Consider the following 60948-nt stretch of genomic DNA (forward strand, 5'->3'; position numbering starts at 1 on the left):
CACAATTTGTAGAACTAAAGCTTCCAGAACATATTCCTGTTTAATACAAATCTAAATGCGTAAGTATATAAAAGAAGAAACTGACTGACTGACATATCAACGCACAGCCAACACCGCTGGTCCTAGAGATTCTAAATTTAGCCGTAGGTTCCGTATAAGGTGTAGAGGAGCACTAAGAAAGGATTTTTCAAAATTAACCTCCTAAGGGGGTCCAAATTTTAAGCAATAAATTACTTTTAGTACGCGTGCGAAGCCGCGAAAAAAGTTAGTTATTGATAAATTTAATACGTAAATAACTATTTTTAATGAAAACATTTAATTTTATTTCATGTCTAAATTTTGTACACTTGGAAACATTTGTAGTTTCTTACTTTGTGAAACAATGTGAAAAGTAAGTATGAGTCAAATGTAAGTATTGTGTATTCAGCATCAAGTATTTTATTCCCATTTTATCGTATATTTCTCCCGTACAGGACGTCCGTCTTCCCACGCAGGCACCGGGCCCCAGTTGGATGCAGCCGCGGTGGCAGTGATGAATGCTTATATTTTTGAGTCCACGCTCGGTCCAATTTAAGAACTACAGGCGGGAGAATGTCCGGGTAAAAGTCAGTACTAACAGTACGGAATCACTACCATGATCGTATATTTTTCAGTACACATGACGTCCGTCTTTCCATACAACGTGAGCCCCAGTTGGATGCAGCCGCGGTGGCAGTGATGAATGCTAGCTTATATTTTTGAGTCCACTCTTGGTCGGAGTTAGGAGCTACAAACGATAGATATCTGTGTAAATGCCAGTATTAACAGTAACACTACAATGACATTTTTGACGTTTTAAATAGAATATATTACGCGATAGAGTAGTAAACGTCACAGTACATACATACATACATACAATCACGTCTGTATCCCATAAAAACTACTTCAGTGCCACACACGCACAGTGCACAGTACGTGGCGCAAACGTTCACAAACGTGGCGCAAACTACGTGTTCACTTGTTTGCAATAAAATCTAAGAATACCTAATTAATTTACTGTATATATAGAAAAATCGACTGCAAGATTCAGAACATCTTTCGAACGACTGTTAAGAAGACTCTTGAAAGAAGTAGGTAATATGCGAAGTAGGTTATGACGTAATTTTGACATTCGTCTTTAGCGAGATTTACTATCGTTTTTCTTTTATGAACCTCACTGTTTATGTAGGTAATAAATACAAAAATTTAGTCAATGTTAGTGATAGTGAATCAGAATTAGAATATTTTTATTCGTTAAACATAGGTAGTACAAAAATTTGGTCTTATAAATAAATATGTCAGTAACACTATGTTTTGCCTGCTGGCGTACGACTAATATTTTCTTATATTAATCATGCGTAATTACAAGATATAATTCATGCTTAACAAAATACTAAACAACCAGAAATTTATGCAAACGATATTGAAGTGCTAATACAAAAAACAATGGCTTCGTCAAATACAGTATTCAAAATTAATAAATACAAAAAAAAACTGTGACTTTGTAGGTCCTTGCTACTCCTTTCAGGTTTCTGCTGCCTTTAACAACTTCGTCCGGTTCTCTTAGTTCCACTGGGACAAAGCAGTATGAAGTGAAGGATGTTAGATAAATTACCAAACCCCGCCGTCTCTCACAGCTTGGACTCTACATCTCAAAGCAATAAGAACGCGCAACTTCAACCCTTCACACGCCGCCGCTCTTTGCCAACTTCAAGCGTACTTTTAATACTAGCCCAGTTTCACATATTGCTACAAAGCTGTAAGTATTATTTGAATAAAGTGAAGGATGTTTATTATTGCTTTTTAGATGAATTTACATGTGCAGTCTGAGAATTCGAGTTACGAATGCTGTTATACGTGACAGCGATTTTGCCAACCCTGCAGTAATTTTGACGTAAAATGAATGTAATATTGCACTATCAGTGACCCAACCCATTTCTCAAAACTGAAAGTGACAAGTTGTTATATTAGACATTGCTCACTCGTAAATTGTAACTTGTGGCTTCGAGGAATGGCCCCAGGGCTGTCAAATCGCTTTCAACATAGTTTTGATACGACTCTATAAGTCAAACGAGATAAGTTTTCAAGCCGTATTAAGGTCTCAACCCTTACGGTCCAGCCACGAAATTGGTCTAAGCGCGACAGCGGTGAGCGGCGGCCATACATTGGAGCGAGACACAGCGATGGGACTTTTCATTCGCAGGTATGGCGGCCGCTTACCGCTGCCGCGCTTAGACCAATGTCGTGGCTGGGCCGTGAATTCCATCCTAGACGTAACACCAGGCTTGATTTCAGTGGGCGAGCACAGCGATCATTTAATATGTATACGTAAAGTCTTAAAAATATTACTGCACTTCTTCAAACCACTGATTTTATATTATAATTGGCCTAGTAATTTATTAGCCAGATAGCTGAAACGCAAACTCCCAAATAATACAGTAATTAATATGTTTGTTCATATTACCAGCCTCTCTTGAGCCCCAAACTCACTAGAAACCATATCCATACTACATGTCTCATTACGCTGGACACACAGGGAAAGGTGTTTTGTCAGTTTCAAATAGAAACGTTGCATTCTCCACAGTTTTCACCACCTCACATGTAACATGTACGACTGTCAGATTAAACGCTGTTTCGCACTCGGAATATAGTTCAATTTTGCGCAATTGGCCGATTTTTATACGAGTTTTCAATACCAGCTGGTCTTGTGAGTAAAATAGGGAATGTAGTGTGTAATTATGACAAACAGTTATAATACTCGTAAATGATTTACTTTGTTTGATTTCTGATACTATCTGGCGGTAGTTTACGAAATTGCGTCGCAATTTTTATTATTTACCTATATCAATATTGTCTTACTAACTACTTCTGTAAAAAAAAGTGTAATTTTTCTTTTATTATTCAATAAATTAAAAAAGAAACATATTTTATTAAAAATCAGACTATCGTGAGATAAAACTTCGCCTTTAGTTTTCTTAAAATTATTTCGATAAGAATGAACCTATTGAGAGAAAAAAGGGTTAAGGGCGTGCGACAAGCTCGTCTCGAAATGAGTCATACAAATCTTTATAAAAATACTAGCTTTTGCCCGCGGCTTTGCACGCGTTAGAAAGCGACAAAAAGTAACCCTCCATCCCTTCAACTACCTCCACTTAAAAAATCACGTCAACTCGATGCTCTGTTTGGCCGTGAAAGACGGACAAACAAACAGACACACACACTTTCCTATTTATAATATTAAGTAAGTATGGATGGATGTTGAAAGCGATAAACGGATGACATAGGACCAGTTTCTACCCTCACAATAAATAATTAATTCAGGTTAATTTAGTAAAAGTTCACATAATGTATAACTTTATAACTAAAATGCCTAGTATTCCGGTATTTGTTATTTAATACTGCAGGGACTGTCTCCCCTATTCCTAATGTTGACTGACGCCTGATAAAACATTAAAGAAACATGCTTTTACTGACATTAGAATAAAGAGTCAATCCAATTGTATTGTTTGTTCCTTGTTCCTGAGTGCATTTCAAATCTTACATCCGGTGTTTTTGCTGTTTTTTTTTAACTACCTCCTATACTTTTAAATTTAAAAGGAAAAATAATTAATGCATTTAATATTAATTATAGACAAGCTCAGTAGTAGTGGTGAGAAAACTTTTTCATTCAATTATTTCAGTATTGTGAGGCGGGCTACAACAAAAATGCATTTTTAATTTAACCCCCGACGCAAAAACGACGCGGTGTTATAAGTTTGACGTGTCTGTTTTTTGATTGTATGTTTGTCTGTCTGTCTGTCTATTGTCTGTCTACAGATGAACCAATTTAGATTTAGTTTATTTTGTTTGAAAGCTAAGTTAGTCGGGAGGGATTTTTCAAAATTTAAATTTTGTGGTTAGGTTATTTACTACAGTGCTATATGATGACACACTATTAAATTTGGAAGTTCACTAACTGCACTAATCGTTAGTAGCAGGTAGCAAAATAATGAACCAGCAAAAATACATGTATCAAGGTGTGTCTGACTTATCCCCGTATGTCACACTTACCCGTGTCTCTAAGTAGTAACCTAGAATGTATTTTTGTGACGTTTAAGCTATCGAGTAGAAGTTATATGGTAGAGGCTCAAAATAGGCTCCCAGTGTACTACCAACGCGAGTCCTATTAATCAAAGTGCGAGAATCATTCTCGTAAATTCATAACAAAGAGCCCCCACCCCCCTGTACAATGGCAATTTTTCAAACACGCTCAAAGATCGTGAGTAATTGCTGCTTTTCAGTCTATTCTCTGTAGATTAATATGTCTGTAATTTATTGAAAGATTTATAAATAAGTCATCAATCACTAACAATCAACTTTTCTTTGATTAAATTCTAGTTCAATTAACAAACTTATTCTTACTCTACACTTGATTGAAATGTCGTCAAAATTAAAATGTCATTTAACAAAATCCCTATTTTCGTTACATGCAAAAGCGATAAAAATCGTTGATAACTTACAATAGGTACCTACTTTTTTACCTACATTTTTTTCACGATAAGACATTGTATCATAAATTAAATTAATTTATATAGTATTTAATATTTTCGTTTGTTTTAAAGTTACTCGTACCTCGACTGTACATTTTATAATAACTCCTCTTCCCGTCAACTTCAAGAACATTGCGAGCATAACAGACAGTCCATAATTACACAAACTTTATGTACTCGTTCAGCCTTTCAATTCTTGTTCGTCCCAAGTTGGAAGGACTTGAATGGTTCGAGAATAATTGTGGAACGCTCGTTCGGCCATTTTGGCTGATATCGCTCGTCTTTTGTTCGCCTGTTTGTGATTGCTGATAACACTCGACTTTCGAGTTTGGATCAGTTGGTGCTTAGTTGGGATTAATTTGCGAAGATTGGGCTTTGTGGTAAAAAAAGAAAAACTTCCAAAATGTTAAACAATTTAAATAGAAATATATATATATATATATAGAAATACCGGTAAATTATGCCCCAAAAACGAGCAAAGTACTTTTTATGAAAGTTTCTATAAAAGGACGCCGATATGTCAATCAATTTCGTTCTATAATAACTCATTTTCGTTACGTAACTGACTAAATGCTAAATGCTAAACTATAACAGTTTAATTATCAAATTTGACTCTTTTCAGTTACAAATTACAACGCTGTAACTCCATAATATATAACGTCATTGACGTAAGAGATACGATTTTTTTTCAAAGTAGTGACACACTCAATTTTAACTTTTGATGCCAACTGTGCTTACATGTGATTCCAACTAAATAACTAAATATAAACGGAGAATTTTCAAATACCTACCTATCAAAACCAGCATGGTAATATATTAAACATTAATTAGTGTAAATTGAATTTAATCATGTGTTTAGCGCTAATGTTAATTAGTCTGCCGCAGTGAATGTGTAAATGATGAACTGCGAGTTTTGGCTCCGAAACTAACTGTTTATGGCTAATTATGACGGAATACGTGTCTGTATAACATGAAGAAGTTACAATAAAATACTCATTTAAGTTTGTACTCATTTATTGAATTAACTAGTTTAGGTAATACATTAATACGCATAATAAGTATACAGGATGTATTTTGATAGCGGGTCAGTAAGGGCAGCCTATGAAATCGCGTGTCCTATGCGAAAATGGTCCAAGGAGACCATCCCTCGATTTCAAATTGATGGAAAATTGCATTTACAGATTTTGGAAAAGACATACAGGGTGCGAGAAAAAGGGCATTTTGGACAAACTTTTTTTTGACGCCAATCGATCCCATTCCTATCCAGGATCAAAAGGTTGTACGGGACCAAAAAAATTTCCGGCTAGAAAAGTCACAAATTACGAAAAACTTTTCCCATACAATTGTGAGTGTGCACGGAAAGACATCCCACTTTGCCGATTGCTATAAAGCCGCTTTGTCAGTTTATTCATATAAAGATACAAATAAATCTCGCCTTAATGGTAACCGACAAAGTGGGACGTTTTACTAAACACACTCACAATTTGTATGAAAAAGTTTTTTTTTACATGGAAATATTGTCTTCAGTTACCGCGATAATTCATCATCATTGGCAAGCATCTTTCCGAATACCGCGATAGTTACTCATGAAATAAAACTATGGAAACGGATTATATCGCGTATAATGAATTTAAAATTCATCCCGACGTTTTTTACATGGTGTTTTTTTGATGCCAATCGATTCCATTTCTATTCCCATACAAGGTTTTGATTCTGGATAGGAATGGGATCGATTGGCGCCAAAAAAAGAGTTTGTCAAAAATACCTTTTTTCTCGCATCCTCTATGTCTTTTCCAAAATCTGTAAATGGCATATTTCATTAATTTGTAATCGAGGGATGGTCTCCTTAGACCATTTTCGCGTAGGACCACGGGATCCCATAGCTGCCCTTACTGACCCGCTATCAAAATACACCCTGTATAAATTCACGCTTGTATTCCCAAAACGGGCACATGAAACTTTCAATATTTATGTCATTCTTAGAAATTAGGGGTTGAAGGAAAACAAAAGGGACACCCACAATGCAAACCATAATAAGTATACCACAGTCAACTCCGGTCAGGTCGAGGTGACGGAGTAAGAATTTTACCATCTCCTTGCCTCTCATAATAACACCTTATACATATAAGTACATTTATATGTACCTAAACTACCCAACTAGCAAAAAAGTCTTGGATTGCGCACTTTATAAGAGTGGTGGGCTTATATCACTCTTATAATTGTTTTGGAACATGTTACTGCTCTTATATTAGCCTTAGACAAGCTAGTACGGACTCTAGAACACTCTGTCTCATTACTTAGTCTCATATATGTATATAAGCGCATTTTATAATACTATTATAAGCCTCTTACTCCTACAATAACATTTACGTAGATTCATTGTTCTTGAGAGTAACTGTTCTTATAGTCCTCTTCTCTAAGTTTATTTGATTTTATAATGGTCCTGATAAATGCTCTTGTAAGAATGTCAGACTAATATCAGCATAACATAAAAACACTATAAGTACATACTTTTTTCATCTTATTTAAAACTATTATAAGGTCAATAGCAGTAGTTAAGTAAGATATTAGAGTGATATTGGATCATTTGATGTTATAATGGTCTTAATAAATGCTTTTGTAAGAATTTCAGACTAATATCAGCATAACATAAAAATACAATAGTGCATCTTTTTGTGACCTTATTTAAAGCTATTATGAGATTAATAGCAGTAATTTAGTTCGATATTAGAGTGATATAGGATAAACATACTTAAATAAACAATAGATGATATCAATATAAAGTGGTTTGACCTTAAATCAATTTTGGGAACACAGTTGTAAGTATACAACCATTTCACATCACCAACTTTGTCATTTAAATAAAAAGTAAAAACAATAAGTATACTTGTATTTATATGGTCAAGTGATATAAAATCAAGTCAAGATTAAGAAAATGAGGTTTTATATAGTTAAAGCAAGGAATCCTAAATTAATTAAACATGGCCGTATCATTGGTATTCAAGAACGCTAATATTATAGTAAATTATCTTATAATAGTCTAATAGCGCACTGAGAAAATGCAACTATAACAATGGCGTCTTTTTACTGCAAATAAAGAAATAAAATAATTAACGAGGATACAAAATACTATTATTTGAGTGGGCGCATGAAATTTGAAGTGTAAATAAGGGTCTATTTTACAGTAAATAATATTTTCCAAATACTTACCGCGCAATATGAAGAAGCACCAAGGATAAGAAACACGTTATTATAAGTTTATAAATATAACTAAATGGTAATACGTAATTACCTTTAGTGTTTATTTTGTCACAACGTAGCCGTAGAATGTTTCAAATATCGTGTTGTCGTACAAAAATCAAAATAAGCTTGTTAAGGCTCACAAGAGTCTAATGTTGGACCAAAATAAGCCTATGCAGGCTTATAAAATACTTACGTGAAAGCGATATTAGCCTAAAAAAGCTTAAATTAGTTTTGGCAAGATTACTGTAAAAGCGAACAGTATGCAATAAAAGTGATGTTAGAACGATATTAAAATAAATACGCTTATAATTGTGCCCAAATCCAGGCTTCTACGATGATATAGAATCAATATAAAACCAAAAAAATTTAGTCTTGAGATCGTTGTAAGCGCGACTTTTGCTAGTTGGGTAGTAGATACGGTCAACCGGAGAGGCTTTAAAAACGCAGGGGCAACTTTGAATATTTAGTTTTAAAGTCATACTGCAAGTAAATTCGCGCTTTTCTATAGTAGATTTAGAAGAATATTTACTTATCTAACTAGTTACATGAACAGTTTCAGTAAATAATGAAGAATGCTATTTTTAAAGCCATTCAAATACCATCCAAGTAACCCCAAATTTTTCTAAAGCCACCCCGGTTGACGGTAGGTGTTTTTAAGAAACAAAACACGATCTTCAAAATAACACTTAAAACAACATCAATCCGTACGTTACAAAGATGCGCATCGTCTCATAAAATAAGCATTAGCTACCTTCCTCCAGACATACATACATACATACAGACACACAAAGGATCGGCTTAAGCCCCACCAGGGCAAGGGCGATACGAGTAGTTTAACGGCTTGCACAAACTCTTGATGGACTTTTAAATGTTTTGGATAGTGATTTAGGGAGGGGGAGCGACTTATGTGATCGCAGTTCGTGGAAATACCCAACTTATCGTTTGCTCTGAGAAGGGGGAAAGTGATAGGTGGGAATAACAGTGAATGGTCAACAATAAGGTGAATTTTTCGAAGAAATATTTTGGCGAATATCTATAAAATACAGGGTTAAAATAAGGTAAGGTCAACCGTCCAGGTCTTCAACTTCAACCTTCAACCGTCAAGGTATTGCGTCTGGTGGGTTCAAAGAGTCTTATGAAGATATTTTCTAAAAGAAATATATTATAACCTACGATAGCCGTACCTATAAATTTAAATTTTGGTGACCACACTTCGAACGTTAGAGGGTAGCAGAGCAGTAGTTCTAAAATGTTTTTTTTTGGGATAGGAGGCAAACAAGCAGACAGGTCGCCTGAAAGTAAGCGATCACTGCCGCCCATGAACACCAGAAACACCAGAGGTGGTGGAGGTGCGTTGCTGACCTTTAAGATGAGTGTACGCTCTTTTCTTGATATTTAGAAGATTTAGAAGATATCTTCGAATGACGCTTCAGATTCGAAGATATCTTTTGTTTACAATTAATATCCTCGAGAGACGGAAAGAAAATATGTAAGTAATAAAACCATTGAGGCCTCATAATTCATTATCAATTCCCAATTGTTCCTTTTTTCTGATAAAAAAGGAATATTCGACTTTGATCAATGAGGTATCAATCCATTTATCACCCCGAATCACGAAGGTTCCTCTAAACAAAAAAAATATGGTTTTTAATTGCATAAAACCGTAATAAAGACTTGCAATCTTTTAACGATCAACTCACAGCATCTAAAAGTCTGAGTTGATATGATAGATATATTGATACGTGCATAAAAGACAGCCGAAAGAATCGTCGGGGATCATCCCGAGATTCTGGAAGCTCTCTCCGTGAGGATAACAGGAATCCATAATCATCATTCAAAGTATTTATGGTTTTTTTTTTTCAGGAGTACCAATATCTATTACATAAAGAATAAGCGTTAAACATAAAAACAAAGAGTCAATTACAGGAATTTACAGGTAGTAAAGACTGTAAAGGAAGGTTGTTTAGTTTTATACAAAATACCGCTACCCAAAGGTTGTCTGGTAGATTGTTCTTTAGCGATAAGACCGCCTGTTGTCTGCCTCTATTTATAATAATTTGTTTTGTCTCCACTGTACATTTTTTCTGTATCTTTTGCTGAGGTGTGGGAAATAAAGAGTATTCTATCTATCTATCTAATACCGTAAACCGTAACCGTTCAGCATTGCAGTCAGTGCCGATGCTCCTAAATACATATTTTGATCCGGCGATGTGAATAACAATGTGGATAGATTCACATGAAATTGTAATCAGATCTTTTGGCATTAAAATATCATTTAGAACATGAATAAAATATAGACATGCGTAAATCTGATTCTGCGAAACCAATCTAATGACTAATAGCTAAGGTTTACGTGGAATTTATTTAAAATTCAGATGATAAAAATGGTAAGAGAGTTTAAGCAAAATTAAACGTAGATATTAGGCCCCGGTGTAAAATATCAGTTATGGGCCATAACTTATGGCTCTCCGTTTGCACTCAGTCGCACCTAGACGATATCTAATTATTGTATAACAAACTTTAAGGAGACCATTATTATGGGCCCAATTAATAGGTAAGTAGATAAATAAATAAATAAATATTGGGGACACTTACCACACAAAGCTTGTACTATGGGTGCTAAGCGACGATTTACATACTTAAATAGATAAATACATACTTATATACATAGAAAACACCCATGACTTAGGAACAAATATCTGTGCTCATCACACAAATAAATGCCCGTACCGGGATTCAAACCCAGGACCGGGGCTTAGCAGGCAGGGTCACTACCGACTGAGCCAGACCGGTCAGATAGGTATACCTAGCTTAGATGGAAGAGAACTGGGCTAACGATCCAGTAGTGGCGGGTTCAAGTCCCAAGTTAATTCTTTCAAAGCATCTTTTCTCAGAGAAGACTAAAGTAATTGCAGGATTTTGGTATATGTCCCTCTATTTATATAATAGGTATGTTCTAAACGATTATGTAAAGTGCTCTATCTTGACGTGACAAACTAAATAACTTCCCGGCGTAATCGGTGGAGATTGGCTCAGTAATGGCTTACAAATTAATAAAGCCGAGCGAATAATGGGAACTATTTAAACCCGCCACAGCACAGACTATATATTGATATAGATATGCCACTACAACGAGCGTTACTTATTTCAGCAATTCCCGAAAAGTTTGTACATTTGGATCACGTCTTTGATTTTGATAAAAATTGGTAGGCCGATAGAGTCCATGATGCTGAGCAAGATCCACTAGGTTTCCCAAAATGTCATAGGAAGTTTGTATAAAACCTTCCTTTTTTGTTACCAGATTTCTATACATTTTCGGTAATATATTTCGGTTTATCAAAATCAAAGACGTGATCCAAATGTACAAACTTTTCGGGAATTGCTGAAATAAGTAACGCTCGTTGTAGTGGCATATGTATAGCAATATATAGTCTGTGCTGTGGCGGGTTTAAATAGTTCCCACTGTGCGTGGTAAATTTCGACTAAATCATGTTATGCAGAAATAATTTATGCATAAAAACCATTCGGCGAATAACACTTATGCATGAAATATATTCGGACAAACAAAACTATGCCTATATTGATTTAAACTAACACGATCTTCACTCATATTATTAAATTAAAACGGGACTTAATCGCGTAAAACTTACGTCACTACCAGCCAGTCTACCCGTGACCACGGACGTAATGTCATGTCCGAAACGTCGGGTTAAATATAAAACGTAAGTTTTACGCGATTAAGTCCCGTTTTAATTTAATAAAAATATGCCTAGACAAATTATGCGTAACTATACTATGCCATAACAGATTATGCGAAAGGTGAATTATGCCAATATAGATTATGCCAAAAAGAATTCATGATTATAAAATTATGCCAAGAATATATCTATTTCTATCGCTCTTGCGTATTGGCGACAGAACCAGACCTTTAACGGCGTTTCGTTTTTGTTTCACGTGGTAGAAATGCCATTCGGTTACGGGGCCTGATCTCCGTGAACTCGGCGTCGGCGAGGGCTGGCGTGATATCGCTCTGGACCGCGTAAAATGGCGCTCTCTTATGTTGGAGGTCAAGAATTTTGGATTATAAATACGTAGATTTCCTTTCAGATGCCGTAGCCAAATGACATTTCTGAAACGCGAAACAAAAACGAAGCTCCACGAAAGGTAGTCTAGCTCTGTCGCGCCAATACGCAGCGATAGAGATAGATATCTACGAACGTTTCGTTTCGTGAGCGTTTGTGCCATACGGCTACCCAGGTTAATGCGGTATATCTGTTGTGTATAGTATCCGTGGCAGGGTTAGCAGTTAGCCCACTTAATGGGATCCTCAGCTTTCCCACTTTTTTTTAATTTAGTCGCCGCTTGTTCGAGGACGTACTTACCTTTATACCGTCTCGTGTTTTTTGTTAACATTTGGTTTTGGAGATACTTGTGACAAGGAAAATTAGATGTTTACTTTTAATTTGTCTTTGGGTTTTGTTGGTTTTTACCAAACGTCTCAAAATACACATTGTAAAGTTATTTTATACTTAAACTGCTTGGTTTATCTGTGTTTTTTGTGCTTGTTTTTGTTCCCCTAAAACTGCTTATAATTAATAATTACATGTTAAAACTGTGGTCTACATTTTTCTGATTATTTGCTAATAACCTTATTTCTAAATGGACTTTGTATTTTAAAACAAGATTTACTTTATACACGTTAAACTTTCGTAAGACAATTCAAATAATTAATCATAACAATACAGCAATAGTGGTATAATAACGTGAGTACAACGGTAGATTCATTAATAATAAGATTTCTTTAGCTATGCATTGCATTATTTGGGCTCATCGTAGACTGTTTTTGATATAATTTTGAGTAAGTAAGTACCTTTAAATAATGAAATAAGTATTTGCAAACGTTACCAAATTACATCAACTAAAGGTCCACTACGGGCAAGTAACAAGTAGATAACTATTCAAAATATCTAACATAGTTCGTTTTATAAAATAAAATGTTTATACATATTCATTGATGCGCCTCTGAAACAGCATTCCGAGCATATTGCAAATATTGTATGCAAAACGGAGAAGGCTTAACGTACAGTGGTTAATGGAATAGTTATTTGTTATACAAGGGGGCAAAGTTGTATTTTAACGCCGAGTGTGGAATCGAAAAACAAGCAAGTGAAAGGATTGTATAGTTGAACCACGAGCGAAGCGAGTGGTTCGAGAATAGAATCCTGAACTTAGCGAGATTTTCAATACACGAGAAGTAAAATATATTTGCACCCGTGTGTAACACAAAACTTTTCCCCTCACTACTGCGAGGAAACTACAACGCAAAAAATGCGTTTATCACTGCTTCCAGTAGTTCCACAGGTGATAAATCATCTTCATTACTAAATTCACCTACTTTTGTCAATTTTAAAGTAGTTAAATTTTATCCACTAGTGAATAAAATGCGTTTTTACCCGCTGGCATTTAAAGGATAAAACAAGTGTTTCCGAGCTAGTGAGGGGAAAAAATATTATAACACAAGTAGGCAGAACTTTGAGAGCGCCATCAAGTGTTAAAAACTTAAAGTCATCGCTGTATATGCTATATATTAATTATTTGAATATGTCTCACGAAAGTTTAACGTGTACCATGAATTTTATATGATACAATATTCATATTTTTATTCTGATGAAGCGAATATTCCGAACAAAAAAGTTATCTGCTACGTAAGCAAGTCGAGTCGTACAAAAACAGAGTAAAAAGAACCAGGCAGTGTCAGTATGTGTGGGCCTTTAGGCGCGACAAAAACGCCGTGTTTTTGCAAAACGGCCGTGATTGCGCGCTTGTTACCGCAACAACAATCTCACGCACTGCGACAAGCCACCGGCGTTTTTTAGGAGTTGCTTTGGCGTACCAAAACCTACTCGTATTATTCACATCTTACACACTCATATTTACATTAATATAAATAAATACACTACCGTCCAAAAGTTTAAGACCAAACACAATGTTTAGTGTCATTGTTATAAACCCTTCTAAAAATCATCAAACTAAATTTGTAATCAATAGAAAACAACGTAATCTTATTATATTGATCGGCAACCCATTTGTTCTGCAAGAAGACAACGATCCTAAACACTCAGCAAAGATCTGTAGAAGCTACACAGTCAATAAAGAACGCCAAGGTGTGTTAAAAAATATGATTTGGCCACCGCAATCCCCAGACCTTAGCCCGATCGAACTTTTATGGGATGAACTCGACCGTAGAGTCCGAAGACAATGTCCGACATCTGCAACAGCTCTATGGGAGATACTGCAATACGAGTGGAAATCCATTAGCCAAGAAACGCTACACAAACTTATAGCAAGAATGCCAAGAATCTGCTCGGAAGTGAAAAAGCGTCGAGGAGGATTTTTCGATGAGAAAAACGGTTAGCTTTTATTTCTTATTATGATCCCTTTTTAAAAATTGTTATACGCTTTATTTTGTCCGTTGTAGGTACTGAAAAGTAATATTCTCATATGAAATATTGATTATTTGCATATATCGTGTTTGGTCTTAAACTTTTTGACGGTAGTGTATGTATGTAAAATAATTTTAGACGGTCAAGTAAATCTTGTGACTAAAAATGGCGCGAAATTAAAATTGAGGATAAACAATCGTCCCACATTTTTCAAACGTGCCGTCTATTTTTAGTGACAATATGTGTTTGACCGTCTATAATTCTATATGTATATTAAAAGTCTATGTCTGATAGAGGCCCCAATAAGCTGGACAAAACTGCCATAATTCCAAACGGTTTATGTGCCAAGAAAACTACCGAGTGACAAACAAATTTATCCAACGTCAAGGACAAACCTATTTATGCGATATATTGGTCATAATTTTATCAAACGTTTTTAATATTATTGGCAGTTTAAAAAAATTAACTATTTGGCAAATATACCAAAAAAAGGCATAATTTTATGATCCAGCTGTATGACTGCGATACAACCTGTAGCTTTTTTTGTCGCAGTGCGTTCACTATAACCACGCGGCTGCACAAACATCGGCGTTTCACAAAGTCAAATGATTGACAACCACGCGTCACAGACTGCCAACCTAACTACGCATTGTTACAAGCAATATTCACCATTGCACAGACGTGATAAGGGTAAACATGAGTGATATGTAAGTATGTCGAAGCGTTACATTCTACCAACTTAACCATACATTGTATCAAGCAAAATAAGCCTTTTACCGATGAGAGAAGGGTTAAGGTTGAGTAGTGAGTTGGTCGGCGCGTGCGGTGGATCGGGAACGTGTATCAATCAATTACGGTGCGTCGTTTTTTGACGCCGCGGCGAGTGGGCGGCGGTAATTGTTTAGGTACTGACGGTGATAAAACGGTGCGCTTGGTGTAGGGTGACTAATATATCTCAATGCCCAATAAAGAAAAACTAATCTCTTTTTTTAATTTTATATCAAAGAAAAAAGAACAAAATGTATGTTTCTGGCAGGACTTAAACACTCATCAGTCTGCACACCGCTCTGAACCAATTGAAATACAGAAGCCACGCCGGATTCCATATCATTACATCTCATCTTAACAGTTACCTCACAAGTATCTTAATTGACCACTTCGAAATTGTTTTTTTTATTAGACTATAATGTGTCCCACTGCTGGGTAAAGGCCTTCCATGTTTTCCGCCACTCATCACGGCTCTGTGCATGCTCTCGCCAGCCGCAGCTCTCGAAAGTATAAAGGAACAAATTATTCTAAAGGAATCAGTCTGCGTTTCATTGAAATAATATAATTATGACTTTTTATAACGAAGTATTTAAATGGTATAAGTATTCCGCATATTTACAGTGCGCTTATGAACGATAAAATTGTAGAAACAACACTATTTGATTGATACAAATTGTAGAATTAATATTATACTGCAAAATGTTTTTGTTTACTTATTGGCGCAGTCAGTAGGATACAGAAGAACATAAATGTAATTCCAGTTTATTCCTTAGTGTATGCAAAAGTGAAAATACTTTTGCCATAAAAATATTGTTTTATTTATGTTCGATAATTGCCGAAATAAACAGTTTTTTGTGTCTCCTGTAAAGTAGGCTAAAACACATAGCGATTTTTGCACGCGCAGCGACGATATTTTGATTAAATCGTTTACAAGAATCACTGGTCAATATGATACCTATTTTTGAATGATGTCAGGTATGCGCCTATTACTTTTCAAGAATCTAAATTTAGCTAAAAGACACTCCAACAATTTCATTCCGTATCATTCTTCATTTCATTTTAGAGCAGTAATATTGTAGAAGGAGTTCTTTGTGGGCCGCTCCGGGCGGACCTTTGTTCCTTTGTTGTAAAATGCGGGATTTTTGCTGCAAATTAGGTTTTTTATTGCTGCTAACGAGTTATTTAGAAGCTGGAGTTATATTAAAACAAAGTTTGGCCGTAGTTGTTACAGTCATTGTTGTCTTGAGTTGGCTTCGAAGTTGGTTGAGGTATGAGTTTGACATTGTTTGTTGTTTTAATGATTTCTCTTTGTTTTATTGTACTAAATTATGTTGTAATTTTAATTAAGTTGCTTTACCGTAATTTGAAAGCGAAATAGTTAAAAAATGCAAATACGTGCAAAACTAGATGAACTTATACGTTTTAAAGGTAAGGAAAGCTTGCCAAACGAACTGTAGTGTAAGTAACTATTAATAACGAATTAAGGGCTTCTCATCATCCTCCTTGCTTTATCCCGGCATTTGCCACGGCTCATTGGAGCCTGGGGTCCGCTTTGACCACTAATCCCAAGATTTATCTTAGGCACTAGTTTTTACGAAAGCGACTGCCATCTGACCTTCCCACCCGAAGGGTAAATTGGCCCTTATTGGAATTAGTCCGGTTTCCTCACGATGTTTTCCTTCGCCGAAAAGCGACTGGAAAATATCAAATGAATTAAGGGCTTCTATTCAGTCGAATACTTAAATGTTGTAACAATATATATTATAAGTTCATGTCTAAATGAAGGATAGCATAGTTTTCACGTTAAGTAACTAGCGTAAGTAAAAAAAACATATTATTATAATTTGACATCAGAGATATAATGTAAAGTATGACAAATTCGACTGTTAACGGAATGCAATTATAATGATTCTGCATCCCGGCAGACAAAAACAACGGAACATCAATAACTTTATTGAAACGAACGACACGCGCTCGCCAAATTCCGAAATTCAATTTTTAACGACAGCAATATGACGGCGGCCATTACCGACTTTCATGAAATGTAAATGTGGACAAATAAAACTGATCAGATAAGGAGTGAGAATGACGATGGATACTGCATTTTTGGGGATATTTTATTTGTTGTTACAGATATTAAACGATTAGTAGAATCGCAAATACCCCTCATGACATGACATAATTTTCGTTAGAAGTTACACGAACTTTGTTGAACTAACTGCGAATATGCACGCTATAGTCTGCGAATATACACGGAGTCGAGTCCAATGCGCGCAGCGGTGCAGACGCATTGATGGTTTAATTAAATTATAATTGCGAAATCAGCGCGCGCGCTTTGCCGCGACCGGTAATCGACACGATGGCAGATTCCAAACCGAATCAAACCATCGTAAATGAATTCCTCGCTTTCCTTCAAGAAAAAGACAAGCTGTTACTGGAAGGGGCGATGGATGCGGCAGCTGCTTTCCGGATGTCTTCGCGTGCGTCGAGGTTCTCCGTGGACGACATCTGTGAAGCGAAGAGAGTGTTGTGCGAGTCCCTTGGGATTGCCGGCACCTATGTACCTCACCGGAGAGGCGACGAAACCGGGAAGAAAAGTCTCGAGGACATTAAGAAGATCCTGAAGGAGTACAAAGATCGGATTCCGGAGTTTGTTGCGACGGATATCATCGTTCCGCCGTACGATCCGGATAACGTCGACGTTCGCAGCTTGTTTAGGGAAATCGTGGCCCTAAAAACAAGTTTAGCCGCAGTTATCTCGAAGTTTGAAGCTAGCATGGAAACGATTACCGAGTTACGCAACGAAATCAAATGTTTGCGTTATGCTCCAGCTCGGTCAGCTGTTTCGGACTTAGAGTGCGATCATCGACCTATGGACACTCGTGTCGTGTCGGTTAGTTTGCACGCTGCTGACGCTGTAAAAAGTGCTGCACGTGCCGCCGCCCCGCGCGCGCCCCTCCCTCCGCGCGCGCGGCCGCCTCCTGTTTCGTCGAAATCACGGTGTCAGCGTGCATACGCTGACGTCACTGCCGGCCGGTCTACTGCAACTAGCCGGGTCAATGCACCAACTACAAAGGGATGTGAAGTACGGGCACCTGCCAAGAAAATACTTCCCGCACCAATGTGGATGAAGAGGGGTTCACATTGGTGGAAAAGAAGAGCAAGGCGCGCAGAGCGGCTCGCAAGACTATGTGTGGCTCTGCGGAACCGGTGAATTCTGGTCTACGGATTGCCACACCGAGTAGGGCGCTCTACGTGTCTCGCCTGCATTACTCCGCCATGTCCGACGAGGTGGTGGACTACGTTCGCCGGAAGACTGGCTACACGCTGAGGGTGCAACAGCTGCAGTCGCGTCACTACGTGCACTTCAGCTCGTTCGTTGTGCGCGTGCCGCGGCCGCTGCAGGACACCATCGCGAGCGCAGACTTCTGGCCGAAAGGTGTGGTTTTTCGGCGGTTCCGGGGCAACCTGCCAAATCCCACACCGGGGCAAACGACGCAACGGAGCCACGCTGTGACGTCATCGCCCAAATCAATTGTTTAATTTTATTTTTAATTTTGTTTTCTTTATTTTCTGTGTTTTTTGTTATCTAAGTTTCGTGACGCATTGGTTTTACTGTAAGGTCATGTAAACATGTTTTACTAATAAATAAAATAAAAAATAAATAAATAGTGGCGTTTTAATTCACTACTAGTGTAAAAAAAAAATTAATGTTTATCTTGGAAAAGTATGAGATATTTTTTATCTTTACAAATTTTTATTTAGCAGCAGCTAGCAGTTTCTTTAATATAGCCAACAATTCATACGATACTATTATTCTTTCTTCTACACAATACTTTGTTGCTGATCCAGCTACTTAACCAAAAACAAAGTTACCGAAATAATCTCATCGATAGTTCTTCGAACCTCCCTGAAGTCAGGAAAGCAAAGTCATAAGTACCTTCTCCGGAACTCCTCGCAACTCAACTTGAACTACGACCGAGCATAGACAAGTAAGTAAAGTTCATATGAACAATAAAGAAAAACGTATGAAGAAATTTTTGACAAAGAATTAAAATAGAGAACGTGATTGTACTAAGAACTGGTTTTAAAGGTACCAAATATTGGACATTTTTTAATTAACTACGAGTTTCATCTAACAAGATATCAGGAGACCGCGACTCACTCTTAGTGACGCATCATGTGCTGACAAACTATTATTAAGGTTTATATTTTAGAGTAGAACTACTCATTACATCGCGTACTTGACTCTGTACTCCATCTCACAAGTTGCATCTAACGAGGTCTCCAGAGACCGCGACTCACTCTTTGTAATGCGTCCGATGATAATAGTGAATGCCATACTGATACTAATATACTACACACTTACCAAGAAATTCTATGCTAAATTGCAGCATAAAAATTAAAAATAATTATAAAAAATAGAAATTGAAACACAAACGTCGTGGAAAGCTCGCAAAGCTTTGAAACCGTACCGAGTGCAATTAAAAATATCAGCTTGACCTACATCCCGCACTAAATTCATTTCATGTAGGTACAACACGGTGCGAACCAACTTACTAGTGCACTCATTTTGATCTCATTTTACTATCGTTCGTCTAGGCATCCTTGTTCAAAGGAAAACAACATGTCTCTAAAGTCTGCTTCACTTGCAGAGTTTGTTTGAGATAAGAGACAAAAGCGTCATCAAGGTGATTCAGGGCCGATTTTCGCAATGTTTTTTTTTTCATTCAGTCTTGCGGTAGACTTTGTCCGTCTAGCATCTAAGGCCTATTAAGTATCAGAGATAGTGCTTCTCGAATGTTACACCACAAATCATCATCCGCGATAGACGATAAATATGATTTGATTACCTAAACCAAACGTACACAACTACACATTGTAATAACATTCGACACTATGTTTGCACCTAAAGTTGTAAATTTTTGGACCTCTCCTCTAAATGTTGATGTGTTATTTAATTGACCAACTTCAGACAAGTTACATGAATTGGAACATTTCAATTGAATTAATTCAATGAATAACACTATTTAAATGTCGAATGGCGCAGCAGGTCAAGTTCAGATAATTAAAGTCGGCGCAGCACTTACCTTTGCAGAGTGGACTCTAAGTTGATTAGGCTGCAGGTCATTCTGCTCTGCTAATGAACAGGGGCAGTCGGAATGTCCAGGGATTGTCGCTAGGCCCGGGGTCGGCGATTACGATGGACAGAAGTGCTGGGTTCCAGGGGGTTAGGGGCTTTCTTAGAGGTTACTTGAATTGTTAATGTTTGTGGGTTTAGGAGGAGAGTTATAATATCAATATGGCTGGCACGTAATGTCACATCCTTTATCTACCTAATTGTATTAATGACATAAGAACAGGTAGTCTATCTTGCGGCGACATACTCTCGCGACAATCATGTGCTAGCCCTACAGCAAATATAATATTATGCTCCCAATTTCAAGGCTGCACTCGTAACTTCAAATAGATTTGAAATATACATAATCCACTAGCGTCAATGTAGATAGTTACAAAATCAATAAATATATTGATTGATGTATAAGTTCGTTTCGTCTTTTACTTATTACTTTCGTAATACCTATTTAAAGAGGCGTGATGGGATAGACTGAAAGCCTATAAAGGTAGCGACGTAAGTGCAGTCTTTATTTCCAATCTGGAACCCGCCACAGCTTTATTTTTCTATAGTAGATACTCACCTAATGTGAGGAACTCTGATTTATCATACTATTATGTCGACTAAATACTTAACTATATAAAATAATGCGGTGGACTAACGAGCTACAGAATGAACGCCATAGTTAACTAGTCCCCGCCACAAAGCGTTTGTAATTAACGACCGCTTTTAATCCAATCCTGCTGTGTTATTTCACTCAAATAATGTGCTATTATTTCCATAAGAGTATTGCTCGAGCATGGATAACAAAAACACAACGTTTTTATTCTATTTGTAACAGATCCGTTCCATGTTGTCATGAGTAACGGTGTAAAGGGCCATTTTACATGTCCTCCAAAAACTTTTGGAAATGAATCATCAACTAATTATACGCAGACATATAAACAAGACTATCCTAAATTGATACTCGTAACTCTAACTAAACAACCAAAAATCCGAATTTAATCCACTCATGTGTTTAAAAAACACGGTTCAACAAAAACAAACTAATATAAGGATGTCCTTAACGCAACTGTGACGCAAGCCCTTTTATTCATTCGTTTTGCGAAACTCTAAGCGGGGATGCCTTCAACCATGCCATCTGCCGACGTTCACTATCATTTGAATTTTATTCGCCATTGATATGGTTCTTTTTAGGTCGTAAAGAAAGTTAATAATGTAAGAAAAATTGGTAAAGTTTGTGTGCCAGTCGGCGTGATGTTTTCGGGTACTCATTTCCACTGTTCCGGATCGCCATGGGCTGAGAGCTAGCTTCGTAAGGGGGTTGTTCTGATAAGGACAGTTGCGGACTTCATGTAATGGAAGAAGTCATCAAGGGCAATGATGGAGGAAACCGGGTTAGTGGACAAATATAAAATAACTAAATTACTTGTACGATTTTACTTCCATTACTCGTATCATATCACCGATTCTAGATTTTTAATGTAAGAAGGTAACATTGTTTAAACAACACTCAAATTAAGTTGTTGGTGTTCTTCTATAAAGGAGGGAATGTTTTGACGTCTTTTGAAAAATATAAAAGTCAAATTGACTAAGTTACAATAATTCTTCAAGTCGACTTTGCACAGACACACTGACATAGAATTGTCGAAGAATTAACATTTTATAAAAAATATAGAGGTATTTACACGACCTTAATGTCCTTTACTTAGTTTATACGTACCTACAGGCCTGACTTAGAAAGATGTCTGTTAACTAGATGGTATATTCAAACTGCCACTGCTGGAACAGCTTTTATTTTGACTTATTAACTGTAGAAGTAGATAAGAATACAAGTAAAGTAGAGGTATATTTACCTGACACTCGCGCCCACTCTCAACTTACAACTCCAAAGATCCCAAGACAAAGCCCGTAAAACACAGTCTTCCGGTTTGATGTGATCGGCGGATCATTATTCAAAGGGACAGCGACATGTGTTCCCGATGCCTGCTTATACGGATTGAATATGGAGCGACCCGCCTAACAACGGGCAACTCCCCCGGAGAGAATATACGGGTTTCATCTGACAAACGAAAAGTGCATAAATCGGACATTGTCACCATTATTCAATATTTTTACAGTCCGTGACTTAAATGATAGCGGACAGGGTTGACTGCCCCTATTTAGCGCACTGCGAGGGATTTCATTCCCCAATGAGTGTTGTGTTGTTTTAAATTTAAGATTTTATGCACTAACCCCTTAGTTTGTAAGTCCTACTAATAACATGTGTCTATGGTTATACGAGAAATAAAAATATTCATTCATTCATTGCGTTACTGAAGTAACTCTATCGTTCTGTAATCTTTGGACGCCTTAATCTTTTAGATGATATCTATATTTGAAGAGCGTGAAATGCAGTCTTACAGTTTGTTATTACGGCAACATGTGTTCGCGATAGTCCGCTTATACGGATAGAATATGGAGTGACCCACCAAGTAGGTACTAACAATGGGCAGGCTCGGCCCTGAGCGGATATGCGGTGTTCCATTGAAAATAGACTAGTGAATATAATATATCTGATAGTGACAGTATATTTTGGAGAAATTGAAATTCAATATTTTAAAGTCGCTATTTTGATGCCAGGCGAAAGTAATACTGTACTTCTGTGAAAAAAATCTTCAACGACTTGATTAAAATTGGAGTAAAAGGTAGTAGAAATCCCGGGACTAAAGTGTCCAAAATTAAACTCTCCTGTCACGAACCAGATGCTCAACTTCCTATGTCAACAACGCAGTATTAGACCATCAATATCATTGAAAACAAATACATACATATAACAGGACCGAATATGACAATTGATTTTACAAGGTATTCACTTATTTGTAAGAGGCATGAGCAGTTGAGCACGTGCCACAATTCTTAAAGACTTTGAAGAGAACATAATATATCATGCATTGTAGGACTGTGTCTTTACAGCAGCCTACTACCTACTCTCACTCAAATTAAGAACAAAACAAATGCACTGTTCACAACCTCCCGTATCCGTCCGTTATTAAGGTAATTGCGGGCCGGGCCAGTAATGTCAACACCACGTTATTAGGCCGTTCATTAATAAGCGATTGGTCATCATCGTCGGTCGAGAGGCTGTTTGGCCACTTCTGCCGCCATTGGTCGGGAGGCTCCCCTATTTCATATCATTGATTGTTAGGAAAATATGGGTACCGATGCAGTTCAAGGTGTTTATATGAGGTGGCGCTTAATAGTATTGTTTGAAAAATGTAATTTGAAAGTTATTAGTTGAGTTCCATATCTACTTAACTTGCTGTTTCTCTCAGTCGTTTTTGCGTAAGTATAGTCTTATTGCTTCGAGTTGTTGTTTTCCCTAACACGTCATCAATGTATGAATCGATGCATCGATCTTGGTTGGTTTCCTCTCCAGTTAAACAGGCAGTGTACGCCAAGACGCGGACGTGTACTATATCTTGGAAGTCTATTATTTTAGTTGCTGTTTAAAAAGGCACAGGTGAGAAGTTTTAACATTTTCCTAGATTGGATAGATAAATAGATAGATAGTTGTTGTCTATAAAGTGCAAACAAACTCGATTAACTCGACTAATCTACATTGTTATTTTCTGAACGACACTAACTAATGAAACTGTGAATGTTTTGAACATGAAAGCGTTCATTTTCAACGATTTTATATGCCACGATGTTATGCTAGTAGGTTCAGCGTAAAGTTTTACAACTATGACTGTATTTAATGAATGTAGTTGTTGCTTGTTGCAGTTATCTATTTTGTTTTCATCGTCTTAAACATAGACGAACATTTCTTTGAATCAATTCGAGACATCCAAAAGTTCTTGTTAACTATAGGTTCTGCTAAATAGGAATTCAGTTATAAAATCTGGGTTTTAAATACTCAAAAATTGACTAAACTATTGTTACAGATGCAGACATGGCGGTGGTTGCCGCTATTCTACTAGCAGCCACGCTTCTTTCCCCCGCCATCGCCGACACGGTCACCTGGGGCAAATACAAGCAAAACTTCAACGACACTCGCATCCTGGGCCGATTGCCCGACCACAATGCTACCGATTTAACATTAGAACACTGCGAGATCACGGAACTTAAACCCGGCGACTTCGACGGCCTCCCAAATCTTACTGGCATCGATCTCAGCAACAACAAGCTCCAACATCTAGAACCTTCCGAGTTCACCGATGTCACACAACTGGGGGCGCTGTTTTTAACACATAACCTTTTGACTGAAGTACCACACTTTTGGAAACTGTCTCTTTTCCCCAACATGACGATTTTAAGTCTAAGTAACAACAAAATATCTACACTAGACGATCCAAAAACATTTTCATCCATGCATAGTTTAAAAATATTAAGTTTGCACACAAATGGCATTTCATATATACACCCGGATACTTTCAAACACTTGACCAAGTTGGAGATCATATCTTTGCATAATAATAATTTACAACATATACCCGATGGGACGTTCCATGTGAATTCTTTGAGGATAATATTTCTGCAAAACAATGTAATAAGTTCTGTAGCACCAGATGCAATCAGCAGCAGTAAGCTCGAGAGTTTACTCCTAAAAAATAACAAACTGAACTATCTGCCTCCACGATTTGTTTTAAAACTGAAGGAATCTAGTAGTTCATTCGACTTCTTTAGGTTCAATGGGAACCCATGGCAATGCGCGTGTCTTCTAGAGGTGCTGGCGGAGGTGAATCAAACTCGCGTTAGATACAGCGACAAGGCTGATAGCTGCAAGCAAGATGCGGTCCCCTGTGATCGGTCCAAGAAGGTGCTCAGTTGATTTCTAAATGTACTAAAGGATAATTAAAAAAGTCTAATACATATATGTAATTAAAGAGTGAAATATCTGTGTGATCGATTAATGTAAAAGTCATCGTTAGATAAATAATAATTTCAAATTGATTAGAAGAATTAAGAGAAGAATAAGATATTTAAGAGAAAGATCAATATTATAATAAATTACATAAGAATTACTGGACAGCAAAATATTTATGACTTCCCATTAATATGTAGAAACGTACTCAAACTCGTATTTTCAAAATAAAAACGCTTTGTTAAAATGATAATGTGTTATTTACATCGCAGACAGTAAAGCAAATTGCTTAGTGCCCTGCTAATCTCTGCCCCGACTTGCGGCTTGAACGAAGCACGCGGGCTTAGCCAACGTCCCTAATTAGTGTCCTGTGTCTAAGCCTAGATAAGTAGCTGCAATTTGTGCCACTTTGCTACTGCAAAAGCCAACATATTCATTCGATAAAAAAACTCGAGGAAAAAAACACTTTTCGAGGTAATTGTCTTTCTGCCATTTTTGCCCTAAGATGTTAATTTACGTTCATGGTTAAAAAACCTAATATCATGCAAACATGAAAGTAAAAAATATTTTTCCAACGGTTAGCAATGCACGGACGAGAAGTTTCCAAAGTTTCAGAACATTCCTCATGAGAATTTTCGGTAACTTCTGAGAATGTTCTCGAGAACGAGAATTTATCAGAATACTTAGTAACTTCGTAGTTTATACCATAATTTCGTCAAGCTCAGCAAGTCAAGACGTAGTCCCGTGGTAGTGCGCTGGCTTCGTATGCCGATGTTCTCAGGTTCGATCCTGACAGCGATCTTTTTATTTTGTTTGTTTTTTTTTTGTATATATATTGACGTGACCAAAAACAGGCATCAAGAAATAATAGTTCGGTACCTAATTTTAAAAAGTCAGGACTAAAACTGTGAAGTCTGAAAGTCGAAATGTTCCCTGAAGTATAGTGAGAATTTAAGCAACTTATTGGTAACTTATCACTTATCACCAAAATAGGTAACTGTAATAGACAATATTATATGTATAATAACATATAGTTTTATATTATGCCCATTTAAACTTTATTTCAAGTATATTCTCTCGTTTAAACAATAAATTGCATGTTGCAGGAATGTTCTGCGAACATTCTCAAGAATGTTTCCGCTTTTTGGGAATGTTCTGCAATTTCTACATTACTTTAGGCTACTCCAACCTAATAAATGATACTGTGATTCCAATTATCAATTAATTTATGCTTGTAAAGATAGTTGGAGAGGCTATAAAACGCTGCAGCCATCATTACGCAATGTAAATAAAATACAAACTAGTTTTACCCTATCCTCGTGTTCGTTTTCCTTAACTTGGTCTGCTAGGTAACATGTTCACATGGACATGACGCAAAAGTACGCAAAGCCGGTTTTTGATGACACAAACATAAACTCAACATTGACTGTCTTAAGACTCATGCCAAAACGTTCTGTTCGGGCCGTGGCTTACGACACCTTTTTTTTATGAGTGCTAATTTATCCACCAATAAGTACTACCAATGGCGTTTTAGTTGGTTACAATCATATTCGATCCGTATCGTATCAAGAGCTAAATTTTGGCATATATTTATGTTTGAATCGGGCCGCAAGTGTCTAGTTTGCCAGACCCGCGCCATTCTAGCGGGAAATTCTTTATTCATCACAGTTGCAAACTCATTCCTCTTTTTGTTTCAAACGACAGCTCTAAAATTACCATAATGATATTCATATCTTTGTAATTTCTTCACAACGCATAAAAAGTGTCCACGCGCGTCCGCCGGACTCACAAATGTTTCTAACGACTCCACAAAGAGATAATTAAAAAATGATTGTAATTAACTCCTACACCGAAAAGTCATTAACGTCGTCCCCTCCGTAATTTGGCGATCGTGGAGGAAGAAGTGATTGCGGATGCATTATGGAGAGGCGCGGCGAGGTCGCCGCCGTGGCCGGGTGCTCAAATCTGGAGGGATCGTGGATTTGCTGATTATTCTGCCTTGGATATCACGATATCAGCCCTGTAATTTAGCAAAAATGAGAAGAATATTCTCTAAAGTACAGCGGAGCAAATCTCGACTGGGGGACGATTGTAACTGATCTATTTTTTCCATTATTACACTATGATGTTGAGTTCTATATTGTATCCACTGAACACGCCTACCTACCTACTGATGGACACTCTATTTAATAATGCAAACATTGTAAAACATGGAAAAAATAGACCAGTTACATTTGACCCCCAGTCGAGATTTGCCCCGCTGTACCTTAAGTACTTTTGTGTTTCGTAAAACTGTTCTACGTAAAAATTTATTTATTTATTTTTTCAGTTGATACATATAAAGTTTAAGTAGTACAAGAGAATGTTTTATCTATTCAAAGAATCTTGTATTACGGATGGCTTTTAGACCAATCGCTCCACACTACACGGACTTATAGTTAGTATGTTAAGTATTGTCAAACTATTGGCTTCGTGCAAAGTGCATGGAGGGGGTAAGCAAAGCGATCGCAGTGCTTGCGGTGGCCAAAATCGACACTGATTGTGGTTTGTCATCTATCAAAACTCATAAAATATAATACAATGTGTAATGTTTGAAATGGGCCACCAATGCAGTTGTTTTGTAGTTAATTGTAAAAATAATGGCATAAATAGTCGTTGCACGTTCTATGCGTTTCTTAGAGCACACTGGAAATTGGATCAAAGAACTAAATGGATAGCTACCGTGAAAAGAAAACGTAAGTGTTATGTCAAAACAAAACATTATAATAAATTATATTTAAGCTTTGTTTACCTAATATTGTTCAATACGCTGTTAGTATTTTCCTACCGTAAAATATTATGCTTAAAGATTCAGGCCTGGCCTGGGAATAGGCCCGTGTCGGATATTTCTGCGACCGCGGACATGACTAGGTACTTACGTTTAGACTTATTTTATATGGCATTAACGGGACGGAGGTTTAGCGAATACCATATCACTCGCTCGTAGAACTTCTACCATTACTCCTATGTTTTTCAAGATTCCTTATATGCCCTGCCAGCACCAATTTATTCCCTTTTTCTGTGGTCTGGGGTTGGAAGTTTATACACCTTATTGGAATTGGTCCGGTTTTCTCACGATGTTTTCCTTCACCGAAAAGCGACTGGCAAATATGAAATCACATTTCGCACATAAATTCCGAAAAACTCATTGGTGCGAGCCAGGGTTCGAAAACGCGACTTCCGGAACGAAAGTCGTACGTACTTACCGCTAGGCTACCAGCGCTTCTTCAACAATGTAACATTAGTGCAGAAAATATTTTCGCTATCGCGGTTAAGGCACGTTTGACGACATGAGAATTTCATTATAATTACAGAATAATTACCTCTACATTATAATTGTAAATTATAATCACATAACTAGTCATTAACAATGCCTTATGCAGATGTAGTTATGAAACTAAATTCGCATGTAAGCTCGCACGTCCTACAAATGAGCCTACCGTACAAAGCCGTGCTTGTTACAAGCGTGTAGTGTGCCCGACACACGGGGCGCACTACCGTTTAGTGAGCAAGTGTGGCATTGTGCCCCTCACAGATGTCATATATACCATAGATCAAGCAAACGTATCTACTTAGCGTGTCAAATGAACTCAGTGAAATCCACTGAGTTGTCCGTCTTTACTCGCAGCTTGCAGCTTTCGGGCGTCAATTTTTGTATGTTGAAGTCAACCAAAACATAAAAAATGCCCCGTTACGTGATATTCAATTGCAACAACACAAAAATTATGAACAATCAAGAGCCTGAGACATATTTAAAATTACAGGCAAGAATCAACTTCAGTACAAAATTTGACACGCTCGGCCCCTATACAAATATATGAATTTGTTTCTTCTATCTAAATTAAGTTCTGTGGTGCCCCTATTACCTTTGTGCGTTGTTATTATTGTCATATCTGTGCCCCGTGTTACCGGCACAGAGGACAGTATTAACAGAGCAACAGTTACATGATGCATTGTAAGTGGAAAGTTCAAAAATGGATTATTGTTGGTTTCAAGTGTAGCATTGTGCCCTAATTACCTTTGTGCATTATTATTATTGTCATCCCTGTGCCCCGTATTACCCGCACAGAGGACAGTATTAACAGAGTAACAGTATGCACTGTTAGTTGAAACGTTTAACGACTTCACGGTCATAACATGATGCATTTTGATGTATGTTGCAGAAAAACAGTGGATACACATAAATATATATTTATGTTATTGGAATAACAAAACGATTTCTAATGTGTACAAAAAGAAATTGATGGTGCCTCTGACCCTCATTGAGAGTATTGAGACTGCCCGTGTGACTAATATTGATACTCTAGCTTTTAACCAAAAATAATTACAGGAAGCCTAAACATTTTACTCTGTTCTTTTTTGTAGCCTGTGTCTCTCCCGTATGTTCGCAGGCCCCGCTGCAAATTGCCCTCGGGCCGTAAGCCCGCCGCGGACGGCTGGGGACAGGCGGCGCGACTGTTAACTTTCAAGTTTCTCTGGCGGGGCTTTGTATTGTGCTGCTCAGGGTGAAAAGAAGTGACACTCATAAAAAACTTCAAATGCCTACTTACTACGACCTATAACACTTTAAGTTCTCGCGCTTTGTACACATATTTAAAGTCACACACAGGTCGAACGCGATTAATTAACATTATTTTTACCTTTTTTCCCAACGTTTCGGCCAGGTTGCACTGGCCGTGGTCGCGGAAGACTCACCCCACCACCACGACCACGACCACGCCACGCGACCACGGCCAGTGCAACCTGGCCGAAACGTTGGGAAAAAAAGGTAAAAATAATGTTAATTAATCGCGTTCGACCTGTGTGTGACTTTAAATATGTACTACGACCTATGTTAAGCTAAGTCCCATGCATATAACATAATATTCGGTTCATATTAGCGTCAACAGGTAAAGAGTCCAAGAACACTGGCTACAATACAGCCAGCCTCTCGCTGAAGAACTAACCCTTTTTACTGTCTGTAGAAACGTCTGTGGCGACTTCGAGTTGATTAAGTTAGTAACCCAGGGCAGTGTTCGAGCAAACTTGATAAAATAGTAACAGTTGGCGCAGCTACCTGCCAGCCGCAGGCGACGCCAACGACAACTGTACGACTACAACTAGTAAGAACTTTTTTTTTAAAACGCACAATTTTAAGAGACACAGTACAACATTAAAGCGCCCACAAATAAATACTCGAAGATACCAACTTCATTACTGTGTAATCTGTTGTTTTGGCTTCCTTTGATCATTATCCTCATGAGGCACCTGGGGTAAGTCACATTCAGTATTAATCCTCCCCTAATCTCCCGCAGCCGTCTCACTCGCACTTATCCGGAAAAGAGGGTCCGTCTTGCTTAATAAATACTTTATCAATGTTATTATATCGTGTTTGATCTCGCACATCTGAGTGAAATACAAAAATATCAATTCAAGTAAGAAGTAAACCATGTTCAACTGCTTTACATTAACGACCTACCCAATGCTACAAAACAGGAGTGTATCTTATTCGCCGACGATACTACCTTACTCGTAAAATGTAACGACACTATGACCTTTAATGATGATATAAACGACGCAATAAGAGACATAATAATATGGCTAGAAATCAATGACCTTAACATTAATTTAAACAAAACCAAAGTGATACAATTTTTAACATGCAAAAGTAAGAAAATGAATTTGAAGGTAACCTATAATGACACTATAATTGAAGAAGTAGAGGCAGCTAAATTCTTAGGTATAACATTGGACAGTTTCTGTAATTGGAAAGCTCATATAGATGACTTGCGTATACGGCTGGATCGCTTTGTATATGTTCTAAATCGCGTGCGAAATGTAGTTTCGGAGGAAGCAGCTCTTACCGCATACCATGGTTATGTGGCATCCATATTGCGATACGGGCTCATACTATGGGGTAACTCAGTAGACGCAGATATTATATTTAAATTACAAAAAAAATGTATCCGAACTCTATGCGGAGCAGAATTTTTAGCGCCTTGTAAGTCTTTGTTTCAATCCAAACGTATACTGCCTCTTCCGTCACTTTATATTTTTGAAATGTGTATTTTTATAAAGAAACATATGTCGTTTTTTGAAATTATCACAACCAACTCCAAACGTGGAACACATAGAACTAAATTGCTTTTACCTATGACTAAATTAGCGTTATCCAGGAAAAACGTTTACTGTATGGCTATCAAATTATTCAATATCCTATCTGATGACATTAAAGAATTACACCCATTGGTTTTCAAAAAGACATTGTTTAATCATTTAATTGAAAATTGTTATTACTCCATTGATGAATATGTAATAAATTGTAAATTATAATCAATTATTTAATACTAATTATTTATTGTAAATTCAAATTAAATGTTTATATATAATTGATTTATTGTCACTGTTGCGAGCTATGCTGTTTTGGGAAATGCTTTATGTACAGAACTGCATGAATAAATATAGTGCGTAAGACTAGTATACATCTTGTATATAGTTAGTTAAGTTTTGTTAGTTCATAAGTAAACAATATTTGTACGCCTGTCGGGGCAAAACAAGAATCGTGCTGTGGATATTTTTTTTTGAACACCTATGTATATACGCTTGTTTTATGCAAATAAAATAATCATTCATTCATTCATTCATTCATTCATTCATTCATTCATTCATTCATTCATTCATTCATTCATTCATTCATTCATTCATTCATTCTAAACCCTTGCTTCGACAAATAAGAGGTTTAGTGTCAATTTTATACTTATTAAGGATCCGAAAGGATCCCCATGCTATGCTTGTCAAGGAACAAGCATAGCATGGGGATCGTTTCGGATCCTTCCCTGGGGGCCGATTTTTGAGTCCACGGCGTTCGAATTCAGAAAATTGTCACTGAAAATAATAGGCAATTCACCGTTTTCAACCGGTATTTTAGTGACAGTGAGACTCAAAAATCGGCCCCCTGTACTAACCACTCTCGAAGATCTTGGCAACATTTTGGTATCTACATACAGTATTTGCTCTGCATGTCCCCTGTATCGTTCGACTGTTTATTTAAATGTTTCGACAAGCGTGAAGTGCGCTTGAAATCAATCTGTTTTTTCTCCCATCTTGACAGTGAAGGGGTGTTTTCGGATCGTTGGCTCGAGAGCCTCTCGGCCGTCTGTCCTTTTTGAGCCACACTGACATCGACTTCTGAAGTTATTTGCTTGCATGCTTACGAGAGAAGATTAACCCTCAATCTGAAACGAAATTTATAGGTGCAGAGAGATTAGTTCATCTCCATTGATCCAGTATTCTTCTAGGACTTTTTAAATATCACTTTGACTCTTAACATGCTTATTGCAAATATATATATTTACAGCAAACACGCAAACACAAAATGCCAGAAAATGATAAGATAAATATTTTATTTTTTATGAATCAAAAATTACATAGGTATATTCATTCTGTAATCTGGACTAGTTAGTCAGTTACCCTATTACTGTAGAAACCAGATGACTTACAAGTAGGTACAGAGTGTTTTGTAAATAGACTTTTACGAATACCCCGCTAATCAAACGCACTGATCTCCCGATGTTTACTCCGAGTATTTACGCGTATTGGCGAGTATTTACGAATATTCACGCGTATTTAGCTACGCGCTGAGGCGCGCTCCGATTTGTCAGACACTTAGAAGTAACTTCGCCAATTTGTGGGCTTATTGCGATCTAAACAGCCGTTTGTGCCGTTAGAATGTTTTATGCGGAGTAATTTTAGACGTTCGACCTCACTGGACGTAAATTTAGCCGTAAGACAGTTTGGTCTTGTACAAAGTTAGGAAGTTCAAGTCTGCGAACTCTATAAATACAACGTAACTGTTAGGTAGGGGAGAAATTCGACGGTATCTATTCTAAGTCTAATTGAAACAGCGAGGGAAGTTATTATTTCCCGTAAAATTATATTTATGTCAAACTCTGTACTGTGTTTTGATTTCCCGAAATATTACGGGAGTCTGGTCAGTCTAATACGATACGAGTACTAGGATTCTTAGAAAGTCAACCGCGAATAGAAATAGCCCCTAGAATGCGAATGCTAAGACGAGAGTAGTGATGGGAGCGATATGCTGTTTACGGGAGTTCTCTAATTCCATTTTTTTCTGTTACATCATCTTTGAAGTGATTTAAAAAAAATCCTGTTATTTCTGATAGATTTTAGAAGTAAGTACACACTTAAATGAATTCTACGAATAAGTTATGCGAGTCACGGGGGAGTTACATAAAAAGAGAATGTGGCTGGCGAGTGGCGCCCTCTACTTCATGCCGGGTTGTGTTTAACTTCATAAGTCATAAGTTATTTATTTGAAAAAGATAGGGTATTACAGGTCATGATTGAATATGTAAATTTACAAAATAAACAAACAAATAAACGCACAATATCTCACCCTAAACGCATATACCTTCTCCGTGCCGTCGTGGGTAAAAATTAATAACATTAAAATTGTATCCACATTGAAAAGTATTTTTTCAATTCAATTCAATTCAATTCAATTCAATTCAATTTCAATTTATTGTTCGAATGTGAATGGTTATAAATTATGATAGGGTTAGTATTTTGTAACATCACAATCTGCCAGAATTTGGCGTACAATACTCTTGACTCTCGATATGCATGTCATTAAACCAATTAAAAATGAAAGTAGATATCGCAATGTCAGATTTGAAATACATAATAAGAAAATAAAAATTGTAAAGAACATAATAATGATACCGATGCCGATGTTGACAAAAAAAACATATGTAATGAAGAAACAAATAATAATCTATGAATACGGTACGATACTCGTAATCTTTACTCGGACTCGCAAATTTCCTAATAGGAATAATAACAAGAGCCCCAGCACTAAAAGGCTGGATGTGAGCTCGCAGCGTCGCGTCCGCCGAGTGGGCCGCGGCCGCCGCCGGCCCGTCGTGCGACTAATCTATTCATGCCTCACACTCGACGCTTTTCGCGGCTTTCTGAGGAGTGAACGATTACCTTTGCCACGATGCCTAGTAGTGGAGTCAGTCGATTAGAGTAACTTAGCTGTAAAAAACACAGGTTTTTGAATTTGCTGATGAGTGGACCGGAGTACTGCTAATGTATTCATGGCTCAGACTCAAGGCTCTTTGCAGGATTTTCTGAGGAATGATTACCTTTACCACGATACTAGTAGAAATAATGCCGTTTTCACATTATCCGATCCGATATCGGATGTCGGAAGGATTTCAATAGGAGAAATCCAAAATGGCGCCTGTAATGTATGGCATATCGGTCCGACATCCGATATCGGATCGGATAATGTGAAAACGCACTAAGTCGATTAGAATAGCCTGAGTATACAAAAACACACATTTCTGATAGAATTTGCCTGTAGACAAAAAAAAAATTTTTAAATTTTAAATTATTTATTCAATTAAAGTAAAACAGTTTTTACATAAAACTTTCCGCCAAACTGTAGAACAGTTTGTTGGCAGGAATAGGCTCCCTTTCATCACATTTACTGTTGTTTCTTAACCTTAGGTGCTAAAGTGTTAGTACAAGTTACAAACATAGTTAGTTACTTAATACTAATTACTAACTTATTTTATTTTATTTTAATTACGTAATTTTATTAACTAAAGTTGCTATCAGTTTCAAATTGTTTCAACATAAACTTTTTTAATTTTGATTTAAATACATTTTTGCTGGTGCTTTTTCTAATGCTTAATGGTATATTGTTATAAATCTTAGGTACAAGATAAGATCTAGTCCTTTTTCCATAATAATTAACTTTCCTGGGTACAATCAATGCTTCCTTAGCCAATTTTCTACGCAATAGTGGTTTAGTAACAGGGACTTTAAACTCACAGGGTTCATATTGTTCCACTGCGATCTGAAAAGACACTCTCTCAAGGACCGGCAACATATTACATTTAATAAATAATTTATTATAATCTCCTCTACAAAGTAGTTTTGTTTTCTTATCCACTAAAGCTTTCATAAACCTAATCTGCAGTAGTTTGATTTTATCAAGGTATGTTTTAAATGTTCTGCCATATGTGCTAAGACCATAAGAAAGTATCGAGTCAGCAAGTGCATAATATACTGCATATAAGGTTGCCCTGTCTGTGAGAAACTTGAGGTGGTGAAACTTCACAAGCACAGCCCGCAGCTTTTGACACACCAACTCCACGTGTGCACTCCATGTGAAGTGGGAGTCTATGGTCAGACCCAGGTACCTGTAACTTTCCACCACCTCAACCCTGTCACATTGACAAGATGAGTTGATATCTCTATGTAGACAATCAAAGTTATGACCTATGATATTTGGTGCTCCTATTATGGATTTATTGTAGGGTGAATAAATATGCATACACTTTGTCTTCCCGACATTAATTATGATACTATTGTCATGAGCCCACTTAATAATACTGTTCAGGTCCTCCTGTATACAATCTTCTATGTTTTTCATGTCTTTGTTAGAGTAAACCAGACAAGTATCGTCTGCGTACATGTAAGCCCTACAGTGTTTAACTACATTACACATACTGTTTACATGCATGATGTATCCCACGGGACCATACACGGAGCCAGTTGGCACCCCACAGGTTATCCGCGCACTATTACCCGTCACGCCGCAGACAGAAGTCCTCAATGACCGCTCCGACAAGTATGACTGTAGCCACTTGTTTACCGGGCCGCTGATCCCACACTCGTCCATAGCCTGCAGCAGCTGGTGGTGGTCCAGCGTATCGAAAGCTTTCTTGAAGTCGATGTAGACCACCACCACCTGCTGTCTGTCATTGAGACTGCTGTTCACGTCATCGGCAAACCTTGCCAGCGCTGTCGCCGTGCTACGGTCCCGTCGGAAACCATGCTGTACATCATTTAATACACTATTTTTTTCTAGGAAATCACTTATTTGTTCCACTATAAATTTTTCAACTATTTTATTTATAACTGACAATATTGCTATTGGGCGATAATTTGCATAGTCCATATGAGAGCCTTGTTTGTATATTGGTCTTATTACAGCAGTTTTTAAATCAAGAGGATATACACTTTTTGGATACACAAGTTGATAAACAGAGCAATAACGGGGCTTAAGTTTTCTTTTATATATTTTATGTCTCGGACCCGTATTCTATCTTGGCCAGGTGCTTTATCAATACTTAAGTTATTTATGATTTTAACAATATCATGACTAGTGGCCTTCCTCAAACGCATTGATAGTTGGGCTTTACATACATAATCCGCCCTATTTAAAAACTTGCGATTGCAGTTGTGTCTTATGTCTAATATTTCCTGTGTAAAAGTGGCTGAGAATGCATTACAGATATTAGTTAAAGATTCCTTTTTTCCAAGATATTTTTTAATTACATCATCCAGACTAGCCTTCCCCCTTCCCGTCCAACTGTTAACTTTATTCCATACTTTTTTTATGTCTTTTTTACAATTTTGAATCTCCTCTCGCCTATACTTATTTTTGGCATTATTTATGCATTTATTCACCTGATTTCTATATTTATTATATTCTAAACGTATATTCATATCATGTGGTTTGCTTTTCCACTTACGAAAAAGCTTATCTCTGTATTTAATCATCAACTTCAACTCGGTATTTATCCACGGTTTAGAGACTCGCTTTTTTGACTTAGTATTGTTAATCATGGAACTGTCATAAATATTGCCAAAAATACATTTAATTTTGTCATAAAGCCACAAAGGACAGTCACATACCAACAGTTCATGCCAGGGGTACTCAGCCAGCTTCTTTTCTACACTTCTATTACACAAACGCATATTGTGACACTTATTATCACTTATATTTTTGCTGACACTGGTATTATCATTGTATCTCACTCCAACTAAATAATGATCTGATATTTTACATGCTAACAAAAAGGACGAAACACAATTTGCAGACACCCGGGTCCATATGTGATCTAAACATGAGCGCACAAGTTTTCCATTATATATTTCTTCACGAGTATAATCCGTGATTGCACACTGTAGTCCCATCTCGCACATTGTGTCAGCATAACGTGTAGCAGCACTGTCCAACTTGGGATCCTTGAGGTCCATGTTCACATCACCTACCACAATAACATCACATTGGGGTGGTATCTTCTTTAATAATTGTTGTATCTCGCTTATGAAGACATGCCTATTTGTATCTGGTGGCCTGTATACGGCAACAATATGAGTGTCCGCTCGACCTTGACCTCGCGCCAGCTGTGCGTGTATTATCTCACATTCCATAGATGTAATATTTATCGCCGTAACGTTGTGTATTTTTTTCACAAAAATAAGTAACCCACCACCTCTCTTTCCTTGCCTTGTATGGGCGTAGGAGTTGTATCCATCTAGCTGAAATAATGGGAGCTCGATTGATTGAATGTTAATTTCTGATAGTATTATTATATCACAGTTATCTTGACAGTCTTCCAGGAGTGTTAAGAGTTCATTATAATGCTTTCGTAGTGAACGTATGTTTAAATGGATCACAATTAAGTCTTCACTATCTTGATTAATATGATTGCACCACAAGTTTGCATTTACATACTTGGTGTATTCAATATTTGATTGAACTGACTGAAGTATATCTTCGAATTTGACTGAAGAAATAATTAGGCATATCAAATTTCATTGAGCCCAAGCTGGGCCGCAAATGCATAACTTATTTTTTGTTTGCCGCTTTTATTCTTGCTAGATCCTCTTCTGTTCTAATAACAGTTATTTTCTTATTGTTTGGGTCATCTCGTCGAAGCAGAATTTTATTGTCTTTTACCCACACGTATCTGAATGGGTCTGGTTTGAGTTCGCTTTTCACACGCCATAGGAGTTTCTTCATGTGTTGTGTGAGGTCTTCATTTATATAGATTGGAGAGGAGTCTCCTTTCTCGCCATATATATCGGCATTAGTTATTCTCATTTTTCTTCTTGTCATCCACTGGTCACGAGCAGTTCGCGTGCTTAGGGAAACGATTAGCGAGCGCCGGCGAGAGGCACGAGGGCGCGGGGTTCCCTCTCCGCTGTCTGCAGCTCGGCGGTCCTCGCCGGGCATGCCGGCCGGTTTATCCTCACCTACCCTCGACGGGAGCCGTCGTACCGCTAATGTGTGCATGGCTCGGACTCGTGGCTCTTCGTTGGCTTTTCCGAGAGACGGTTACAAGTACTGCCGTAATGACAAGCAGAAAAGTAGCTGGAAGTGGTTAGAAATAGATACAATGCATACCCAATGTGCCGAGTGGACTGAAGCCTTCGCGCGGCTAAAAACCCAGTGAGCATTTAGGTAAATAGGTACATGTTTTCAATAATTCAAAATATCCCAAACTTCTTTTCATTTTGTAATTTGCAATCTCATGAAATATATATGACTTAGCATAATTACCAAATGACTTATTGTATTTCTCTTTTCGCGGACCGGTGACTTTGAACTGTCACACGTCCTCCAAGTTCCCCCGAGCCGCCGAGACCCAAACAACACACAACTTTACAATACTCGTGCCAAATGAAGAGTGACAGTTCGCCGGATCGTTTTCTTTCGTACAAGTAGGTAATGCAAATCGAGTTAGGGAGGTAAGTAGCAAATTTAATCATGGTAATTACGGCAGCGGGGCCGTGTGAAGGGTTGCTTGTAAAGACACATTTGCTAATTGCATAAATACAACAGTTTTCTTGTGTGAACGGTTACTGGGAATATTTCGTGGACCGTACACTTTCAATTAGTTTAAACACGAAATTATATCATTACATATTAAGTACATTTTGTCCGAGTTAAACGATACATTGTATAGTTACCCTTAATTTTACTTAATTTAATTTGCTTTTTCCATTATTTTCTTAGGACATCTAGTTGTGTCATTAGGAACTTCAGCTTCCAAATATAATATGTTCCAAATTAGGTACCTAAATAATAAGAGTAACTATAATCAAATTCAATGAATATTTATCGAGATTACTATTTTAGCCCAGATTTACTTTGATGCGTCATCTCATATCAAATACAGATACTAGGTTTAACATAATGCTTAATTTATTATGACTTTATGTATTAGAAGTTTTATTCTACGTTTTATCATCAAAGAATATATGTAAAGAGATTAAATTGGTAATTTCAATCTAAATTATCTCATGAATAATATAATTCTTTTGAAAAAGCCATTATTATTTAAATGAGTTAAAGCAAAAAACAATCAATAGATTCTGAATTTGTTTTTTATCATGCAGAAACGTCTGCGAGCGATATTACATATTTTTAAATTATAGGAAAAATGTAAAAATTCAAAAAAATGTAAATTTTCTTTAATTTAAAAATATGCAATAGATTCTGATTAAAATTATGATATTCAATACAATATATCTAACATTTTATTTCACTTTTAAGCCTTCAGATTTGATTGTGAATGAAAAATAAATATTTTCATTTCATTAGGTCGAACTTAGAATACGCCACTACAGTCTTGAATCCTCACTTCAATGTTCACATTAATACAATTGAAAAAGTTCAAAATAAATTTATCAGGAGAATGAAAAATAAATTTAAATCTTTTCGCACTGATGATTTAGAGTCCCTACAAACACGTCGTGAAATTCGTGATCAGATGTTCTTATTCAACATTCTACATGGCCTTATTGATTCACCTGATCTTTTATCTAAAATTTCTATTCGATGTCCCGATAGGCGGACACGCTCCACTAACCTCTTTTCTGTTCATTTTGGGCGTACTACATATGCAAGAAATAAATTCTTAGCTAGAGCTTGTAGTACTTATAATGAGAAATTTTCTGATATTGATATTTTCCATTTATCATTACCACAGTTTGTTTCTGCAATAAAACGTAAAATTCAAAATTAAAATTAGATCTTTAGTAAGTACTTATTTCCTAAAGTTAAACAATATAGTTTTCTTTTATTTAATTGTAGATACTTGAGTTTTGCATGTGCTAAATTTAAATTGTTACAATGTCAACTTCTGAGCAACATAACTGTTATTATTCATTAGAGGAAACTGTGTGGCTTGTGAATGTGGAATCTGATTTTACTATATGTATTGTTTTGCCTGTTTGTTTCCCAAAGGTTTAAATAAATAAATAAATAAATTTAATTTCCATTTATTTATTCTGCGATCAAACTAGGATTATAATTATATTATTAAAATTACAATTATAATACATTAAATTAATTAAATTAAAATACCCTCCCCCATTTTGTTCTCTCAAGTATAATGGTACTCTTCGAAAGTCGTCAAAATGCGCTCTAATGGCTCACAAAATACTTAAAATCGCGTGAGTGTGAGATCTCACGTACTTTTTCATCTACAGGTGAAATACCAAATGTTACTCCCTCCTGTCTTGAATTGACATTTAAGGGTATAAAGGTTTATAGAATTTAGCTGGATTTCAAGGTGTAGAATAAATCGAAATGAGCTACTTGCATACATGAGCGAAGTGTCTTAATCTTAGCAAGTGACCCCTTTACACCGATCTGAATCATTATTCACGAAAAAAACGACGAGGCAGCAAATCTTCGCAGCTCGTAGCCCTCGCCTAGGAGTCGGGGATTTTATATTTTTGATCCACCCTTTGCAGCCAATCAAACGCATTCCAATCTCAAAACAATTTCTCGTTGGCAACTTTACTCCCTTGTGCGTTATTTATTATTTACCCGCTGCAGCGGGAGGGAGTCACTCGAGAAGCCAATTTACATAAAGTCCAAGGGCGAGGGTTGTTAATGAAATCAGATGCATGTCCCGCTATGTCTCCGGATTGAGACAATCCTGTACGGAGTGACGTGAGCCGGGGGGCTTTCGATCTATTTCTCAATGTGAAACTGTATACTTGTAAACTTTAAAATAAGAAGTTTTTTTGCAAAAACAAGTATTTTTAGCACAAGCTTTTATCGCCGACTGTACCTTTCTTTCAACAGCTCTCCGAGACTTTTCCAAAAATCTGTTACTCGGTGGGGATATGACGTTTCATAACAGAGTTCCTATGGTTGTACAGTTCGGTGTTTTACAGGTTGCACTTCAGGGAGTGTGCTCAAGAGCTACACGAGCTTATTCCACCGTCCCCATTCTACCATCGGACTCTTAGACGCACGGCCGGTCTCCATCCTTACTTGGTAGATATTCTACGAATCCGCACGAAGCGCTTTGCTTCTTCTTTTCTTATGCGCACTGCCAAGGAGTGGAATTCCTTGCCGGCGGCTATATTTCCGACCTCATATAACCCGGCAACCTTCAAATCAAGAGTGAACAGGCATCTTCTGGGCGAGCTCACTCCATCGTTGGCCACGTCTTTGCCTTTGGCTAGTCTGTGGCCAAGAGTAAGCCCAATTATTTAATAAAAAATGACCACTTTTCTGCTCCATCATCAGATCAGCTCCATGATACCATAATATTGCATAGTCACGTGATTTTCATGTGTACAAAATTTCAGCTCAATCGGAAACCGGGAAGTGAGTCAAATTTTCCTGCTACGTTTTGACCAAAACTAACATACTAACAAGGCAAATTGAATAAAAGCTTGTAAAAAATGACAGTAATCAAAGAATGAATAGCATGAGCATGAAAAGATCGGAAAAATCCGGGCCTTATTGAGAAATTAAATGACAAAAACTTATATTTTGACTATGAAATGTTGTTTATGCGTAATGAATAAATCAATTTTTATTTTTACATAATCTAAATAAAGCATATTATATTATATAATGTAATGAATTCTCTACCTACACATTCTGACGTCTAATGTCAACTAATAAAACATTGTCAATAATAGTAGGTTACCTAACATACATACACACGGTTCGCTAGTCGCATTACCAATTCAATATGATTTACTTTGCGGCCGTCGAACAAGCGCGCCTTCTCCGCGGGACCCCCCGCGGGACCTCCCGCGGGACCGGGACCGCTTCCGTATGCAGGTATTGTTGGTCCCGGACTCCACCCAATCAACTCAAAGTAGCACTTTACAATTTATTTACTATGTTCTTGCCCAAGGTCCAATCCTAGTCGGTATGGTTCCCGATGCGACATTATATTCCTTTTTATCTTCTATCTGTCCTAATACTCCTAATCCTAAATTGCAATAGACTATTTCCCAGCGCTGTAGGTAGATGGTCAAACAGAAGACCTTCTAAATCTCATAAACATTTGAGTATTTTATTTTCCAGACGTAGTTTGTAACATAATAACTTAAGATCTATACTTCTCAAATTGACCAACATTCAGTGACTCTTAAAATAATTCGTATCTTAATATTAATATCACTTGAAGGTATATTCTAAAAAGAACACGTACTATGAAAAAGAGGAAATCTAAGGAGAGTTCGTTAACTGACTTCAAAATTCCAAAGGAGAAGGTTCTCAATTGGGTTGTATTTTTTTAACCCCGTCCTAGTTACAATTGCTGATTGTCCGGGTCACCCAGGGGACTCAGTATGCAGGTATAGTTCCTCCGGTCGCCGGTCGCGGCCAATTTTGTCAAACTGTTCCGATCCGGGCACGTTCCGGAGGTTTATGGCCCAGAGTTATGCGGGTTGAGGCTTGTTTAATGTTAATTCGTAAAGTTTCAAAGTATCACAACACTCAACTATTATCTTATACCTTACAGCTTGTAGATAAAGTCTATGAGTGGTAAGTTAGGAGCGTTGTTGGCACGCATGATTGCGGATGTAATGCGAGGATAACTTTAACTGGCCTTGTTAAGTGGTCCCTTGGAACTAGCCGTGCATGTCTCACACGGAAGGGATCACGAAATATTGTCTTTTTGCCGGCATTTGCCGGACACACAATCTTGATTCTAATTTAACAATTCGTAAAACCGTATTTCATGAAAAGTAGACAATATTCTTAGTGATGAATGTGATGATACTTATCTTATGTAGTTTTCCTAAATCGTAGGTTTCAACTCTTTTTCCCAAACGTTAGCCTATTTTTATGGCTTAAGCAAACAGATTTTGTATTTATTATGGCCACATATTGTTTTAAGCCTTTTAGTAGCATACAATATCTGCAGTATCTAGAAAATCCAAATATATTACGATAAGAAGCCAAAAATGTTCCTAAAGCAGACATCGGAAGAGGCAAGGCAAATACAATTACTTAACGATCAAGTGAAACTCGGAAGCAGGAAAAGGATTCAAAGGAGAGATTATTAAATAAATCTTAGCTCTGGCTGTTTGTTCAATAAATATTGATCAATAAGGCTCGGCCCTTAACCGTTGTATCGGAGTACAAAGCCCGTAGCCGCCTTTGTGGCACTGGCAGGGGGACAGGTGTGATTGCAGGTTATGTCGTTAGAGGGGACGATTACGGGAACCGAGATAAAGATAGCTTGAATTTATTTTATAATGACTAGTTTATTTAGCTTGTGACTTGCTTAAAACTTTACTTAGATATTTGATTTAACTGTATCAGCTTCAGTTCAACTTATAAAATTGGTATTAATGTCAACTATTTAGGATTCCGCTTTCATGTTTGTAACTTCAAGGATTTTTGAGTAAATTTTGATAATTTTTAGTATCTATCTTCAAATTTGAAGGAAAAATGATTTAATTATGACTATGATGAGAACATTAAAATAATCTTCAGAGTCAGAGGCATCATCACCAGGTACCTACTTCGCAAAGTACAGATACTTAGTTTCTACGTCAGATAGGGCAAACAATCAATAGTTAAGTATTAGTAAGTGAGGTGAACTAGTGGCGAGTGTCAAGTACCGGCCGCCCCTGCATTACAGCCGTTCTACATTCCGCGCTGGACAAATGGATCGCGTTGCACTCAGCGCGCCCATTGTGCATAGCCCGCAATTTTCACCACACAATGCCATTGTACGACTACATCTCCATGCGAATTCACGTATTATTTGACCCTCGAAAAATTACTTAATGCCACAAAAAATGGGTCAAATATTTGAAAATATCACTTATTTTCAAACTGAAATAGGACACTAACTTTAAGGCGTAAGTAGTACAAGGATTTGCTGTAAGTATTTTAGATACGTCGTTGTATGAAAATATTCAGTATTCTATTAGGCATTTCGTTTATTTATTGTTGTCTTTTTTACTAAAAATTGCCTCCAATTTTTCGATTGAAATAATTTCAACAGAACTGTCACAATAAACCTCCGCGCCGCGAATACAAATGCAAGCGCGCACAGACAGACGGATGGCTCTCGAACACTCATAAAAATGACTTTTCCGAAAACATTGACAGTCGTAAATCTGTCGGCGAATAAATGCGCAGCGCACAGCGGCGCCGGAACCGGACGTCGTTAGCCGCCGCGTGCGCAGCCTCCGACTCGGGACTCATCTGCCGTGGGACAGGCTCAAATCAATCCAAAATTGCTTTTGACAATCATCATCATCATCATCATCATCATTTCAGCCATTAATCGCCCACTACTGAGCATAGGCCTCCCTTCGTGTACGCCACTTGACAGTCAATGCTTTATTAATAAAATTTGTTTGTTATATAAAAGGACTTTGAATAATTTTGGAGTGAGTTTCAAGTTTAAATCATTATGGAGTGATAAACCAACGAATTTCTACTTTTATATATAAGAGCATTTTCAGAATTTGGATCCCCCCAATTAGCGTAAGTTGTTAACAAAAATTAACTCACTGTCAGTTTCGTGACACTACTTAATTAAGCATGAAATTTCTATACAAATATTGTTTTTGTGTTAATTACGTAAACTTTAAGCGATAATCTACATTCAGAATGTGAATAAAGTAAATTTTTAGACAGATTTTATGCTTAATTGTCGTCACGAAACTGTCAGCGAGTTAATTATTGTTAACAACTTTTACGCTAATTATCCCAAGTTCTGAAAATGCCCATAGGTATTTAAAAAAAAGTGAAAAAAATATCCATAATTATTCTCCTTCCACCCTGAAATGTAAATTTTTCGGTTTTTTAAACTATTTTAATATAAAAAAAACTCTTGTTTTTGTTATTGAAAGGTGGTGAAAGAAATCTATTAGCCATTGACTGGTTCCTAGTAGCTTACCACACTAAGATGTACATTTATCTTCCCACAGCGCCCTCCTCAACGATCCGTCACGCACTTCTTTCCACCTGCCAGCAAATTACTCACACCGGCGACTGATACAACGAGCGCATTCGTCAGTGAGTGCAGAGGGTGGTGGAGTAGGGGCCTTCACGTACTCATCCGTCGAAGGACCTCAACAATTCATCAGCCACTTCTCTCCGCCTGCTAGCAAATAAATCACTCTGTTACTGATGCTAAGAGAGTATTCATCAGGGGGTGCAAAAAGGTAGTGAGGATTCTGTGCAAAACGCGATATCAGTACTACAAAAGTAGGTACTTAGATTATGACCATACTGGTACTGAATTCATATCTTGAATATTAAGTTAATCTTTGTAAGGTCTTTAATGAGTATTGCATTGTTATAAATATTTGAAGTTACATATAGTAACTGTAGGAACATTATATTCTTGTTGTGACAAAAATAAAGATTTAAATTATTATGAGCATCCCTTTATTCGGCGGCAACGTAAACTAACCAACTAGCAGCAAATGCGTAAAGTTATCGCGGACAGTAGGGTCTGCACCGTCAATGACCAGGAAGCGAGCGGACGCACCGACCCCCATCTACCCGCATAACCTAAAAGGTGGCAACCCTAAAACAAATGAACATGCTAATAGAACTTTCAGATTACAGTTATAAGGAATATGTTTGCATCCATTTTCAAATGATATACACCCTTTGTTACTTAAGCAGGGCAACCATTAGGCACGGACGGTTTTTGACAAATTCATCAAATGATGGAAGGAACCGCATGTGAAGGGCGCCCTTCATTTTGCGTGGAACTATTTTGCCGAAGCTGTATTGTTTTGTTAGATAAACGATGAATGTCTTTGTTTAAACTTGAGCCCGGAAAAATGTTTTAGTTTAGGGTTATTTTAAGATGTGTTTTTTAATGATATGTGTTTTTTTTAAATTCCAAATGGTAAAGATTACAAGCACAGTTTTACCGAAGACAATATCAAGCACAGTTTAACTAATCCGGTTCTGAACAGCTTCGGAACTACTTGCCTAGCACAATCAAGAAAACCCAGCAACCACCCAACGACACATCGAATTCGGATCGGATCGGATCGGAAACCTCTATTAATACAGCAAACGTAAAATATCCGGACAAATACCGTAAGCAGTGTTCGTATAATCAACGTATAATTGCAGAGACGCCATAATTAAAACCTGAGGAGCTGTGTCTAGACGCACGCCCCGTGTTCGCGGGCAAACAGATTTTGGCACATATTATAGTTTTGCTAGTGTAGTGAGATTCGACCAATAGCGTAGATGAAGTAAAGTGCAAAAGTTATAAGATATCGCTGCCACTACATTGTATTGATTTCATGAGAAATAGCCGCTATCATCATCATCCTCCTTGCGTTATCCCGGCATTTGTCACGGCTCATTGGAGGCTCGGGTCCGCTTTGACAACTAATCCCAAGATTTGGCGTAGGCACTAGTTTTACGAAAGCGACTGCCATCTGACCTTCCAACCCGAAGGGTAACTAGGCCTTATTGGAATTAGTCCGGTTTCCTCACGATGTTTTCCTTCACCGAAAAGCGACTGGCAAATATCAAATGACATTTCGCACATATGTTCCGAAAAACTCATTGGTACGAGCCGGGGTTCGAACCCGCGACCTCCGGATCGAAAGTCGCATGCTCTTACCAGCGCAGAAATACCGTTACATCCAATAAAAACGATATAGCACTCATATACGGTGGTCTTACTTTTTTCTTTATTACAAAACTTCAGACTAGTAGGAAAAGGTATCGTCGGAATCAGTATTTTAAAGAGCTTTGATCGCGTGTATCCCTCCGTATAACGCGAGGGTGCGAAAGTCTGCTTTGAACGATTTGCTATCAATTGTTTCGAATGGCTAGGGGCGCTGATATTAGGCTGTTAGATCGAAGTGGCAGTTGTTGGAATGGCCTCTCGAGCGCGGGCCGCGACACAATGCGTCCGTGCACTTTATAGTGCACCGCCGCGAGGAAACACTCTCAGGAACCAAAACCTGCTGTTGATATCTACTTCCAGTTTATCCGGAAACTGCTGTACAATACAGATTGTTCGGGGACCAATTTTCATACGAATTTAATCGGATATTTCAATCAAGGAAACAACATGAATAATTATTAATGATATTCTACTATAAATAAACGTATATTATATTTACTGTTATACAAATAATACCTGTCTGTAGTCAATATTTGACTCTATAAATACCTTCATAGTACCTATAACAAAATTGTCAAATAAAACGTAGGTACATACTACTTCATCAACGTGGTGATAAGTAAGTAAAAATAAAAATATCTGCAGAGTTATAATAAAAATATGAGTATTTTGGCATCGTATATCATCCACGGCGTCACTTGCAGTGAGTTGGAAATAAATTTACATATTATCGACAGTTTTCTATATAAATCGTAAATGTCATTGAAATGGCGGGATGCGAAGCGAAACGCTCATAAAGTGCCTAGACCCACGCATACGAGTATATACCTATACCTAATGTTATTATGAGTAGTTTTAGTAAGTCCTAAATGCATGAATTTATGAATTAGGTATTATTCACATAGAAAATTACTGTTATAATTATATTGGTATGATTAGCCCTGTTGTTTTTGGCCAAAAAAAATACAAAAACATACGTGATATTTTACACTGCTGTTACGTTTTGGTATGAGAACTAAAAAAGGCGGTGTCATTTACCTACCAAGGAAAAGCTGGTCAAGGTATTCGTTGTCTTCTAATCTTTCAAATAATATTGACTTACCTTAACCTCAGTAAACTACAGACTATGACAGCACTAAAGCCAACACGCCGGTCCGTTTCATGAAACGAGCAAACATGAACACATCAAAGCCTGGAAAAGCAGCCACACTACACTGGCGGACCGGATCGGCGAAAGAATCGGGGACCTCATCTAATTAATATAATGCGGTCCGCTCCGCCCGTCCGCACGTTTGATCTCCCTACCCCAGGGTTGTCACCTACTGATACTTGTTTTTCGTCGAAAAAACAAGGAAATTTACACCTCTACAAATCTAGTAATAAGACATATTTTTAACAATTAATAAGCGGTGAAGCCTGAAATTAGGGTTTTTTTAGTTCCAAATTTGCATAAATTACATATTTTTTTTATTATATGTTAAGCGGGTTACTCACGTATTAAAGTCGATATAATTTTTTTCCCCTCACTAGCTCGGAAACACGTGTTTTGTCCTTTAATACCAGCGGGTAAAAACGCATTTTATCCACTAGTGGGTACAATGTGGGTGTGGGTGGGGTGGGAACTTTATTCAAGGTCAAATTAACTGCTTTAAAATTGATAAAAGTAGGTGAATCTAGTAATAAAGATGATTTACCACCTGTGGAACTACTGGAAGTAGTGATAAACGCATTTTTTGCGTTGTAGTTTCCTCGCTATAGTGAGGGGAAAAGTTTTGTGTTACACTCGGGTGCAAATGTATTTTACTTCTCGTGTGTTAAAATACAACTTTGCCCCCTTGTATAACAAATAACTATTTTCACGAAGTTCATGTTTTTCGTATGAACAGCGGAATTGAAATGAATAATGCAGGCAAAGATGATAAAAGTTTCGTTTTTGTAGAGAAAATTTGTCAAAAATGACAAATAAAACCAAATTTCCCGCTTGGCAGCCCCTTGGCATTGAGCGCGCAACTAGCTACCCTTGTGGCCAGCACGCTTTCTGCGTTTGAATTAAATATGCCTCTGTCCGACGTGCTTATGGATTGTATTCCGCACACATATTATAGGTACTAACAGATAATATCCTCGTTGTCGCAGTACCTTCAGAAAAGCTTAGGTTAGGAAGGGCAGCATACCTTTTACCCCATAGAGTTTCTTGACTACCGAAACTTTCAGCGAAAAATGATTTTACCGAAACTCAAACAGAATTTTTATTAGCTTTACAAGTAGTAACTAATTTGAGTAGTAGAATGAACATAATCCTGATTACCCACAAACAAGTCTATTAGAGTGGCCGCGAGTTAGCGAGCTTCATTTAATTTGGATAAAGAGTGCCGCGCGCCGCGACCTGCATACTGATGCGGCCTCAACCTCGGCCCTGAAACGAGCCAAAGTGAGATTTTAAAACATTTTGCTATTAAAAAGATTAAGGCCTACACAAAATAATCAAGGAAATCAGGCGTGTTTTTGTGGAAAGCCACGATAATCAAAATCTAGCTTACTTTGCTAATCCACGAACAAATAACGTGCTAACTAGTCAATCAGTGCTAATCCGTTAACATTTACACAGGGGCAAGGTTCTCATAATCGCTACCAATTGAGCTTCGTAAGACTTTTCTCTCAGAGCGATCTTCTTACAGCAACATTGAAATTTTAATTGTTACCAAATCAAAGTTCTTGCGTATCCGATATTCCTCCTCCTCTTTGTCGTTTTTCTGATTATTTAGTGACCGAATGCTTCACTATTGTTGCAGTTTTCGGCAGTTTGTATAACGTCATGTCATGGACCTTCGACCCCATGCCGTCGCGGTCTGATCTGACCACCGCAGCAGTGGGATTCGTCCTCCTAGACAATCCCCCAGAAACCTTTCTAGATAATGCCTACAGTATTTTATAGAGGAAGTTTGCTAGTTTAGATAACAATGACCATTGACGCTTTTAATGTTTCTATTTTAAAAATCATTAACTTACATTCGCACTTATTGTTACGATTACGTTACATTACAAAGACACCGAAAATAAAACAAAAAGACAGTTCAGTTGTAGGTTTTCATACAAATAGTTCACAAGTGTGTGCCATTCGTATCCGAATAATAAGCATCAGAATTATGTAGTCAAGGAAAGTTCCTCGGATCGCTGTAATGTTATCTGCAGCCGCTGATAACATCGCCCGGCCCTCGGGCCTAATCCGAAAGAGTGTGCTCCATCTCTTTCGTATCCAAAGGAAAATATGAGAAGGCGAAAGAGGCTTCAGGGCTACATTCGACATGATCAAACATTATGGAAACGTGGACGTATCTTCATTTCTATTTACTACTTTAATAACAGCAACAACGTTTTGTTCCTGCATAACAATGTTAACAGCAACAACGACGTAGACAAAAAATAATATTTAATAGACTAGCGGTATCTACCTGTTCAACCTGTCCATGAGGTTCAGGTACTAAAATTTAGGTCTCGCCGAGTGATCATAGGGATCCTTAAAGCAGTTTGATTTGAGTAAGTATTACAAGCCGAAACATCAAGACATTGAGATTCTTTCTTGCGAGCAACGCGTGATGATAACCTACTGAAACACGTTATAAATTATAGATGGCATGTCACAAGACACTCAGAATTAAGTCGAAACCGCCTCGATAGCCCGCGGTAAGCTAGAGATGTGATCGAGATATCGGCCCTTTCTTGCGAGTGACGTGCAGAGTTCGAGCCCACTTCAAACGAGCGGGATTTGGCCGGCTAGCGGCTTCGGCTTGCAAACATCCTTTCATGTGGTTAAACGTATATATTCCAATCGTTCGCACAATGAATATCAAGACATGTTTTTATTTATCAAAGGCGGAAATAAAGATATATTTCTTGGTAAATGATACAACTATTTTTTTTTTCAATCTTAACACCTTAATACACCAATTATACACTTACAAAACAAACACAAAACTACACAAAGCAAAAAAAACCCTACAGTCTATTCATATGTATAGGCCTAATAATAACTTTGCGCGAGGCATTGTTCCCAGGACACTGGCCGCATTGCCTCTCTGCAATTAGAAACATTGTTACAATTACCTATGTTAAAAATTACGATAATCTATTAATGATATCATAAACGGCGGCGGTTTAGAAATGGAAATGGAGAACTGTTTCGCAAAAATTTTCCTGATCGCTTCAATAGGGACATAATGTAATAAACAAAATATTTCAAACAATGCGCAAACTAAAAAAAACTATTTACTACAGTTTCAATTTTTTAGGATTACTAAGCTCTACGGCTACTCTGTATCGAACTTCCTTACGAAAGAAGGTATAGAAAAGAGAAATCAACTGAAAAACATTTTAATAGAAGCACGCAAGAAGGGAAACCACGCAACCATCCGAGACAATAGGCTTTACATTAATGGTAGAGAACATAAACTATACACAGAAAGCCAGAGAAGGCCTGTAATAAATAACTCCATTTGCAACCATTCTTCACCAACCATCACCGCCACCCCTGCCACCCTTGCCAGCCAGAAGCCTGACGTCGAGGAAATCGTGCATAACCCCACTTTGAATTTGGATAAAAGCACCGAAAGCATAAGTGACACCACTGCTAGTAATTTTCGTCCCTAAAAAGCGCACCGACTTTACAGTTTTCTTCCAGAATATGCAAAGCCTCAATAATAAAACTCATATATTGGAGGCATTTCTGGAAAATCACTCATTTGATGCATTGTGCTTATGTGAAACCTGGATGACCTCACCGCAGTTAGAATTGATCCGTTTTTCCGGCTATGAACTGGCTACACATTTCAGCCGCAGTAAGCGCAACGGAGGTGGAACGTGTATTTTTATTAAGAACGGAATAGAGTACTTTGTCAGAGAAGATCTCAATAAAATCTCTACTGAATGTATATTTGAATTATGCTGTGTTGAATTGCTTAAACTAAATACTATACTTATTTGCGTGTATAGACCTAACAGAGATATAGAAACCTTTTATAATTGCCTGGAGACCATTTTAGAAAAAATAAAGCATAAGGAACATAAGAAACATATATTGATAGGAGGTGACTTCAACATTGATATTCAATTAGATTCTAAATGCTCTCGCCGTTTATCCGACCTTATGTTGACTCTGAATCTTGATAACATAGTCCAAGAGCCGACTCGAATTACTCTAAACTCCTCCAGTTGCATAGACTTAGTTTTTACTAATTATAAGTCACAAGTGTCTCTTATCGCAGAGTACGGTCTATCAGACCATAAAAGCGTTGTATGTAAACTTGAAAATATCCGTAGTAAAACCAAATCTAACAACAATATTATCATATATAAAAGAATACATAATCTACATAGCCAACTCGCATTTAAAAACGAACTGAAGAATATTAATTGGAATAGAGTCTTAACTTGCAACGACATGAATGACAACTTCAATGCATTTCACGATATACTTAAACAGATATTGGACAAAACCATTCCTATAAAACGGATTTTACTTAAAAATAAACCTAAAAATATGTGGCTTACGAAAGGTTTAAAAATATCATGCTCACACAAACGACTATTACAGATTCATGCTAGACAATCAAATAGCCCCGTCCTTAAAACACACTATAAAACATACGCAAACATTTTAAAAAACTCGTCACCAGGTCTAAGAGATTAAATAATATAAATAAAATGAAAAAATCTAATAATAAAACGGCGACAATGTGGAATATTATTAGAAATATAAAAAATAATGTTAAAACTAGGAAAAATATTAAAATAAACATATCGGCTCAGAACATTATTACAGAAGAACCCGAAATTGTAGCGAACACTTTTAACAATTTTTTTACCTCTATATTTAATGATACACAAGGTTGCCCCTCTACAAACACACGGGGCCGCCCCGTGCGATCCCCACTAGAAAAATCTCTGTACTTGTACCCGGTAACGGAGAACGAGGTCTTTAAAATTATACGTGGACTTAAGAAAACACATAGTACTGGGATAGATGAAATCCCATCGACTTTACTAAAATTGTGTGCCACTGAACTATCATTCCCGTTGTGTATATTAATTAATCAATCGTTTAATGAAGGGTGCTTTCCACAACAGCTAAAGATGTCACTAATTAAACCCATACACAAAAAAGGCAATGTTCTTGACGTCAACAACTATCGGCCAATAGCACTACTGCCCACTCTATCCAAGATTTTTGAGAAGTCAATGTGTACTAGAGTCTATAAATTCTTAGAGAAAAACGTTGCATTACATGACGACCAATATGGATTTAGGAAAAACAGATCTACTACCCTTGCAGTAAGCAAGTACACGCAAGAAATCATGGACATTATCAACAAAAAATGCGTTGCAGTAGGACTTCTGCTAGACCTCACCAAGGCATATGATAAAGTTTCACACAAAATTTTGCTTCAAAAACTATACGGATCAGGTATTAGGGGAATCGCTTATGACTGGTTCAAGTCATACCTAGACCACCGATCGCAGCTTGTACAGATTGAGTATCTCGACCCTTCGTCTGCCTGTTTGCAGACTGTCCGCAGTGATGTTAAGGAAGTAAGCGGATCTATCCCCCAAGGAAGCGTGCTTGGCTGCCTGCTTTTCTTAATATACATAAACGACCTTCCAAAAGAAATCGACGTTAAATGTACCCTATTTGCAGACGATGTTTCCCTCCTCTTTGAATTCAATAGCAATGACGATTTTAACGCGACATTAGCACAAACCTTAAATAAAATAAACCATTGGATGAATGACCACAATCTTAGCATAAATTCTGATAAAACAAAATTAATTCAGTTTTATCCTTACCAAAGAACCCCTTTACAACTAAATCTAACGCTAAACAACAAACAAATTGAAGAAGTAAATAATTTTAAACTTTTAGGTGTGACAATCGACAGCAATTTGAATTGGAAAGCCCATATTTTAGATATTAAATCCAAATTATCCCGATTCCAGTACGCATTATTCACACTTCGTAAATACTCGAATTTTGCTGCAGCACTTTCTGCGTACTATGCTTATGCACATTCTTGGCTGCGATACGGTATCGCAATGTGGGGAAATAGTACTGACGCACACGACTTGTTCGTAATGCAGAAAAGGTGTATACGCATATTAGTTAATAAATATAATAATGAAAGTTGCGAGCCTTACTTTTCAAATCATGGTATACTTACGTTACCATCCCTTTACATTTTTGAACTGGCTATGTTTGTAAAGAAAAATATGCATCTATTTCAAAAGCAGCAAAATGAACGTTTAAGAAATAAACTGCAACTGCAACTACCTGCACCGAAATTGGAACTATTCCGAAATAGCCCTCAATATGCTGCTGTAAAAATCTATAACCAACTTCCAAATTACATTAGGTCAGAGGAGAACGACAAAAGCTACGCAAATAAGTTGAAGACATTTCTTATCAATAAAAACTATTATACTGTTAAGGATTTTATGAATGATAATGACATGACATGAGCACTGATTAATTATACCTATTACTATTTTAATACTATGAAATTGATTATCACATTCGGTACTATTTGTAATAATTAAAGTATGTTGCTAATAATAATGATGTTAGTATTTTAATAATTATGTTCATATTTAAAATTTTATTCATTGTAATTCTTAATTAATTTTAATGATATACATGCACATATGTATTAGCACATAAGTTAATTTTAAGATTTAAATTGCCATACCCATCTTGGGTCCATGAGGTACTGACTATTTCGCATGTAAAAAACATATTGTAATTACCATGGTGCAATAAAGAAAGAATAAAGAATAAAGAATAAATGAACAACAGAATCTTTTGTCACTATTTCCAATATTACGTGATTTCAACCACATACCTACCCCGTATTTAATTGTGTACCACGCCATGTATGTGACCAACCAGTGCTGTTTATCCAAATAATGATACCCAGTATAGTTAGGGCCACGTATACGCACGGCGTTAATCGGCGGCACCGGGGCCGGGGGTCGAACCCGCGCCGACGTGACCGGCGTCACAACGCGCCGCCGTCGCGAATACAAACCCTGGCTGAATCAGATACGCCGCGCCGTGGAGTTTTTCACAGGAGTGGGATAGATAGATAGACACACCTCAGCAAGAGATACAGAAAAAAGATACAGCGGAGACAAAACAAATGATTATAAATAGAGGCAGACAACAGGCGGTCTTATCGCTAAAGAGCGATCTCTACCAGACAACCTTTGGGTAGCGGAAATAAAAAAACATAATCAGAAAGAGTAGGTGCTTCGAAATGAAAAATCATACTTATTCTAATTTCCAACACACAAATTGAATAATCATACATAAATAGACTTACATAAACATACTTAAATAGTAATATACAGCAAGACAGATATATAGTAACAAACCAACAATATACAGCAATCATACCAACCACAGAGTAAAAATAGCAATACGATCACTAAGGGAGAGATAAATAATGTTCTTTAAGCATTTTTTGGATTTGCTCTGGTGAGGCGAATGAATCAAGATTAGCGGCCCTGTCTCATTATAGTTGTGATACACGTGTTCGTATTTCAATTCCAGTGCCTAAACGCGAACGTCTTTGTGATCTGCCTACACACGCAAAGGTCGCCAGGCTGGTAGCTGCATCGTTGGCAGCTGCGGCGAGAATACCTAACCCGGATAACTGTAAGTACCTAGCTTCTTACATTCTACCGACATGGCGGAAGATGGCCGAAGTTAGGCTACGCACTCAAGGCGCGACGGGCTTATATACGGAATTTAATAATATTCAATCTAAAATCGAAGATGTTCTTCCCGAAACCGATCTAGACGCTCAACGCGCGAGACGAGTTTGAAGCCGAGTATTATAGTATAATGGCCCAAGCTGAAAATCCGGTTCGAAGGACCAAAATATATTGCGCGTGGATATGGCTCAGGGTTCAGCTCGTAGCCTCAGGAACGGGATGAGCAGCAAATAATGTAGACGACGCCTTTTATAATTTTATATGAGTTTAATCTCAAGAAGTACATTCGCTACTGACCTCACAATTAGATGCACGCATACGTGCCTTTTAGCCGAAGTTTTAGTTAGCTTCGGTGGGAGTTGAGCTTTGAAAATTTGAGAGTCGATACTAATCTTAAGCTCCTTGTATATACCTATAAATACTTTACTCGTATATGTGAGCCGTTTCATATATGTAGAAAAAAATCGTTTAATAAAAATCGTATTTAAAGTACTCGGTGATGTAATAGTGATTTAGGGCCTTATTTACACGACAGGCAACTGATTTAAGTTACATTACAGACTGTTGATGCTACATGAGTATACCAATCAAATATCGCAATGTAATAAAATTCGCATGCGAGTTCTCGCACCGTGTAAATGGGTCCTTAGGCTAAGGAAAGTATGGCAAAAGCATTCAACTCATTTTTGACTTTGTACGTAAAGGGTGAGTAAAAAGCCAGCGACCCTGGTAATAATTACACGTTAGCAATAGTATTTGGCATTCTATAAAACCGATTAAATTTAGCCATAATCACGAAAAAAAAACATATTCATATTCATATTACCTACAATATTATTTTGTGAGTCACGGTTTACAACTGTGACAAATTAGATATACACTATAACTTTCTTGCCTGCTAATGTTTTTCACAGTATTTAGGTATGACATAGAAACCATAGAATCAACAATGCAACTCCTTCCCACTAAAGTAATTCCTACATGAACCGAGCACCACATTACCTGTTGAGGTAACTAAGCTCGCTTTGACTAATAAAACCCCCAAGGAGCCGAACAAAGAGGCCGCAAGCAGGAACTTGCTGTCCCCCGGGAGCCGCGCATTGATTCGGGATAAGGATCGCCTAAGTGCAGGTGAACCGAGGCGTGCCTTGATAAGGATAACACATCTCAACACGTTTCTATTACGTTCTGTAGGTCATACTCTACAAAGTTCAATAAAACTGCGATGGAAGCCTATAAAGATTATTAAAATCGACAAAATTCTCTTTGACAATTTAGGTAATTTGTGTCTTTTTTAACCGACTTCAAAAAAAGGAGGAGGCTCTCAATTCGACTGAATGTTTTTTTTTGTATGTATGTTACTCGATATCTCCGAGAATCATGGACCGATTTTCAAAATTTTTTTTTCAATCGAACAGGTATAACCCCGAGATGGTCCCATTGGCACCAAGTCGGGGTCTGATGATGGGATCTTGGAGAAATCGAGGGAACTCTTCAAATGTTATAGGCACATGTAATGTTTTTAGTGTATTTTTCAAAGGTACACCAGTACTTACGCCTGATGGTAATAATTTTATGTGGCTGAGCTGATGATGGAAGGTCAACTCCTCAATGGTTAGGAGTTAAAGGATAATTCTTTCACTACTACATATATTCGGACTGATACATATAATATCAATAGGAACCACTAAAAATCAAGAAATAAATAAACTTTTTAACAAAAAATAAAACCGCCTTCAAAAATAAGCGCGTTACAAAACACGGAGAAAATAAAAATCAAAAAATAATAAACCTTTGAATTCAGATTTCTTATCGGATTGCAATAATCTAAACATCCAAATTATAAACAAATCAATTATTTTTGGAGTCAACAGCAGACACATCAAGGTCAAGTAGCAGAGCTGTCAGAAGCGTATGGAAAATGCAATACAATACAATTTTGCGCTCACTGTAACGGCAACGGACGATAGTGTAACCCCTTATTGTCTGGTTTCATAAATATGGTAGCTCATAATTTGGTTCCACAGTATTTAAACTGTACATGAACTAGTGTGCCATGCACCAGCGTACACCTACCACGAGTCGCTATCTGCGCTAATCTCGCTGAATTATTAAACCGGCAAACGGGCCCGTAATGAATTACAGCCATCTCGTTATGATAAGCCACGGACTGTCAGTCCGTACGGCTGTGGTACTAGGGTCCGCAGTGGTGTGGCAGGATCGTTATGACAACTGTATCATCCGAGGGAAGTGGTTACGGTATAACTTAGTGTGGAGTCGAGCACTTAGGACAATTTTAGTCAAAACAATGACAATGGGCCTTGTGGCTTGTGTATTTAGTGAATTTATTATTTTATGTTCTTTTTTATTCGGTTCACATAACCTTTTTGCAACATGAACTAATCTAGATAAACAAAAAACTAGACAAGATTTTTCCCAATAGCACAGATTTTTTAAAACTTACATCTATAGGTTGACTCAGATTGAGTAAAACGTTCGACTTGTTACAGCAAGGTTAGCAACCTTTCTGCCGTATACTCTGGCTGACGGCGTGAGTGCTGGACGGGTACATACACTTCACTCTCACGGTGTATACAGGGTGACCTCACCGTTCGACTGACTACAGCAAGGCAACTAGTTCCACCGTACACTCTGGCTGACGGCGTGAGTGCTGGACGGGTGCATACACTTCACTCTCACGGTGTATACAGGGTGACCTCACCGTTCGATTGACTACAGCAAGGCGACTAGTTCCACCGTACACTCTGGCTGACGGCGTGAGTGCTGGACGGGTGCATACACTTCAGTCTCACGGTGTATACAGGGTGACCTCACCGTTCGACTGACTACAGCAAGGCGACTAGTTCCACCGTACACTCTGGCTGACGGCGTGAGTGCTGGACGGGTGCATACACTTCACTCTCACGGTGTATACAGGGTGACCTCACCGTTCGACTGGCTACAGCAAGGTGACTAGTTCCCCCGTACACTCTGGCTCACGCCGTGAGTTGACGGGTGCATACATTTCAATCTCATGATTTATTCCCTGCGCCTTAACGACTGAATTAAGGACCTCATTTACTGCTCCGGTTTATAGCTCGGCCCCACTTAATGTAATTTATTTATTATTCTGGAATAAAACAGGTTTATGAGCTAGCTTAATACATACTTAATTAGGTGAGTGATTACTCTTTGACCTATTTCTTATAAGCTTATACATAGAATAACGGTCATGACTACCTACTTACTGATTGAGGCAAGATTCTTAACTACTCTCAGCGTATTTTAATATAAATAACCTGCATGAGTTTCATACTTTATAACATGTGACCTCCCGAGCTGTTTATATGACCCAGATCCTCTCACCCTAAGATTTTAATTACGATGTGATGTTTTTTAATTTCGTATTATGATTACACTCGTCTCACTCACGGGACGTGACGTCACGCGTGTATGAATATGACAAATAATCTTTTTATTTGCAACCTTTTCACAAAGAAATAAGGTGCCTATGAGTAGGTACCTACTTCATATATTCCATTTATGATTCACAACATCAGAGGGCCTACCACGAATACCAAAGTTCGTGTAATCGCGGGCGTCTTTCTCGATCACTCAAATATATTACTAATACACCTTAAAAGAGAATTTGAGAACTTCGGAATTCGCGCTAGGCCTTCAGGTGGAAACACTGCTGTCATTCGAAGCCTTATAACGAAGCATTAAGGTGTAGTTGAGTGGTAAGAGAGTGTATTATTTAGTATGCACGCCGGAGCTGCTGATTGCGCGATAGCAGACCGCGGCTGCAGATTTGTTGCCTCGACGTAAACAGGCGTCTAGCAGGATGACGGCAAGTAGGTAGAACAGGGACTATGGCCAAATCTTAACTCCTAGGTTTGACCATTGTCCCAAAATTTATGCAGGGTGCTTGCTCTAGCATGTATACAAAATATTATGTGGCAGCTTAACTTAAATTTTACAGCATAAATTGACAAAAATGTTTATTTTTAAAAAAACAACACATTAAAAAAAATAACGGGTCGCACTGCTGTGCCATCTAAATAGCATTTTTTGTAGATGTCTCATTGAGCCGAAAATTGAAAGTATGTATTTTTGGAAATATATATTTAGGTTTATGTATATTTATTATGTAACTTCTTATGTAGGTAACTATGTAAAGTTTTAGTAATATCACCGCCCACAATATCTCTGCTTTGCCTAAAGGTTGACTGGTAGAGAATGCTGTCTGGCATTAAGTCCGCCTTTTGTACTATAAGTTTTTCTTTCTTTGTGTACAATAAAGATTAAATAAATAAATAAATAAAATTATTGTATAGCATTACAATTACAAGCCAATGTTCCGCGTCCCAATGATTTTAGCGTTTTCCGTAACATATTTTCACAAGATCACTAAGTACATCAAATCGTGTCCTCTTATTTTTAACAGCTCGCTCGCCAAACCAATTCTATTGCCTTTAATATCATAATAAAATTCAATAATATTTGATTTGATTTACCATATATTATCATTTTCGTCACATCTCGTAAGCACGCAAGTAAACCGGGCGACCTAAATCCGCTGAGCAAGCTTCATGAAAATAAATATAAATCCATTTGCGCGAGTTGCGAGTCCGGCCACGCGTCGCGTATGTATTCAGACGGCGGCATGAAACAATCGACACGAACGACTCCCAATCGCGGGAAAGTGCGTTGCGTACACCCCTGCACTTTCACAATAAATACAACTGTATTACTTTTATAATAGAAGCTGGTTCGCGATGTTACAAGTTGTGTGGGCCAGCGTACGTCGCATTGTGATTCTGCCCGCGCGCCGCGACTGACAGACCTGCACCGCGCTTTCACGAGAATTTAACATGATTTCTGTGAGATAAAGAGACGTAAAACCTTTTATTTTGCTGAACAAATATACGGTTTCCGTGACTGTAAAGAAATCAGAAATGTTTTCTAAATTCGCGTTTGTGCCAACGTTTAGCATATCGCGTTTTGTATTTGCTTTGTATGAATGGAGCGCGCGATTTTAATATTAAGTTTTCACAGCTACGACATTTGTATTAAATTTCACGGCACCTACAAAAGAATTATGATATGTTTGAAAATCTTAGTTTTGTTCTACGAATAGACACAGACCTGTTTTTGTTTAGCGATTACAGAGTGGTAGTTACTTATGAAGCATTATTTTATCCGCTACTTTTAATGCTGACTGTACTCGTACACTCGTGCATTGTGTAAGTACGTAGGTTTCAATGAAAAGTTTTCAACCTTCAGTTCCGACACCTGTACGCCGCAGCTCAGTCATTAAAAGAGGCAAGTGTGCGCGACGGATGGCCTTCGCTCAAGACTCAAGGCGCCGCATTATCTTGTAAACGACACAATGCATGCTTACCGCCTATGCACTACTATATATGTATACTTATCATATCACACAGGTGAACTACGTAGGTATGCTTCAGTTCAACGCCAGAGA

General features: G+C 37.5%; 2 protein-coding genes across 2 annotated transcripts; one reads left to right on the forward strand and one right to left on the reverse strand.

The window, feature by feature from the left end:
* The first annotated feature begins 23542 nt into the window (after positions 1 to 23542).
* Positions 23543 to 25411, forward strand: LOC125231204 (carboxypeptidase N subunit 2-like). Its single transcript, XM_048136580.1, has 2 exons — positions 23543 to 23619; positions 24044 to 25411. The coding sequence occupies exon 2, from the start codon at positions 24052 to 24054 to the stop codon at positions 24928 to 24930; it is 879 nt and encodes a 292-aa protein (XP_047992537.1). The 5' UTR covers positions 23543 to 23619; positions 24044 to 24051; the 3' UTR covers positions 24931 to 25411.
* A 7347-nt stretch (positions 25412 to 32758) lies between these two features.
* LOC125230873 lies at positions 32759 to 38101 on the reverse strand. The gene is made up of 3 exons (XM_048136126.1): positions 37766 to 38101; positions 35602 to 35851; positions 32759 to 32814 (listed from the first exon to the last, which is right to left on the reverse strand). Exons 1-3 carry the CDS (start codon positions 38099 to 38101, stop codon positions 32759 to 32761), a joined length of 642 nt encoding a protein of 213 aa, XP_047992083.1.
* Between the last annotated feature and the right edge of the window lie 22847 nt (positions 38102 to 60948).

Source organism: Leguminivora glycinivorella, chromosome 11 (assembly GCF_023078275.1).
Source record: "Leguminivora glycinivorella isolate SPB_JAAS2020 chromosome 11, LegGlyc_1.1, whole genome shotgun sequence".
NCBI lineage: Eukaryota > Metazoa > Arthropoda > Insecta > Lepidoptera > Tortricidae > Leguminivora > Leguminivora glycinivorella.

Excerpts from the sequence above, each read along its gene's own strand:
- LOC125231204 (XM_048136580.1), top strand. The coding sequence starts at position 24,052 with ATGGCGGTGGTTGCCGCTATTCTACTAGCAGCCACGCTTCTTTCCCCC.
- LOC125230873 (XM_048136126.1), bottom strand. The coding sequence starts at position 38,101 with ATGCACACATTAGCGGTACGACGGCTCCCGTCGAGGGTAGGTGAGGAT. Across the intron at positions 35,852-37,765 it reads ACCCATTCAGATACGTGTGG|CATGGTTTCCGACGGGACCG; the intron begins GTAAAAGACAAT and ends AATGATGTACAG. Across the intron at positions 32,815-35,601 it reads TTCTGTCTGCGGCGTGACGG|AGTTCGCAGACTTGAACTTC; the intron begins GTAATAGTGCGC and ends TTGTATTTATAG.